The sequence below is a fragment of the Chenopodium album genome, chromosome 16 (genome assembly GCF_948465745.1).
Source record: "Chenopodium album chromosome 16, dcCheAlbu1.1, whole genome shotgun sequence".
NCBI classification, from domain to species: Eukaryota; Viridiplantae; Streptophyta; class Magnoliopsida; order Caryophyllales; family Amaranthaceae; genus Chenopodium; species Chenopodium album.
Genome location: NC_137849.1, coordinates 25760057 through 25831872, shown reverse-complemented (window position 1 = coordinate 25831872; position 71816 = coordinate 25760057). Strand labels below are relative to the sequence as shown.

The window sequence follows — 71816 nt, the reverse complement described above, 5'->3', positions numbered from 1 at the left end:
AGTTAGGGTTTGATCTCTTTTTCAAAAAATAAACAAAATCATCAACTTACAATTTGATTGATGGTCGTTCTTTTGTAGAAATTTTCTTCGATTTCTTTTTTTTTTTTCTTTTACAAGTAGAGATCTAAGAGCATTTTGATTTATTTTTCAAGAAATATTTAGAAGATTTTGGTAGTTTAGGAGAGAGAAAGTGGTAAAATTATGAAGAGAGAGAAAGTGGTAAAATTATGAGGAGGAGAAATATTAAAATAGGAGAGAGAAATTGTAGGAAACTAAAGAGAGGGAGGTTGTAGGTATTATAATAATTTAGTGGGGGGTGTGTAGGCAATGGTGCCTAAAGGAGGGTGTAGGTAACAACAACTACCAAAGAAGTCAAAGCCAAGATTGCAGTAGCAGCTACAGGTAAGTGCGCCCGATTGGGCCTCGGTCAGCAGAGCAGCAAGCTAAACTTCTCTTGTAAAAAACTGGGCTTAAATCTTCTTTTTTTTCATACTTGATCCGGGATACTAGTAGGATCCATGATAGTAATTAAACATTAAAACATTGGACCTCTTTACTTAATCGAGTCCTTAATCACCGAACCAATTTCCTTTAATCGATCTTGTGCACATAAATATACGGTTATAAAATACGATCCGACTCTAATATCTTTGTAGTGGCTCAATAAGCTCGGGAACTGTCATAAATCTGCAAATTCCTACAAAATAATACCAACTCTACAAAAACACTAGAAAATGTATATTAGTAATAAAAATAGCTCCGCATAGCTCAAATAAGCACAAATATGACCATGGGACGGGGAATAAAAATATATATGAAATAGATTTATCAAACTCCCCCAAGCTAAACCTTTGCTTGTCCCTAAGCAAAGCAATGAATAAATAAATCAATACTTCACCCCAAATATAATTTAAATCAATAAATACAATTCAAGGTTACTCTAACAAATAAGTATCAAAGGCAATCAATCAAATCCATCCAAATACCAATCTTCCCTAACAATTGTCAAATAGAGCAAACCACAAGAGCATATAAATTCAAGACTAGTGCTCGCCCACTCTTCTCTCATTTATGTGGCGAGTAAAAGATGTACTCAATCGCTCTCCATCCAACCCCTTTATATGTGAACAATGCCCTCCCAACTCACACACTTGTGTGTTTAAAAAGACATGCACTCAACCTAATAGTCGACTCGAAATATATCAAATCATTCTTTGCATAGATAAACAACACATTCATACAACTCTATGGACAAAGGTCGGAAGGTCTTTAAAGCTTGTAATGTAAGGCTAGGGTAAAAGGATAGGAAATATTTGGGAAAATGTGAGAGTAAAGCCACGCTTAAGGGAGCCAAATTCTAATTAAAATCCAAGGTCAAAAATAAATAATGACCAAATCATCTCCACCATAACTCAACTCTACAAAAATTCACCAAACAACCAATCCAATATTTCATAAATTTTCCAACACTTACAATTCCACTCATATAAATATGATATTAAACACTTGAGTGAACCCAAACAAACTTTGAATTCTTTTTCTCTTTTTTTATCGAACTTGATTTTTTTTTTCTTTGAAACTCTTTTTTTTTCTTGAGCAACCTTCAATTAGAACACTTGAACATTGAAACAATACTTTTTCTTTTACTCTTTTTTTCTTTTTATCTCACATTGGAATTTTTTCAACTTTGAACAGTTTTTCAATTTTTTTCCAATCACAAAAATAAGAACAAATAAATAACTTCTCAAATCCACCCAAATTGTGCTAATTATGTGCACACAACAACTCCTTCACATCACTCACTATTAGCTCCCCCAAGCCAATCTTGGAACTAGTAAACAATGGGGCTTAAATAGGCTTGTAATATGGCTAAATAAACAAAAAAAAAAAGGCACAAGCAACAACATGGGTAGCAAGAAGGAACAAATGTATCTAATATCATCTGAACGTCACCTAAAGGAACAAATGCCTTCGTCCTCCTCATTGGGCATAATAATGAGTCATACAAACATTACTCAAAGTTAAAAACAATACTCAATTTCATTGACATACCAGGAACTAACACACAATTCCTCACCAAATCAAGTAGTCAAGCACTATATTCACAAGTAGTTGGGCAAAATTGACGCATGCTAAAATTCCAAGGCAATCAAACATCAAATCATGATCAACTAATCCGCAATATTTATCATCAATAACCAAGAATCAAAACAATTTCGAAAAATTTTCATCAAGGACCATAGGGAAGCATGATTCATAATTCATTGGAACGTATTTTTGGATTTTTTTTTTTTATTTTTAAAGCAATAAAAATCTAAACTAAGAAAGAAAATATAAAAAAAAAAACTATATAAAAAATAAATAAATAAATAAAATAAATAAATAAATAAAATAAATAAATAAAAAGAGAGAGGGTGAAAGATATATCATGTGAACACGAGAACGTCCCCCCAAGCTAAATTAGATAATGTCCTCATTGTCTTAAAGGGAAGCTAGTAGTCAAGGTGACTACTCCTCATTATCACCACATTAATGTCACCAAAGCCTCGAGGATTGTAATGCATCTCTTTGGAACAAATTTGGGTAAGAATGAAACAAAGTGTTAGAGGGAAAAAGATAAAAATTGAGTCAGGTGCACTATTCTGATCATAACTTAAGATCTATAAATCATAATACAGTGATTTTAATTGCATTGGAAATTAGACTTGAAGAGATTTCCAACGATAGGTCACACGCCAAAATCCGATAAGAAACACAAAAGTTATGGCCTGTCGAAATTGACAAATTTTGCTGACCCGTACGCGCGCCCGATCGGGTCGAGCTCTGCCCGATCGAACCCGATTCTAATTCATCTTATTCTTCTCCTTTTAAATCAGCCTTCTAGATCAAAATCTACACAAAAATAAACTCCCACAAGCATTAGTTACACTCGCATTACCTCTCTAAAACAAAACAAAAAGAAGACACACAAAAATAAGAAAAAACTAAGCTAAAAAAAATAAAGTACGGGTTGCCTCCCGCAAAGCGCTAGTTTATCAAGGTCCCACTCGACCATACTCTTTCTTTCAACCGGAGGAATTCAACGCCTTGAGTAACTTATCAAACGCTCCTGCAAACATTTCATTAAGCACTAGATAGGGCTTAATTGCAAGCGCATTAATCCCTACAAAGAAAAGGTTAGGAGCACATAAAGAGAAATCAAGGTAGAAGGTAAAATCAAAAGAAAGAGATGAAAATAGTCCAAAACCTTCTACTTCCTCCGCTAAAAATTTAGAAATAATAGAACGAACATGGAGGTAGTCATTTTCTTTATCATGCAATAATGATTTGAATATTTTACCCTCATGAATCACCTCATCATCAACATAGGAATTTTCAACCACCGTCTCTACAACTAATGATTTTTCAATCACCGATTTGTCAACCAATGATTTTTCAACCACCAACTCTATAACGGATGGTTTTTCATCCTCAATAGCACTCTTATTATAGTGTCCATAGACTTTTTCATCAAGAGCCTTCCAATAACTTTCATTAGCAACTAATCGTTTCCGAATATGATCATATGTATATGGAAAGACCCTAAAATCATCCGGAGCACGCACGAAAAACTCACTATAAGGGCATTCAGGATTTTCATGACAAAGACGTTGACAATAGCAGTAGTCAGGTGCTGCATAAAAATCATATAATTCTTGTAGTGGCGTAACCATGAATATTTTCAACTCATAAGCAATAAAAAAAAATCTAGACTCTAATAATAATTAGAAATAAAAATAAAACCGTTTCCCCGGCAACGACGCCAAATTCTGACAGGCTAAAGTCGTATCACCTAATCAAAAGTAATTCCTAAAATCACTAACTAAAATAGATAGGGAAGTAGGGTCGAATCCACAGGGAAACGAGTTTTTCTATTCCTAATTAATTAATATAGTCTAGATTATCAAGTAACCAAATTTGTTGTTGTGAAAGGAATTAATCTAAGGAGAATAAAATTAGGGAAGAATAAAAGTAGGGAGAAATCAAGTAATAAAAGCCTAGGGCATAGGTTCACCAATAAATAATACTCCATGGTAAAAACACAATAATCAATTATCAATGCATAAATTAACCAGATTATAAAGGGCTTTTGCTACATATTATAATCACAGTATTAATGTACTGGTACTAAACCACATCTCTCAAATCTTGACTTAACCATTTATAAATTAACATGCCTATTGAAATTAAGCCTAAACATCAATTCTCATCTCTCGAATCTCGAATCAATATTGCATAACTCATACAATTAAACCTGCTCAAATCTAATTGCATAGCATTAAATCAATCAATAGGAAATTAATCAAGTATTGACAATTAACAATAATAAATTACCCCTTCATATTATTCATGGATTCCCAATAACCCTAGAAATAAACTACTCGTACATAATTAAATCTAAACTAAATAAAAAAAATTAAAAAAATCATGATTAATTAGAAAAATAAGAAGAATAATAGTATTAAAACCAAATAATAAATCTTGATATGAAAAGTATAAAAGAAAACTAAAAAACTATTTAAAACTAAAAACTAAGAGAACTCCCTTCGTAATACGACTACATCCTTTTATAAGGATTAAAGAAGCTAAATATGACTAATCCCACTAAGACTCAAACTATTGTTAAAAAAAGATAAATTTAGAAAAGAAAATCATAACATAACTAAAACTAAGGAATCCCCCCTTCCAAGGCCTACGTATTACAACCTTTAAAACAAGTTGGGCTTTTTTTCTAACAAAGTCCAACTAATAATTAAAACTCCAAAGAAGTCAAAGCCGAGATTGCAGTAGCAGCTACAGGTAAGTGCGCCTGATTGGGCCTCGGTCAGCAGAGCAGCAAGCTGAACTTCTCTTGTAAAAAACTAGGCTTAAATCTTCTTTTCTTTTTTTCATACTTGATCCGAGACACTAGTATGATCCATGATAGTAATTAAACATTAAAACTTTGGACCTCTTCACTTAATCGAGTCCTTAATCACCGAACTAATTTCCTTTAATCGATCTTGTGCAAATAAATATACGGTTATAAAATACGATCCGAATCTAATATCTTTGTAGTGGCTCAATAAGCTCGGGAACTGTCATAAATCTGCAAATTCTACAAAATAATACCAACTTTACAAAAACACTAGAAAATGTATATTAGTAATAAAAATAGCTCCATAGGGCTCAAATAAGCACAAATATGACCATGGGACGGGGAATAAAAATATATCTGGTTAATGATAATTAAAAGTTTTGATCTGATCTGATCTGAATGTAACTAGTCTGGTCTGATTTGATTTGAATTTATTAAGGAATAAGTAATAAGTACTTGAAACAAGTTGAAGAGAACAAGTCCTAAATAGCTCTTTTGGCTTTGAACATTTTAGTAACTTATATTTTTATGTTGGTTCATTATCTAAACATGTATTTCTAATATTATCAACATGGACGTGTAAATAAGGAATACATCTTCTTTCTCCAATGACTATACCCTCGTCTTCTATAATTTTGCAATTTCAAATAACTTTTTACAATTAGATTCCTCATGCACCATTCACATGCTTACTTATAAAAGGGATACTTTCACAGTGATTAGGTTGTGAGTGGTGGGTAAAACATATTATAAAGAACCATTATCACTCTCCATGCTTTTCTCCTTCTTCCTTATCTAATGATATAGCAAATTTACAAATTTAATTCATACTTGTCACCCCACATGTGTTACATGTGTTATTTGGTGGGATATAATTCAACACCCCCCCTCACATGTAAGGTCCCTTTAACTCTTATTTGGTGGGATATACTTCAACACTCCCCCTCACATGTAAGGTCCCTTTAACTCAAGGATCACATGATCCAATTCAATTTGTCCCAGAATACTTAATGCCATTAAAGTTCTCAAACCATGGGTCTGGCAATATTCTCAAGCCATTAGAGGTCTCAAACCGTGGGTCTGGCTCTAATACCATGTTAAAAATATGGGTCTAGGCCGCACCTGTAAACTGAGAGAGAGAGTCCACTTCACAAGTCTAAAGGGAGGTTCCATCCCAAAACCATATAGCTATAGGAAGTTTAGCCCCTTAGTCTTATAAAGTGTCTGAATCTTTTAACTTTTATCAATGTGGGACTCTTACATGTGTTATTTGGTGGGATATAGTTCAACACTCTTTCTCTTGCCCCATTTCTATCTTGGTCCCTCTCTCTCTCTCTCTTGACACATCTCCCTCTTCCAACTTTCTCTATCTCTCTCTCTCCCTTTTCCCTATTCATTCCCTTCTATTTTCCTCACTTTCTCTCTTTCTTTCTCTCCCTCGCTCCCCTCTCTCTTACCCACTCCTTCTCACCAAATCTAATTGCCGAAAGCTACTCTCCGTTTCTTGCTTATTCTGTTTCTTCACCCTCCCCTTTAGCTTTCTCTATGTTGCCCTTGTCTTTTATGATTATGAACAACTTTTAAAGTTTCTAAAAAAATATTGTCATCACCTTACTCAATCACACTCTAAAAAGTATTCTCCTCCATTCTTTTATTTCCCAAAACTCTTCCTTGAAAAATATTGTATTGTTTATCTCTTCCTTGATAAGTTTCTTAAAATAGGCTTATAATTTAAGGGTTGTTCATCTCTTTTCTCATTCCTTGAACTCCTTCATTGTTTTTCACATTCATTTATTTTTCATTTCTAATTTCTCTCATTTATCTCTTTTGTGGTCAATGTGTCTCTTCTACAATTAAATGCTGTGAATGGTCTTGAAATGATTCTCATCTTTTCCTTCCACTATTGTCCTAAATCCCCTCTTTCTCCCTCCCCCTGGCCTTGTTTGCCTGCTCATTCTTTGAAAATTATTGGTCATAATTTCTCCCCTCTCATAAACTCCTTCCTTTATCTGCCAAAATTTCCTTTAGTCTTCTTTCTTTTTTCCGTAATCCTTCATGTTCTCTTTTTTTTTTAATGAATTTAAAAATTATATGTTATACTTGCTCATTTCTCTCTCTCTCTCTCTTACCCTCCTAATCTAGCAAAAAATCTCTAGTAAAAGCGCTTGTAATGCATGTTGATTACGTGTTAATCAATAAATTTATGATAATTATAAGTGATATTTGCCGGACAATTATCCAAAGGTTTTTATCTTATTATAGCATAGATAGCTTGTTCTTGTGATGTCTTAGGAAAGAGGTCGGGCTTTAAAACATTAATATATGCTACTCCTTCGGCCCCTTTTTTTTGTCTCATTTAACTTTTCACGGTCTCCAAAACGTGTTTTAAAACTTACATATCTAATTCCATGCACTCAAAATAATAAAATTTTGATATTAATAAAAAACAAATCCAACAAGACTATACTCCTACTATTTGTTAGCTCAATGACAATTAATGGGCCAAAGTATTAATTGTTTGACCCAAATTTCTGAAATGGGACACACCCACGTACAAAAAAACTTAAGGAAAGAAGAGAATTATTAGTGAAGAACAATTGTCTTGTTTATATAGATAAGCAAGTGTATAAGCATTACAGCTTTAAATTTATACATTCAATATTTCCAAGATATAAAATATCCATGACTTTTTTTGAAAGAAAATATACAAATGACATTATTCTGTTGTAATAATGTTAAAACGGGTCTGGGCCGCACCCGTCACGGGAAAGTGCAAGTCCATCACTTTACAAGACCAAGGAGATTCCACCTCAAAACCATATGGCAATGAGGGGAGTAGCCCCTTAGCCTTATATTGTGGTGGTAACTCTTGAATTCTTTCAATGTGGGATTTCATAATCACTACACTCCCCCTTTAGTGTGGGACAAGAAGAATGCTCACATGTGGGTTGTTCATGGGCTCAACAAATAAAGATCAATACCCTGTTGCATTTCTGAACTACTTAAATAAACACCCAGTTTTGTCACACTGCTCTAGATTGTATGCCAAGTAAGCACAGCTCATTGCTTCAACTTCCGACTCTTACGACAAATCTTACTTCAGCTCTTTTCTCAATACTCACTTCCGTAATTTGTTTGCTAAAGTTCATGGAAATTTCGGAAGAATTTTCACCAAGCTCACCTGCCAAATGATTTGGTGGAAAAAGTTTATCAAAGTGACAACATAAAGTTGTGCTTTTTAAATCTTTCTTAATTCCATACTCAGTAACTGCATTGCCATTATTGAAAGCGTAATTAGTGAAACAAAAGTATTCAAGAAAGGAGATACCACACCTTAAAAAGAGGATTGAGGCCAGACTATGCTAAATGGCTTTTGGGAATTGTATCCTTAGCTTTTTTTTTGGATCAGCATTAATTCCCTCCTTAAGAAGCATACATATAACCAGCAATTCAGAGCCACCTTGTGGTGGAGAGCAACAACATATGACAGCATCATACACTTAAAAGAAGTTTCTCTCTTGCTGCGACAATTTGAAGGGAAAAAATGACGGCATATGCACACCAAAGTAAATAGTTCTGACATAATAGGCATTTACTATTTCTAACAAAAAAACAATCATCCTAAAGCATTTCTCACTACGTTACTTTCCAATTCCACATATCTAATTACGATAATGCCAAGTTAATATGAAAACCTTTTTATTGTAGCAGAAGTATCAACTAATATTAATTGTTTGTTACCAAGAAGGTGGTACTTACGTGTATTGCATATGATTTGAAGGTCAAGGACCAACCCTTGTGGTGCATCTCTACAAAATCATATTCGTACTCTACCTGATTTCTCAAAATATCCCCCCACCACTGCCCCCACTGATGTGAACAAGGTGGAGAGCCAAATGATGTAAATCCCTACATTGCCAAACACAAGTATCATACAATAATTTTTCATAGTTATCGACAATTATAGAGTTGTAAATTCTCAAGACCTCTCTATTATGAGAATTAGTGAATAAGCTTCTACACTACAATACTAATGAAAAGTTTCACATCTACATATTTTATACTTGCCACTATATTGCTAGTAACATTAAGCACAACAAATAATTCAACTAAACGATTAAAAATAAATGGAAGAACAAAATTGAATTTTTATCCAAACAAAACAGCCAGTTCAGCTAATGTTTTTTTATTTTTAATTTTTATTTAAATTTTTTTTTTGGTATGTTTTTTTTCGTAGTCCCTAATCTATCTCTTTCTATAGCCTCATAAAGCAACCTACACTTTTTTTTCCTCTTCAACTGTTTTTTTTTTTTTTGAATGTCTTGTTATGTAATTTAATGGTTGGTCCTGTTACCTTGATCATTGGCTATGGTATGTCTAGTTCTTCCTGCCTCGGCATTTAGACTGTAGTTTGAAAAAAAAAAATTCAAAGCTGCCACCAATCAAAGCCACACCCAAATTATCATGATTGCCTCTAAGATCATAGAAGATGCTCTTGTCAAGTCAACTCTTATTGACTACTTCTACCATCACACCTCGGTATTCCACCCACTCTTGCTCATTCTGTTTTGTGGTTAAGAGACCTTTGTTCTTCCCATCTAGTTGAATAAAAAAACAATATATATCAATGTATTAAGAAGCTTTAGGGTTACGGATTTTCTAGCTTGCATAAGGTATCACAAAAGATATTTAACAATTAGAACAAACAGCGATTACCATACCAAAATGACCCAAGATTCACAAGTACAAAAGATAACTATTATATAGAATACAAAAAACCTCGGCCCAAAACCACAACCAACCACATGCCGGTAGATTTACATAGCTAGTGAATGCATCTATTCAACCTATAAGCTATAGTCTATTATATCTTCACTAAATTACTCAAATTAAGAAAGTAACCATAACTCATAAGTCATAAATTTTGCCACAATTATAATGAAATATTTATACCAAACAAAACTATGTCAAATTTTATTTAAAAATGTCTAGCACTCACTACATCAGTTCTGTTAGACAAAATTCTACAACCAACCTGAGCAACCTTTGATCCACTATCCCAAAACATGATTTCATTACATAAGACTTTTGAACTTCCATCCCAATTGGAAAAGGCAAGTGAATTTGGACAAGAGAGAACAATTAGGACTCTTGCGTCAGGGTCTCAAATTCATTATCACTGATGACAGATGAGGTGTTGCAACATATCTTGCAAAAGCCCATTCTTGCTTGCTCATAATGGTGTTATCTAAGTTTATTCTATCTTACAACTAACCATGTAAGCTGGTCTCAAAGGGATTAGCACACTAAACTATTAGATTATTATTATATTATGTATATAATTAGGACATTTATTGTAAACCAAGTTTAAGCTTTTGGTTGAGTTGGTCCACTAACATGGTATCAAGAGCCAGCGTGACACAAAGGTCACGGGTTCGAATCTCATCCACCCCTCCTTCAAAGTGGAATTAATTCGCAGCAGGTATGGGTGGGCCTGTGTTGTATCCACATTTCAAGCCCAAAGGGCCTTTCATGTGAGGGGGAGTGATAGAGTATAAAACATATTCCTGGGCCTCAACCATCAGCTTAAACTTGGTTTACAATAAATGTCCTAATTATATACATAATATAATAATAATCTAATATAAACTATAATCAAATGCATCATAAGATTGCCATAAAAACATAGCGCCATAGCAAGCTTTTTTGTTTGGCCCTCCAAACCTACGACAAAACATAATAGTAATAGGTCCAATACAATAAGTCATGAGATAGAAGCCAACATGGAACCTACATGGGATATAATCAATGGAAGAGACCTTTCCAGCATAGGCCCAAGAAGATAATGCAAGGGCCAACTTACATTGCTTAAAACTGCTTACTTCTCCGGCCACCAACCCAGAAGCTTCCTTTACACGCTCTGTTTGCTGAAATGTCTCAAGGCAGCAGCCCTGAAATGCTTCACAAAATGGATTGAGCAGTTTGCATTCCAAAAATTTGATTGAAAAAAAAAAAAAAAAAAAACTTTTGATTGCTTGTCATCTTTAAGTGCAGCCTATAGAGGTTGAGCTCTTCATAAATATCCATATGAGAAAAGAAACCACAAATAGAGAATTAAGTTAATATGTGAGGAGGCTATAACATAAGGAAATCAATTAATGAAAACTGAAATATTTCAGTGTAATAACCAGTAAAAATTAAACAAAACCCAGTGAATAAAGCATTATAAAAACATAGATAAATAAGCACATAAACCAAAATCTAATCCCATAAATCATATCAAGAACCATAATTTAGCACCCACAACGGTCAAATAATCACCAAATTATGAAACAATCACCCATAAATATTATTTGTATAGTTTAGCTTTTGCCTATATACAATCAGAGTTAGGAAATACAGCTATCTCCTGATTTTATTCCTCTTTCCTAACCTTATTATTCAGGGATCAAATTCAGAATTTCAAACTAAATTTGACAGGTGCACAGCACATATCAACTTAGTAACAAAAAATAACAATCGGAGAATGACTGAAATTAACCTTCTATAAGAAACAAATTGGATAAAGACATTACTGGTGGGATGTTCAGCAGAAGCTGCCTCAATGCTGCCAAAAAAAACAGGAAAACCAAATGAGCAAACAAAGATAACGGAATTTTATTCATCCATTTAGACCAACAAAAGTCACAATGTTGGATACTGAAAATACAGCAACATTAATTGAAAATGATAGTATAAACCATGCTATTTGACAAACTAATATTATCAAATCAAGGAGCCAAAAAATGAATAGTAGACAAAGTTCCTTAAGTTTTGGAAAAAACAATGACTGATACCCATTTGATGCTACTAATGATTTCACCAACCGCTATGTTCCTCATTCTAGGTTTGAGAATTTAATCACCAGAAAAATTCCATATCCATGAAATATCCTACCATATATTCTATACTTCAATAATTCAGTCTAAAATCTTTGAATCTAGTGGGACAACTAAATTAAGATTCAAGTTGCAAAGTAGGCTGAAAGTACATAATTAAACTGCAAAATACGCAGCGGTTACGTTCCTGCAATGATCTAAGCTTACTAATGTCAGATATGTTAAATGTTCAATATTATCTAACAACGGTTAGGGGTGTAAATGAGCTGAGTCGAGCCGAGTATTACCTTGTTATTGTTCAAGCTCATTTAATTTAGGCGAGCCCAAGCACGATCCCGAGCTTTCAAGCGAGCTCAAAAATTTGTTCAAGCTCAGCTCATTTAGTAAATTATATGTTCGCGAAAGGTTCGTGAACGGCTCGTTTATTAAACGAGTATTTTTCGTGAACGAGCATTTTTAATAAACGAGCTTAATAATAAACGAGCTTCGTACTTTTGACATTCGAAAATCTCAAAATTAGCATTATTAATAATGAAATCCCAATTATAACCATAAAAATTAAATCAACAATTGTAACGTCAATCAATTTATACTATCAATTAAGCTATATTTCACTTAAAAACACTTTGCTTCTTTGAGATATCACATCTTATTCATTTTTGCTTGTGATATTCTGCTTTCTTGACTTCTCGTCCTCTTATGATTTGGAGAAAAATACATGCACAGTAAGAGAAACAAAAAGGAAGTTAGTATAAAACATAATTTATTTGGTTAGAAACTAATATATAATACTCAAGCTATTAATTACCTCTTATGTAAAAATTAATCACTTTCATGGTAAATCGATAATCTTGAACTCTTCGATAATCTGCAAAAGAAATAGCATTAATTCATTTCAAGTTTTCAACCTTTTAAATTTATTCACTTAAAAGAATTCTATACGTATAGTAATTTAATTAGTATATAAATGCTTCCATACCTTTTGTTTCCTCTTGATTCCATAAAAACTTCTTAGCCAATCCTCGGTGCACATTAGCATTTGGACAGTAGATGTTCCTAAGGTTGCCCTATAAGAATCTATGACTCTACCACCAGCACTAAAGGTGGATTCTGAAGCAACCGAAGTTACAGGAATAGCAAGGATGTCACATGCCATCTTTCATAAAATACAAAACTTCAAGTTGTTAGCCTTCCACCATTGAAGTGTATCAAAATCATCAGATTCTTCATCACAAATGACAACACCTTCTTCTAAATAGACATCAAGCTCTGATTTTATGCTCTTAAATGTGTTAATGCCACTCCTAATAAAGCTATCAGATCTCTTCCTACCCTTTTAGAAAATCTTATTTTTTCCGATATTACAAGAGCCCACATTTACAGCAGCAATATAATTCTCATCACTCTCATGAGCAGTTTTTTTAGCATTATTCAAAGAATGAGCTTCAACATACTCCAAGTAGATCTTATACAAAGTGTCCCGCACATATTTTGTATGTGTTGCCATTTCATCCTCCGAGTAAAGTGTAGAAAAAGACCACTCAATTAATTTTAATTTATTTCTAGGATCTAATGCAGCTGCAACAGATATAAGCAAATTACAATTTCCCCAGTATTTATCAAATTTAACCTTCATCCTTTGAGCCATTGACCTCATAAAATCATAGTCACTTTCAACTTGACTCTCCAAAGCTTCCTTAATGTTGGTAAGTTCTGGCAAAAATAAGTTTGAAGTTGGATACTCACTTCCTGCATATAAATGTAATGTAAATCAATATATTATACTCCAGCTTTGATATAATTATGTAAAAAAAAAAAAACAAATTTGTATTACCTGAAATTTTTTCAGTAGCTTGGTTAAATAGTGATAAGAAAGTGCAAACAACTTCAACTCTCTTCCACTCTTCATCAGATGGCAAGAGATTGTAACTTGGCTCTCTATTCTTGTACCTTGGAAACACACCCCTAAACTCGAATGCAACAGATAACATATGGTATTGCATTCCACCTAGTACAACAATCAAGAACTAACCTTCTACCAGGTAATTTTAGTTGTTTACATATTTCACTAAAGATGTTAAGTCGAGCTATGGATGCTATGACATGCTTCACACTTTCCCTCACCTTATATAATACATCCTTGATCTCTTCTAACCCATCATGCACCAAAATGTTAAGTATATGAGCACAACAACGGACATGAAATAACTTTCCACCATAAGGTAAAATAGCTTGGCAAGATATGCTATCTTTCAATGTCCTTACAACTACATCATTTTAAGTTGCATTATCCACTGTTATGCAAGCCAATTTACTCTCAATTTCCCACTCAACTAAACATTTATATAAAGCATCATGAACAGCAACTCCAGAGTGAGGTGGTGGAATATCCACAAAATTAATGACTCTCTTATGTAATTGAAGTCAATGACAAAATGACAAGTTATTGCCATATACTCTATCTTTTGTGAATCTGACCTCCATATGTCAGTAGTAATGCAAACCCGATTTGCTTGTTTTAACAATCCCTTAGTTCTCTTCTTTTCGATGTCATAACTAGTCATACAATTATTTTTCGCAGTCACACGTGGAACTTTTTCATATTCTGGGGCAGAGGCTTTCATTAACATATTAAAGACCTCATATTCTGCAAACATGAATGGTAGCTCATGAATAATAATCATGTGAGCCATAAGCTCTCTAATCTTAGCATGGTCATATTTCCAATTTTCAAGACCCTAATTATTTTCAGATTGAGGAGTAGAAATTTGGAAACGTAATTGTTGTTGCCCATTTGATTTACGCATAGAACAAGACGACAAATGCCTCCTATATTGAGTTGTAGGACCACCCTCTGTGTACTTAAAAAGAGTACTACAATGTTTGCACTTTACCTTTATAATTCCAGTTGAATATGTCACAAATTCAAGATGTCTCCATACCCATGAAGTCTTCTTCCTTTGTCTCTTTGCAAAAGGATTTAATTCATCCTCTCTTACTTGTTCATCTTCAACCACACGCTCTGTTTCGGTAAACAAAGGATCATTCTCCATCGATCCTTCTAGGAAATAAGATAAACTATTAATTATTAGAACAAATTAAAGAATTTAAGACACATGGTTGACAAATTAAAGAATTATATACAACATACCTTCACAAAATCGTTTTCAGTAATCGGCAAGACGGCAATGGCGTATAAAATTCTTTGTCTTTCAATTATGCTGTCCAATATGCTTTGAAGTTTGGAGTTTAGAGCATTAAAAGCATTTGAAGGAAAAATGCAAAATACATAGTCAATGTATTTGGACTGTAAATCTTTGGTCCCTTAATTTGGAATGACCACTTAAATTAGGGATTTTTATTCTTTTTATAAAAGATTATTTATTTTAGGCTTTGTTTGTTTTGAAAGTTTCTTACATTGTACGAGTAATCAAAGTCAAAGATATAATTTGAATTTTTTTTCTTGAATTATATATGGTAAATTGGTAATCATATATTAAGATATTATATAATTCAATAATAAACGAGCTTGTTCATGAACATAAATAAACGAGTAGTTCGTGAACGTAAATAAAAGAGTAGTTCGTGAACATAAATAAACGAGTTGTTCATGAACTTATTTGAACGAGCATATATATGTTCATGTTCAAGCTCATTTATTACACGAGCTTCAAATTTTGTTCAAGCTCGGCTCATTTATTAAATAAACGAACATGAACGAGCTTCAACCGAGCTTGAACCCGAGTAGTTTATTGGTCGGCTCAGTTCATTTATGGTGTTTTGCTTTGCTGACAAAGAGCACTCCAGATTTATTTCTCACCCACAATTGTATTAATCAGAATAAAGATGAAAATTAATCACCATAAACACCCTCATTAAGGAGGGAGTTACACAAGAGGTTACAAATCAAGAAGAATCCAAAGAGAGTATCCGCGGAGAAATCCATTGGATTTTAGTGGTTGACCCTGCGCTTGATCAGGTGGCAATGGCCAGATCGAGCAAGCATCCAAAGACATCGTCACGAAACTAAAAGCCCTCGTGCCTAATCGGGCTGAGTTTGCCCGAACGAGGTTCTTTTTTTATGTCTCTTTTCGTGCCCGATTGGGCATAGTTAGCTCAATCGGGCGAATGATCGACGGTCAATTTCTTACCTTTCTTTACTCCAACAACTTTTTGTGGTTATCTTCAAATTGTCCCTTATTTGTGTAATCGGTTTTACATGCATGCAAGTCAAACTTGTTGGTGGTTCTTTTCTTTGTCCCTTAATATATTTCCCATCAATCAAAATAAACTCCAATCCTATTTGCCATACACGCTCAACGTGTCAATCAGTGTAGGGAAACCCAGACCCTTAAAGCAACCATGATTTATAGTTACTTTGCTAGGAATCAATCCATTTTCAAGTATACTTTCAGTTCAAGAGCGACACCCCTACTACATTTTACATTCAGTTTTATTTTTATCATCCGTTCACATCTATAAGACCCGTTCATTTCACCTTATTTTTGCTGTATTGTAATTACTTTTATTGAACTGAAATTATTTTTGCTGAACTGAAATTACTTTTACCGATTTTCTTTTATAATTCTTCTTTAAATTTATTGATTTTTGCTGAACTTAAATTATTTTTAGTGAACTGAAATTAATTTTATTGAAGTGAATTATTTTTACTCAATATTATTTTTTTAAGGTGAAGTGAACAGGGCCTAAGTCACAGTCACAGTTCTTGAAAAACTTCTGGAATTTCTGGCTCATATGTTGAGCAAAGAGGACAGCAGTTGCGAAATACTTGAACTTTCCGGGGATTGGATTTATGCATCCTTAGTAAAGAACCTAAGTTGGAGCTGCATATCAATGATATCATCATGGATTATGATCTGAAACATTGTTTATCTAGATTCTGGAAAACAACCTATGGTTTTATATGTAAAAACCAGTGTAATTTTGTTTCTGATTTTCACTTATCACTATGCTTTTTTTTTTTTTTTTTTTTTTTCACAAATTTTTATCAACTATGAAAATCAAAATGAATATGGGTGCTATTACAACTCTTTAACATTCTTAGTGATGAGAACTCATACATGCTAATACCAGTAGCCTCTTGCTCTGCCACACTGGTGCCTCACTGGGGTCAAGTTTCTGCAGTACTGATTTTATTACAGGGACATTCCTCAAGTGTCTTAACTACATTTAGGTTAACTGCAAATACAAAATCGCAGTCCCACAGGCATTTCAGTAGTGTTTGTCAGCTTATATTTATTAATCAGGAGGTTATCAAATTGTCTTCATGATTTTCGGAAAGCTTTTACACCATGACCAAGATTCTGAGGGGGATTTTGGCAAAGGTGGAAGTAACAATGCCTTTCGGCAGAGACCAAATGGCCAGCCCTCACAATGACAGACTTCCTGGATGATTGCACGCCTCTTAACTTCAGAACTATCCAAAGTTTCTGAAACCCACCACCTATTTTCTGCTAAATCCGGGTCTTTCAAGGTTGAGCAGCATGAGAAATCAGTTTTCACCGAGAAATAAATTTCACTATCATCAACAGCAGTAGCAATGCACGGGGAGAAGTGGCTGTTGACAGATGCAAAATCATCCATTTCTTCGTTAACTTTACAGTTTTCCTGCTGTGCAGAATGATCATCATGCGCCTGTTGTTTTGCTTTGCTGACAAAGAGCACTCCAGATTTTGGATGAAGAACGAATGAGTAGTTATCGTTCAGCATGCTTCCTTTTCTTTTAAACCTGGCCTCCATTGCACGGCTACGGATCATTGAGACTACTACCTGCACATAAATTACCCAAAAAAAGGATACAATTAAAAACAAGAAAACCAGTAACGACATATAAGCCAGTGCATAGAAATTAGAATGAAAATACAGGAAATAGTTCAGCTACTATGTACTTCCTGCACATCGTTGAAATCTGTGATAGGATTCTCTTCTTCTTCTTCAGGAACGGAGCAAGATAGACTGCTTTGGTTGCAATTACAGCAACTGGAAAACGGATCCTTCAAGATTGCAGAGAACAATCTGCACCTCTTAGCAGAATTCGATAGGTGTTCCAGACAGAGTATCGCCATTTCTTTCTAGCTCGTTTTCTGGGGATGAAGCTGTCAAGTTGAAGGAAATACTACCTGCTCAGCTCAGGTTCATGACTCTGTTTAATATAAACCATCTTCTGAATGTTGAAATGTAACTGCTAGTCTTATTCAGAATCTTGAAATGTCCAATCCTTTGGTGTAAAGACAAAGTATTAACGAAAATGACTGATTTATATCTAAATAGTTCACCTTAACATTTTTCTTACCATTAATGTATCTTTTAACAGCTGAAAATTGCATAAAGCCTAATACGTATATTTCTTGGAACAGTTACTTCTAAGTTGATCTGTATATATGTGCAGTTTTCATCTCTAAACTTCAAGGTAAAGTTAAATGTTACAATAAGACAAGGTACCTAACAGTCTATTTGTATTTTGTTAGGTTTTTCCTGAGTGGTACAGGCACACCATTTATGTAAATTATTTAGAATTAAAGATAATCAGTAAGACATTACCATTACAACAACCCAGATAAATTTTGTTTTGACAATGACTTACCACTACAACAACCAAATAATGGGAAAATTGACAGAAGTTATATCAAAGGGTAGATTGAATCTTTTTGGACCATTATGTTGAACAATATATGTTATATATCTCAGATCTTCAACTCTCTGATACAGGTTCGTACACTTGACACTTCGTTTTCAACCAAGACACCAAGTATATAATCACGGCTGACACTTGGACATGCAATAGTGTCTGACACCAATAGCCGGATTCGTGTAACATAGGTTGAGCATGTATGTGAACTTTTTCTGAACAAGGACAGCTTTTCCCTAAACTTCCACAAATCTGAGACTGATCAGACTTCTGGACCTTGATTGCAGAATTACCAGCAAACTCCATGCATTGTCCATAAAGTAACAGCAGCTTGATTCAAACTGGCTCCATGAAAATGTCAGGCACCTCTAATAACCTAATTACTCATATATTTAAAGACAAAAAAATGCGCACAAATAAGAATCCACTATGTTCGAGTTGCTTTAGCTGAAGCAATGGAAAGGAATTCTGGAATATTTCAGAAATAAGTCCTGAATCATGAAATTTTTCATATTTTGCACTGTATTATCCACTCTGTTCAAGATACTTTAGCTGAAGCTGCATATGATGTTTCAGGAAGAGGAATCATGAAATATTTCATACGAACAACCTTCTTTGGGTGCAGAAGATATATTCCAATATGATTCTGTAAAGCTATCTATGCTTTTACTACATGCTTAACCTCATTATATCTATAATAGTTAGTCGTGATCTGTTTCTGTCAGTGAGCGAAAAGAAATCCAAAGAGAAGATGAATTTTTGCAGCCGGATACGTTTTGACAGCTAACAAGACAATAAAATCAAATGCGATTTATTGAGTTCACTCCCACACTTTCAATTGTAATTTTTCGACCAAACCTAGGAAATCATCTAACTAGGCACTGGTAAACAATTAAGTTGTTATTTCAAATAACAATATAGTTTATGTCAATTCCAAACTCCCAAAATCTTTCTCACAGATAAAAGTCCTGATTCCAAGCAAAAAGAATTCACAATACAGAATTATGCAAGCAAGCAGACAGAGTAGTTGTCAGTATATCAAGCAAAAATTCTAGAGTTCTTTTTTTTTCTCCGTATTTTGCAAGTTCTCCAACTCAATCAAAGTCACGTCTTCAGATGAAACATATTTGGCAATTGCAGCACAGAAAATACTCACACTAAGGATAAAAGTTGCAAACAAGTTGATGAAATAATTGCCATATCAAGTAAGATGCTACACATTCCTCGTCCATTTTCAAGTAATTTACTGCAGGTCAACTAGAGTCGCAGCCTCTCTAATATACACAAGATACTGTGGTTTCAGAAACTATAAATCATGTGAAAACACAAACGCAGAGTGAAACTTATTTGGCAATATTAGCAAAGAAAATACCACTAATGGTATAAGTTATAAACAAGCTGATGAAGTAATTCCCAAATTATCAAGTAAAATGTTATACATTCCTCACTCATCTTCAGGTCAGATATTGCAACTAAGCTAGAGTCGCAGCCTCTCTATATAAACAAGAAACAGTGGTCAGAAACTATAAATTGCGTGGAAACACAGATGCACAATGAAACTTATTTGGCAATAGTAGCACGGAAAATACACTATATAACTTGGGAACATGTTAAATAATAGTTTCCAGATTAACAACCAAAATGCTACAAATTCTTCTTTCTTTTTCAAGTTATTGCTTCACAACAAGAGTCACGGCCACTCTAATATATACAAGAAACAGATTGTTGCAGATTAGCAGCCTTTAAAATCTATAGATCATGTGAAAAATTATGGAAATTCACATCACTATCATAATGTAAAGCATTACTAATTGTCAAATTTGACTACAAATTGGTAGTACAAAAGCAATTATCTAACTAAAATACTTACTAAAACAAGCAGCCAAGAAACACATATCAGTAGTTAGCATGTTGTGAAAAACTGAAAACTTCACTTGGAAGACTTCTGAAGCTTTTGTGCTGTAAAAGAGATAAGCGACCGAATTTTGGCAACAGCATCAATTTGATCAGGAGGACATTTTGACAGAGAAATATGCAAAGATTCAAGTCCTGCATCAACCTTACCCTCAGACAATGCTGCACACCCCAACTGGTAAGCTTCCTCAGCAATGTCTGCATCATACACAGAAACTGAACCTCGAACCGAGCCATTAGCCCTCATCAACGAAGAACCGAGGCGTGCAGTAACCTGAGTATATTCTAATGCAGCTATGGCTGCATTTATCTCTGCCATAAGAGCATCCGGTGTCGAAGGCAGAAACTTCACAGTATCAAATACACTCCACCCAACACTTCCTTCATTAGAACCCATGTCTACAATACAACAAATACCCTAATTATGCTTCCATTACACAAATGATTAAACTATCCACATTCGGGTTTGGGTTTGGGTTTGGGTTCGGGTTATCTTTGCAATCCTGCAAATCAAAATAAGAATAAACAGATTATAACATGCTTAATTGACTAAAAACAGTTCAGTTAAACATTCAGTTGAATTTTATCACCAAATCTTCAATTGCTTGTATTAATTGTATATTTTTCCATTTTCCATAGTATAATTCACCCAAAATCTTTAATAAATTGGTTATAGATGAAACGGAATGGAGAAACTCAACACAATTACAACAACCAATTACTTTTTTTTGAGAACAACCAATTAATTATTTCTGTACTAAAACATAGATTTTTTTTTTTTCAACAAATCCACAACAAAATACAACCATAACCATTTTTCCCCAAAAAATTTTTTTTTTAAAAAAAAAGAAGAAAATACCCATTTATGAGACAATATATATTTATCCAAATTTTCCCACTAAAAATGGTAAATTTGGAAACTTTATAACTTACAAAAGCAGGAAGCAGAATGGTCGAAGAAGCAGTGAGTTGAGTCGGGGGTGTTTGGGTGGGCGGGGAGGTTGCGGTAAGTGCGTGGCCGGTGGGTCGGCAGGAATGCGAGAATGTTCGAAAAGGTGCGGTGGTCACTAGGAAGTGGTCTTCTTCAACTCTCCACTTTGCCGCCAAGTTATGCTCTTAGTAGTAATTTATTACTTCTAATAGTAATTTATTAGTAAGGGTATCTTAATTTCAATTCAGTTCAGCTTCAATCAGTTCAGTTCAGTTTTGTCCAGTTTCTAATTTCCTTCTCTCATAAACAATTCTATTCAATTCATTTCAATTCAGTTCAGCCCGGTTCCAATCCGTTCAATTTAGTTCAGCTCACTTCAATAAATCAGAACAGGCCCTAAATCCTAATAACAATTTACTTCATATTTTTTTTTCGTCTATAAAGTCATAAAGACTCATAAAATGCAATGATGTTAACAAATTTTGATAACCGGGTAGCATAATTTGATATTTAATCACGAATTTTGAGTGTCACAGAATCACATTAGAGTATATAGAGAGTCACAACTCACAAAAGCCATAGATAAATTTTTTTTTTTTTATAATTACTTCATATAATTAATATTTACTCCGTACTTTGTTATTATATAAGAGTAATGCGTAGTATAGTACAACGGAAGAGATGATTAAATTGGGTTACACAAATTCTTGTATATGGTCAGTTACATTGTGTAACCACTTCTTATTTAAGCAGTTTAATAAGTAGTGAGGGTTACGAATTTACGTGAATACGTCGATGATCAAATGAATTTATCATGACGAATAAAAAGTTATTGCAGTGTAAATATAGAGTTACTCTTTTAACAGGTGGAGTTATTATATTGGTAGTCAAAATAAAAGAAGGTATGTTATTCGAATTAACAAATAAGGTTACTTAAGTTTTTTTTTTTTTTTAATTGTAGTTTTTGGTATTACTTATAGAATAAATTGGGGTTATGGACGACTTATACCCACATAAATAATTAAAATTACTCCGAATACAAACAAATAATAACCAATAAAGAGTAAGAAAATACCAATATACTATTAAAAAAATAACAATAAAAATAAAAGTCTTTGAATTACTAATTGATGGGATTAGTTGAGGATCAAGGAATGAAAAAATAGTAAGTTCTTCCATCTCCCCCTCGAACGAGAGTTCGCTGCTCATCCCCCTGCTGGGGACTCTCTGTATCTTACCATAAAAAAATTAATGGGAGTAGTTTTTTTTTTAAAAAAAAAGAAAAAATGTTTAAAGCTTATGATTGTGGAAGTGAGACAACACTCATGGAAAAAAAAAATACACAATTGGGTGTCATGTCACTTCCAACAACCGACTTTTTATCAATTTTACAAATTCATAGAAATTGGGGATAAGAATGAACCAATCCTTGTCTACCACCTCATTCTCACCTAATCATCCCCCAATATTTATTGTAAAGAAAGATAAGGGATAAACCTTGTACAACGTTATGCTTTACATTAATGCTTGACTATTATTAGCAAGTTGTGCTTGATGTGTTTGTACATTAGTGGTTGTATCATTGCTCAATCCGTCTCAAAACAATGAATTAATTTGTGACCTTATTATCTTGTTTGGTAGGTAATCAATCATTGCTGTAATGAAAATAAACTTCAATTTGATTTTATCTTTTTGCAACAAAAATCTCATTTGATTAACAATACTAGTATACTACACTTGTTATTATGTACAACTGACAATGAAATTAAAAAAGAAAGTCACATATACTAAGTTGTATAGGATTTTTGATAAGTCAAATCAAAATTGACTTGACGTAAAACAACTCGAGCTTATCTAGAGTGATCCAATTTAGAATTAATTTGCATGTGCATAATAATTTAACATTACTTTACTCAACTAAATCTGACCAATAACCAGAATTAATATGTCTATCGTTACGTAATGTTGGTGACAACAGTTCTAATTATACTTCTTTTGTTCCTAAATACTTGCAACATTTAAGATTGCACGTAAATGTAAGAAGAATTGTACATAAAGTATGGAACTACATAAACTAATGTGCAAAACATAAAGGTAAGTTTATCCCTAATCTTGAGATGAGTCTTTAGACAAGTCTTGAGCAAGACTAGCAGTAATCTCTACCAAGACTACATATAGTCTTGAGATATCTTGATATTACTCACCAGTTTAAAAATAATTTATAAATGAAATAAATATATAAATAAATTAATGTTATTAATATTAATTGGATAAGTAAATTTGAAATGCCTGAATGAGTCTTGAAATAACGTATGAAATTGAAGAAAATCTTGTAAGTCTGAATAATTAAAAGTTAGTGGAAACTGATGTGGCAGAGTGTGGAGTATAAGTCTCAGTCGTGGGATAAACTTACCCTAAACATGATGATAACCTATTAGTTTCGATCCCATAGAATGCTCAGTTTAAACCAACTATTATTTATTTATTTTATTTTATTTATTTTGCCTCTTTAGTAAATTCTATCCCCTAAATGAAAATATTAATTTGGACCCCTGACCGTGAAAATATTATTTTGGAATAGTTATGGGCTTGGCAACTCTAAGACAGTTAACTCCCTCTAGAATTGGTGCTAGAGAGAGATTGTTTTTAAAAAGAAAAACGAAGATCGATAGTAGTTTTCTTACTAGAATTACATAGAGGCAAATTGGTTAATATTTAGGCCCCATTCTTTAGAGCTGCTCTGCTCTGCTCAAATCAAATATGCTCCGTCCTGCCCAGGCTCAAAAGAACAGGGTCTTACATTAGGGAGCGAGTTGATCGATTCCTGGCTTATAATTTATAGTGTGTGACACTTCCCTATATATAAACCGGAGCTTGTTTAAAAGGAGTCCCGTTATGCAAAGAACAATTGCATAACGAGGAGTAAGAGTGTAATTGCACGTAATTTAGTACTTGATTTTAGATTAGTACCATTGAGTGATCAATAGTATCATTGGGTGATCAAATAGTACCATTGAATATTTCAGTGGTACTATGTATGCATTCAATGGTACTATATATGCATTCAATGGTACTAACTACGTGCATATATAGTATCACTAAATAACTAGGCCTCGTTTGGTTGACATAGGAAATAAATTCCCGTAGGAAGTTGTATTTCATGGAAATCATTTCCCAAATAAAATACCTAGGAATTTCTTTAAGTTGTTTGGTTATGCAATGGAAAGTTGAAATTCCCATAAAACTTGAATGACCAAGAGAGGACTAGGTAATTCACTTGCTACATTTTGTGGGAAGTGGAAATTCCCATGTATTCCAACTTCCCCCATTTTTACTTTTTTATGTCAATCAAACAACACTCCAAATTATAAAATCCCATGAATTTTCACTTCCCCCATTTTACTTTGTCAACTAAACAACCCCCTAATAGTATTATATAAACTTTCAGGGGTTCTTTCTTCCTTTCTCTCTTTTCCATGTGACTTTTAATATTTTAGTATTTGTTATGCATTTGCAAATATATAACAATATTACATTAGTACTTCCTCACATAAGTCCGACCATGCACACCTCAATCCTATTCATGGCAACAATTAATCTTTGGAAGGGGTTATTGTGTTGATTTATACACTGTAAAAATTAGTTGCTTGTGTTGATAGCTATACATTTGTTATTGGTTTGTTATCTCTCTGTAAGTCTTACAGAAAATGACAGCAAATTAGTGAATAAACTTCACTACTTGCATCTCGAAGGACAAGGCAGTTTACCTGATACCCCTTATTTGCTAGTGAAATGAATGCAGGTTGTTTTCTTGAATTCACGTATTCTTGTGTTTCAATGAGTTAATTTACTTAGCCCTAAATAACCTGGCTTTAATGACCCTAACAAGATAAATTTACCCCATCCAAATATAACTAATCGGCAATATATCTGATTTTACAAATACAACACAAACTTGAGCCAGATGAACCAATTTCCATCTGAAAATCGTCTAAAACAATACGTACTGCAAAATAAAGACGATCAACAAAGCCTCCCTCACTTCCATCCAAAGATGCACAAGATTTCATTCCTCTCCCTATATAGCCCTGTTGTCAAAATATATTCTGTTTGACTTAATAATCAAATTTCTGCTACGTCATAAATTACAGACAAGTTTTGCCAAACGTATCGTACCTTAAATAGCTTCTCAAAAATAGCAGCTAACTCTGACAAGTGACAATCCATTAACTGCCTACATATGAGGTCTCCATGAAAAACAAATTGCACTTTATGTAGTTAAAAAACACAAAATATGCTTCTGTTTAAACATCAGGACTGCAATGAAAAAAATTTAAACCTCCTTGACACACTACGAAGCCAACTAAGCTTGCGACTTTTAGAGAAGATGGATCAACTGGACAGGATATTTCAACTGCCCCTCAACCTGTAATGTCAACAGAGATCAACCTAATCTTGCTTCCCTTCTAAGCACCTGCATTGAGATAAGTAAACAGATTAATTAGGACCTTGTAGTCAAACTTCAGCACTTTGCACCTTAATCGGAAGGTTAATTTATCAAGATTTGCATGCAGAAAGAAAAACTATTCATCTATCTTGTTAGATAACTAAAACCAAACATGTTGAAAATAAGTCCTTGAAGAAAGTAAAGCAAAGGTTGAAGTAGGATAAAGGGAGAGAAAACTCACATTTCAATTATATCATATTGTTTTAGTGGCTAACAAGTTAACCGAAGTATTAAGACGAGATAGGAGTCAAATATTAAAGTGTCTAAGTTATACTTCGTATCAATTAACCCATCAGAAATAAAGAAAAAAAAAGGAATAAATAAACAACACTAACTGCAGATCCAGAGTTTGATAAATACCACACATATGGAATGCAAGTGACTCATGCAGATGTCGACATTGCAATAAGAATGGAGTGTAAAAAAATTAACTATTGCAAAATTCTAATAACGCATGATGCCAAGTATAGATAAGCCAGGGGCTACTAGTGATGGTAAGGATGGCTGTCAGGGTAAAGACCACACCACTATCGAATACATCCATCATAACTAATACATCCATCTATCTAATACATGCATCTGGATTCAGTTTCCCATTGCTAAATCAAATTATACATAATGATACTATTCTGAGAGAGGGAAGCAAATCATTAGCTCATGCCACCATAACTAAAGCCTGTAAAACAATTGATGAGGCAATTCGCCAACATTAAATGTAATATGAAAAATGTATTGGTAGAGTAACTCAATTCAGGTACGCTGTTTAAATAATGGGCATCTACAATATGCAACTTCACATTGATGTCACAGAGTAAAAGTAACAGTATTTTGTATTCCCTCCTAACAGTATTTTATACTCTTTGTGTGAAGGGAGGGGATAATGTTGAGGTCGCAGAAGCTTTGGCAGCATAACAGACTTTACAAATTGCTCTTGAGGCTGGTCTCACTAAAGTGGTGCTTGAAACAAACATGAAGGTGTTCAGACATCTAAGGAACAATATAAGAGAGTCTTCCAGCTTTGGGCTTATCATCAACGACATATTTGAGCTTGCTAAAGAGTGTACTGCTGTTAAGTCCTCTCATGTGAGAAGAAATGGCAACATGGTGGCACATTGTTTAGCTCATCTTAGTATAAGTTTTGATAGTTTGCGTGTTTGGATTGAAGATATTCCTAATGCTGCTATGAACTTTGTAATATCTGATGCTTTGGTTGATTAATAAATCTTGCTCTTTGCTCTGTGTCATAAAAAAAGATAAATAAACCTCAAGATAATTGCTATGAACAGCATCACTTCTGAGAGAAAGCCCACTAAAGAAAGAGGTGGCGAGAGATTTTAACATTTACACCTCAAGACTCAGACACATATACGAGTGTCAGATACAAGTACATATCCAAGGGTAAGACACATTATTAGAATTTATGGACATAATCCCTATATTGGACATGGATACTAACTAAGGCATGGTGCTAACAAACATAGTATTGAATGTGTATACGCCTTCATATTTGAAACATATCCAACATATACTTTTCAAGTTGAATTGTTAGCTAGTTCTAGTTGGTATTCTGAGCTCAAGCACATTTATAAACATAGACCGTGTGAGTTTATCCTCTATCTTGCTCTATTTATATTTTTTTCTCAATGATATTGAATATGTTGTTCAATCAGGTTTTACTAGCCCTTCAGTACAAGTTTCATATAAGTAAATCACATAAAGAGTTTCAATTCACATATGATACACCTATGCAATAACAGCAATTGCTACAGGACCAAAGTTTCAGAGGAACTAAAATATGGAGAGAGAACATCAGACAGAGGGCAGCAAGAACTCAGATTTCATCAACCCAGAACATTTATGAAGCCTCTCCACAAAATTAAGCATGTGGTTTTAAATTAGAAGTATAACTGTCTGCATTTTTAAGCAAGTTTTTATTATGTCTAGTTAAGGAACCTTGCCAGCTAAGCAAGAGAAGTGTAAAGATATACCAGATGGGAAGACCAATGCATCAGCAACAAGAGTTAAAAGTCTTAATACGCAAAGCAGCCTATGGATTATAGCGTTGGTAGCTTAATAAACTTATTATGCATCTTTAAGTTTAGCCTTGATATTAATATTTATTGCTCGGTCCTACAGAAATCTTTCAATATGATCAAGCGAAATTCATGAAAAATGTGATATTCAAACTAAATGAATGAAAGAATGCGGTAAAATCTAGCATAGCAGGTACCTCTTCAGCAAACTTTATCAATATGGTCGTCCTTGGCCGCAACTGCCCCTCCACTGGAACAAAATGAGCAGTTACAACAGCTGGAAAACCTGCACTATCCAAGACACCCTGCATTGGGTACCACTTGTCAGTAGAACATTCAAATTGTTAAAAAATAGTCATCAAGTAGAGTGGTAGACAAAGTTAGACTAGATACCCTCACTATTCCAGCAACAAATGCACCACAGTTGAAAGTTCCCATATCTTTTGGTATTGATATAAACCTGAGATGTCACAGCGCAAATGATAGATCTAGGCTTGGCAGGAAAGCTAGAGAAAATGTTATCCAGCACAAGAAAATTAATCTTACCTGTTCACAAGGAGCTCTTTCTCACTGATCATATATTCATCTTCATGTTCAGTGCCCTTTTCGAGTGAATCAGCAACCTGCCATCGATAAAGTGGAATGCAGAAAGTCAGCAAAGGATATAACCAAGAAAGTACGACATCCCTAACCAAGAGGTTATACAGCAATAAGTATCACTCAGCTAACCAAAATCCCTATATATTATCATGTATAAAAACCTTTACAGTTTTTTGGGTGATAAAAAGGGGATGAAATGAAGGGGAGGGAGGGGAAAAGGAGAGAAGGGAAAAGGAGGTGAGGGAATAATAACGAGTTTTCCTTCAAATCTCTTCATTGTTGGAGAGATTAATTTCTTACAATTTAATCCCACCATTTCTATCCCCCTCCAATTCCCTTCATCCTTCATTTGTTATCCAAATGGAAGGTACTCCATCCCGCCATTTCCCTTCCCTTCCTTTCCCTCCCATTTCCTTCAATCCAAACACACTCTTACAGCACAACGATAGGGGAGGGGGGAGGGGGGAGGGAGGAGGGAGCGGAGAGTTCATTATAAATGACAAAAATAGATTGGTGTTATAGACCTAGTGTCCACCTCCCATGAGCCACCCTTGAAGGTGTATGCAAGGAAGAAAAGAGCAAAAGAAGGGGACAAGAATCAAGCAGCAGGTGACACTTCAGCACACCGTGACAAAAACAATTAAGAAACCACTAAGGGAGTGGCAACCTTGGTCTGAGATGCTGTTGGTTAGGAGAAGCAGTAGAAGACAAAAGCGATTAAAAATTAGGGAACCTTCTGTAAATGGAGCTTGAGTATATAAAGAGGTTGTAATAGAACAGTAAGTTTTAATGCAGAATTTGTTTAGAGAATTCTTGAGAGGGATTAGTAGCCTAAAGCTACCGTGAGAGTGATAGCCTCAAGCTATTGAAACCTCTTTTGTAACCGTTGCCAGAGTTAATTAAATCAAGCATTCAAGCTTCCATCTTCATTGTCATGTTTATAATTACAAATTTACAATTGTTAATTGAATTTCCTAAACTCAACAGTGCTTCTTTCTTATACTTTTAGCATTGAGTCAGATGTGCAAATCCTTCATGGCATCCATGCTTTATGTACAAAACAGCAAAAACCTGCAGTAAAGCCATGGAATTGTCCTAATTGAAAGTGCCCAAGAAACCAATTTATTTGGTTTCCAAGGCTCCTGTGAGAGATTGGGGGCATAATTGTTTGCCTAGGATCGAGACTTATATTTGGAATCCTATTAAACCGGACACTGCTACAGAACAAAAATAGAGAACCTTGATACAAGGTGGAAATCAGAGTAGACCAGTAACGTCTTTCTTAAGTCTCATTTGAGACTGAACATGGGAGCACTTGGGTTCCATATGTACATTATAAAAGGAAGCCAGCATGGTGTTATGATTGCAAAAAGATTGGCACATGAGACCTCAGTATGCAAGCAACAGTATAATATAGACAAGCAGAAAAGGTTAAGGAAGTTTGGGTTAATGTTTCTAGTACAAAGCTATATCTCAAATAGTGCCATTGGCTGACAGAATTACAGTGCGACTATGTTTGTGGGGATCTTGGGCATCATCTCATGCAGGGAGATGCCAGTTAGTGAATTCTGCTCTTTAGAAAGCCCACACCTACTGGGCTTTTTTTTTTATTCTTCCTAAGTAAGTGTTCTTGATATAAATGCTAAATACAGAATATCTTGGCATGGCAAGGATACCAGAGCCAGTGTAAGCTGTGGGTGGAGATTTGCTTCTCAATTACTCTAGCTGCTTGCCTCAGCTATTTAAAGGTGTTTAAACTCTATAACGAGAAAAAAAAAAAAAAAAAAAAAAAAAAAAAAAAAAAAAAAAAACGTAGTAGGAATTTCATTTATTAACATTTAACAGTTACTATTTGACCATAAACTAAGTCAATTGGAGACTGTTGATAAAAAAGAAAAGTGTCAAATCTTTGAAAAAACAGAGGCAGTATAAGGGTCCAGAATCCTTCAAAACCAAATATATATTCCTCACCAACTAATACTTGCTCCGTTTCAAAATGATTGTAACACTTTGAATAAAAAGTGAGAGCTTTTTGGTCAAAGTGTTGCAATTTTTTCGAAATGGAGGAAGTAGCAAATGAATCCTATCACCTCAAAAGAGCAACAATGTCATATAACTGAAAAAGAAAAGCCTAATGAGTCCTAATGTTCTCGAACCATCCAAAATAAAAGTTGTTACTGTTGCTATCGTAGTTCCCCTCACCTCCCCCCTCCTCTTTTCCCACAAGAATATCAAAAGGTACAATAAAGTGAATGAACTTGGGACATACACACCTTTCCAAACAGCACCTTCCACACAGTGCTGTGTACAAAAGATAGAATACCAAGCAAGCGTGTCTCCCTTCTGTTACCCTGCAAAATTTACAAATATCAAGGTATGTAAGAGGTTATTCATAAGTATCAAATTGTTAAATTGCATTTTATAATGTGTAACTCAAATCTATTTGCATTTTCAAAAAAATTCCAAGTCTAAATACAAAAATTCAAAAGGTATGTTAGAAATTCATGGAACTCCCCACAGTTTATTATTGTCATCCAAAATGCACCAACAACAGTGGTTCACATATTCAATTGCAATTAATTCAGACAAGACAGCTCGCCGAACCATTTTGCCATAAAAATCACATTATATCCAAAAACAGGAAGGTTACTTGTAATCAAATACGAAGTATAGGTTAAAGTCATTGAATTGACAGTGCAATTGCTGCTTACCTTATCCCTATGGCAAAGAAGTTCAAGAACTCGTGCTCCCACAGAATAGCCTGCATCTTCTAGCCTACACAAAGATTAGTACCGGCTTTTGTCAGCCAAATAAGGCAAACCCTTAATTTCTACACTACTCACACTCAGGTTATCGGTGCCACATACTGGCACATGTTCAACTGTCATAATAGCATTCTGTCAATTTCCACAAATTTGGTCTGAATTAAAGTTTTACGTGAAATGTGCTTATACCCATGTCTCGAATACTCGACTTAAGTAGTTTAAACAAAATGAAAAGTCCGAGCAACATAGTTTATATCTTGAGCAAGGTGATCACAAAATGAAGCTATCAAACACGAACAAAAACAATAACAACTAATACAAAGTAGATGCGAAATTAATAACAACACCACCACCTTCGTTCGAGTTCGGCAATATTATCAACCTGAGTCTGATTATACTGTACAAGCTCCGAAAATAAGAAGGCGAAAGCACTTAAGCTAACCTGCAATCGAATAACAAATCGAATTATCAAATAATAAATCAAACCTCCATTAATACAAAAACACCCTCAAAATTAAAAATTGAAATGCTGAAAATGGGATCAATCAATCAATCAACAATTAAGAAATACCAATACAGAAGTCGGAGAAATTAAAGTGAAGTACCTCTTGTTTTCCTTTGCTGAAGGGTTTGTCGAGAACATTTGAGTATTGCTTGATCTTCCCTACTCCGATCATTGTTTCTGCTCTCTTTCTTCACAACACAATTTCTCTCTCTTCCACCTTTGTTTGAGGAAATGTCAAATAATCTGAAAAGATCGTTAATGAAATTTTGGCGAGGTGTTTTGATGATGGTATTGAGTGAAAAGTAAATTTGTTAGATCAAAGGTTCTATCATTCTACTTTGCTTTGTTAAAGTTTGTTTTTTTTTCCTTTTTTTTTTCAATCTTGGGTGGTTATTTGTAGGGGTGTAAATGAGCTGAGCCGGCCGAGTATTACTTTGTTCATGTTCAAAATCATTTAATTTAGTCGAGTCCGAGCACGATCCCGAGCATTCAAGCGAGTTCAAAAATTTGTTCAAGCTCGGCTCATTTAGTAAATTATATGTTCGTGAACGGCTCGTTTATTAAACGAGTATTTTTCGTGAACGAGCATTTTTAATAAACGAGCTTAATAATAAACGAGTTTCATACTTTTGACATTCGAAAATCTCAAAATTAGCATTATTAATAATGAAACCCCAATTATAACCATAAAAATTAAATCAACAATTGTAACGTCAATCAATTTATATTATCAATTAAGCTATATTTCACTTAAAAACACTTCGCTTCTTTGAGATATCACATCTTATTCATTTTTGCTTGTGATTTTCTGCTTCCTTGACTTCTCGTCCTCTTATGGTTTGGAGAAAAATACATGCACCATAAGAGAAACAAAAAGGGAAGTTAGTATAAAACATAATTTATTTAGTTAGAAACTAATATATAATACTCAAGCTATTAATTACCTCTTATGTAAAAATTAATCACTTTCATGGTAAATCGATAATCTTGAACTCTTCGATAATCTGCAAAAGAAATAGCATTAATTCATTTCAAGTTTTCAACCTTTTAAATTTATTCACTTAAAAGAATTCTATACATATAGCAATTTAGTATATAAATGCTTCCATACCTTTTGTTTCCTCTTGATTCCATAAAAGCTTCTTAGCCAATCCTCGGTGCACATTAGCATTTGGACAGTAGATGTTCCTAAGGATACCCTATAAGAACCTATGACTCTACCACCAGCACTAAAGGTGGATTCTGAAGCAACCGAAGTTACAGGAATAGCAAGGATGTCACATGCCATCTTTGATAAAATACGAAACTTCAAGTTGTTAGCCTTCCACCATTGAAGTGTGTTGACCCTTATGAGGTTTTGATGATGATGTTAAGAATCGAAAAAACTTCCATCTAATAAGGATTTTCTAGTGTTGTGACGTTTGCAGTGCTTTGGGAGCTGAAGTAGGAACTGGAACAAAGGAACTTTAGAAGATCCATGAGGACAAGTAAAGATAGAAGAAGAGTTCCAGAAATGGAACTTCCTGAAGTTTCTTAATAGGAACTTCACAACGGGTTGTAACGACCTGGTTCCGGTGTAATGCTAGGGCAAACCTTAGTAACCAAGGATCGGTGCAGAGCTCGAGATATCAACCTAAAAAGATGGACTTCATAACTCATAGTTGTATAGAAGATAAGTTTGTTCTTTATAGGTTGATGTAAGCATGTAATTGGTTGTTATGCGTGAAAACTTATTAGAAATCAGATAAAGCTTGGCAAGCTCATCAATTCGTATAAGATAATTACAGTTTTTATGGAAAAGTATTTATTTGATTTTATCTTCTAAAATCTGGTTTAACTCGGTTTTATCTTTTTCATAAATTCTATGTTTTAACAAAACGAATTTAGTCAAAATTGGTTTTCAAATAAAACGAAATTAAATTTGTTTTGATTTCAGTTTTAAAGTGATAAGATTAGATTTCTTTTCAAGCTTATCATATTTGCGAAAACCCTAATTTGTGAACTGAGGTTTCTCTATAAATATAGAAGTATTTCAGTATAGCAAAATGAGTGTTTTTAGTGTGAAAACCACTTAGTGCTTAAGAGTAAGTTTGCCAAAGGTTTAAGCTTTATCATTTTGATTTCGGGTTTCATGTGTAGCTTTCCATTTATGTGTTAGAGTGAGTCTTTGTGTTTTAATTGGTTTTGAGGTGAGATTGTGAATTCTCTACAAATTCACGTTTGAGTGTATGAGTTTGAATTCTCTAAAAAGTTAAGTGGAGTGAGTCACCCTGAGTGTGTCTTGGGTTGCATAGTGAGAAAAAGGAACCTGAGTGTGTCTTAGGTCGAGAAAGGAACCTGAGTGTGTCTTGGGTCGAAAAAGGTGCCTGAGTGTGTCTTAGGTCTAATAGGATAGGTTCTTATCAAGTGGCAAGTGTCTGTGGTGGAACTTGCAAAGCAAAGGTTTGTGTAATAGGTTGTACTAGGATAGTTGCCTATTATAGTGGAATTTGTTTATAAGTCCCAATAGGGCCAAGGTTTTACTTCCAGCTAGGCACTGGATGGTTTCCTCGTAAAACTTGTTGTGTTCTTTAAGTTCCTTTTATGTTTCGTTTTTAATTTCTGCATAAGTTTCACGATTGGAACCTACTACTATTCACCCCCCCTCTTGTAGTAGTTCATCTAAACTAACAATTAGTATCAGAGCAGGTTCTCACAAAATTACAAGCAACCTTGTAGAGTAAGTTCCTGAAGAGATGAATGCACATGAGAAACTTGAAGAAGGGTACTTGACCCAAAGACCACCAATGTTCAATGGCAAGTTCTATTCATACTGGAAGAATAGAATGGAGATATTTATCAAAGCTGAAAATTATCAAGTATAGAGTCATTGAAAGTGGTAACTTCGAGGTAACAAAAACCAATTCAAACAAAGAGGTAATCCCTAAACCACAGGCTGAATTTGATAAAGAAGATTATGAAAAATATGAGCTGAATGCTCAAGCAGTGAAAATCTTGCATTGTGGACTAGGACCTCATGAGCATAATAGAATCATGGGTTGCAAGTCCGCAAAGCGGATTTGGGATTTATTACAAGTAACACATGAAGGAACAAATGAAGTTAAACGTTCCAAAATTGATCTACTAATGTCAAAATATGAAAGATTTGAAATGCTACACAAGGAATCCATTCAGGATATGTTCACTAGATTTACTAACATTGTTAATGAATAAGAATCTTTAGGCAGGTCCATACCCATTGATGAACAGGTAAGAAAAGTTCTCAAAGTCTTCCTCAAGATGAGAGGTGGAGATCTAAGGTTACTGCTCTACAGGAATCAAAGGACTTCACCAAGTTCAACCTTGAACAGCTCAATGGATCCCTGCTCACTCATGAACTTCATCTTGGAGAAAACACTGAGAGTTCCAAGAATAAAAGCCTGGCTCTAAAGGCTTATGAATCAAGTGACTCTGAAGATGATGATGTTGAGACAAACATGCTTGTACGGAGGTTCAGGAAGATGCTGGGAAAGAGAGGAGAAAAGAGCAAACGAGGACAACTGAGTTCCAAAGAATTCAAGTGCTACGGTTGTGGCTCCAGGGAACATCTTCTCAGAGATTGCCCTAATCCTAAGGATGATGAGAAATCCAAGTACAAAGGCAAGGAGCAGAACAAGTACTATAAATCATCATTCTCCAAGGAAGATGTCAGGAAAGCCATGGTGGCTGCATGGGGAAAATCTGACTCCGAAGAAGAAGGAGAAACAGAATCCGTGGAAGAAACAACCAACTTGTGTTTAATGGCTAAAACTGACAATGAAGCTCGTCTGCAGGAACTTGAATATGAGGTATGGTATGACTATCGACAACTTAAACAGTTAAACAAAGAAAATCTTATGGACATTATTCTGGAACTTCAAGATGACTGTATTGAACTAAATAGGTCGAAGTTCCAAACTGATCAAGCCTTAAAAATCTACAAAGAACATAATGAATGGGTTGATAATATGAAGACAGATATTCAGACTAGATTCTTTGATCTATATGATAAAAATTTCCTTCTAAATGAACAAGTTGAAAAACTGAAACATGATAACATTATGTTAAACGTAGAGCTAGCTCAACTAAAACTTGGAATTAATTCTCCTGATTTTGAAGTTCCTCTCGCAAGCCAACTTCCAAATTTTGAGAAACTAAAATCAGATTTGGAAGAAGTAAAAATGAAAAATCAAAATTTGAAGGAGGAACTTGCTAGAACTAGGAAAGGTAAAGAAGTTATGAATAATGGAATTCCATCTTGGATAGCTAACACTCCAAATAAACATAAAGAAGGACTAGGATATAAAAAGAAGCCTAGGAGAAATAAGAAATATGTGGATCTGCCCAGTCAAAAATTATGTTACTATTGTGGTAGTACAGGACATCTTCGAGCTGCATGTCCTAAGAGAATTAAAGATACTCTTAAGAATACTAAGCATGCTGAACAGGTCTGGATAAAAAAATCTGACTCTTTCTCCAAAACAGTGGAACCCAAGGAAACCTGGGTTCCAGAAACTAACGCTTAGTTTTCATGCAGGTTCCAGTGAGGGGGAACAACACTTGGTACCTCGACAGTGGTTGTTCTAAGCACATGACTGGAGACAAATCTAAATTTCTCTCACTGGATGCCTATTACGGAGGAACGACGACCTTTGGAGATAACAAGAAAGGTGAAATTATTGCTATTGGTAAAATAGGTAGGTCAAGTTCCCATGCTATAGAAAATGTTTTCTTAGTCGAGGGTCTTAAACACAACTTGTTAAGTATATCTCAATTTTGTGATAAAGGTAACTCAGTTAGCTTTACTTCTAATCTTTGTAGAACCATCAACAATGACACTAGTAAAATTATTCTTGAAGGAACCAGAAAAGGGAACACATATGTTGTGGATCTCAATGAAGTTCCAAGTAGTAGTTTGACCTGTCTTAGTGTCATTGAGGATGATCCCTTGTTATGGCACAAACGGTTTGGGCATGCTAGTTTTTCTTTGCTTGATAAACTTAGATTAAAGGAACTTGTGGAAGGACTTCCATCCATCAAGTTCCTAAAAGATAAAGTCTGTAGTGCATGTGTTAAAGGTAAGCAGACACGAATATCTTTCAAGTCTAAGAATATGGTAAGCACCACAAAACCATTGGAACTTATCCATATGGATCTGTGTGGTCCTATGAGGATACAAAGCAGAAGTGGTAAAAGGTATGTAATGGTTATCATAGATGATTTTTCCAGATTTACCTGGGTTTTCTTTCTTGTAAGCAAGGAGGATACGTTTGATGAGTTTGTTGCTTTTGTTAAGAAAGAACAGAGAAGAACAGGTTGCCAATTAGTTCACTTGAGATCAGATCATGGAACTGAGTTCGAAAACTCAAAGTTTGATGAATTTTGCAATGAACATGGAATGGACCATAACTTCTTAGCTCCCAAGACTCCACAACAAAATGGAGTAGTTGAACGTAAAAATAGAAGCTTGGAAGATATGGCAAGAACAATGCTGATTTCCAGTGGACTGCCTAGGAACTTCTGGGCTGAAGCAGTAAATACAGCATGTTATATACTAAATAGAGTTTCTTTCGAGCAATAACCAACAAGACACCTTACGAACTGATGAAAGGAAGAAAACCAAATATCTCATACCTTAGGTCATTTGGTTGCAGGTGCTTTGTACACAACAATGGAAAGAGAAACTTGGGAAAATTTGATGAAAGAAGTGATGAGGCTGTATTCTTATGATATGCCTCAAATAGTAAAGCTTACAGAGTTTATAATAAAAGAACAATGTGTGTTGAAGAATCTGTACATATAATTTTCGATGAAACTGATTATGTGATTGATGTGCAGGATGATGATGATGATTTCGAAATAAGGTTAGTAAGAAGACAGGACCCTGATGAGGAATCAACTATATCTATGAAGCAGCAAGACAAGAATCATGTAGCTGAAAATCAAACGATAGCTGAAACAGAAGTTCCTCATGAGGAACATCCAGAGGCTGAGAATCCAGAGCCACTGAATCAAGAGGCAGAAGACAACGGTGCTAAACTTGAGAAATTGTATCCAATTAAAGACTTTACCCCTAAACGTTGGAAACATCAAAAGTCACACCCAGTGGACATGATTATGAGTGACATAACCAAAGGAACTCAGACTCGTTCCCAGCTGAGAAACTTCTGTGCATTTTTCTCATTCCTATCTACTATGGAACCAAAGAACTGTGATGAAGCCTTACAAGATGCAGACTGGATAATAGCAATGCAAGCTGAATTGAGTGAATTTGAAAGAAACAAAGTCTGGCACCTAGTTCCTAGACCGGCACACCAGAAAGTCATTGGACTAAAATGGGTGTACAGGAATAAGCTTGATGAGCATGGAATCATTGTGTGAAACAAGGCTAGACTGGTTGTTAAGGGGTACAATCAACAAGAAGGCATAGACTTTGATGAGACATTTGCACCAGTTGCCAGGTTAGAAGCTATACACATTCTTATTGCTTTTGTAGCTTTCATGGATATTAAGTTGTTCCAGATGGACGTCAAATATGCTTTTTAAAATGGTTTATTAAAAGAGGACGTCTATGTGGAACAACCCCCTGGATTTGAAGATACAGATTTCTCAAATCATGTATATAAACTTGATAAAGCTCTCTATGGGCTGAAACAAGCACCAAGGGCATGGTATGAGAGGTTGTCCAAGTTCCTATTAGATAATGATTTTAAAAGAGGAAAAATAGACAAAACATTGTTTTTGAAATCTAAAGGAACTGACATTTAAGTTGTACAAATATAGGTAGATGATATTATTTTTGGTGCAACTAACGAATCCTTGGTGAAGTATTTTGCTGACCTTATGAGTGGCGAGTTTGAGATGAGCATGATGGGTGAGCTAAATTTCTTTCTTGGGCTGCAAATTAAGCAAACCGAGAAAGGAATAATGATTCACCAGCAAAAATATGTGAAGGAACTCGTAAAGAAATATAAGATGGAAAGTACCAAGTCTATAAGAACACCTATGGGAACTAACATCAGTCTGGATAAAGACTCAGCCGGAACTTGCATAGATCAGAAGATGTATCGAGGTATGATAGGTTCCTTATTATATTTAACTGCTAGTAGGCCTGGCATATCGTTCAGTGTAGGTTTGTGTGCAAGGTTCCAAGCTAATCCAAAGGAATCTCATCTTAAAGCAGTTAAAAGGATACTTAAGTATCTAAAAGGAACTGAAGATTTATGCTTATACTATCCAAGAAATGAATCATTTGATCTAGTTGGATACACAGATGCTGACTATGGAGGTGATTTAGTTAACAGAAAGAGCACATCAGGTATGACTCAATTTCTTGGACCATGCCTAGTTTCTTGGGGTTCCAAGAAACAGAACACAGTTTCTTTGTCCACATTAGAAGCTGAATATGTAGCTGCTACAACTTGTTGCTCTCAAATGTTATGGATAAAACAACAAATATGTGACTTTGGTTTAAAATTTGAATGTGTTCCAATTTATTGTGATAATACCAGTGCCATCTGTATATCAAAAGATCCAGTACAACACTCTAAAGTCAAGCATATCCACATTAGACATCATTTTCTAAAAGATAATGTGGAAAAAGGCTATATTAAGTTAGAATTTTGTCCAACTGATAATCAAATTGCTGATATTTTGACTAAGCCTTTGAGCAGAGAACGCTTTGAGAACATGAGACTGGAACTTGGGATGATCAAGCTGAATTGATTGCAACTGAAGTTCCTAGATATGGCATTGTCAACTACAGGACCAATTAGAAGAAATAAAACATCTATCACAATCTTGGTGTGATGAACATAACGGGAATGTCACCGTTGGTAAATTCTTGGAGGTTAGTGCAATTAACACTATTTAAAAACTGTACATATTATTCAAGGCAATGTAGACATGTATATGACTTGTTCCATGAATTTTGGTTTCCGAAAAATTATTTTCAAGAAGAATTATCTTCTGGAATTATCTTTATTAAATACTGTGTGAAAAGATAAGTCTTGAATTGAAATTCCATCCTGATTAACTTTCAAAAATAAGATAAAATTCATTGTTCCTAAAACTAACCCTTCAACTTCAATACACCGCCTTAAATATTTAGCCCCATTTAAATACTCACCCAACCAACTCCACTAACTCACAGTCACATCAAATTAAACCTCTAGAACTCTCCCAGCCATAAAATTTCTACAGCTAAACCACAATCAACCATGGCCGATGAAAACCGTAAGACTCAAGATGAGCAATCACCCACCAGATCTCCTAGCCCACAACCAATTAACCTAGAAATTCCTGAAGATCTACTCAAGTCCACCTCAGAACCGAAAAATACTAAGCCAAAATCTATTGAAGAAACTGCAACTTCCTTAACTGGAAGTTTACCCATCATCATCGATCGACTTACTCAATGGAAGAAAAGAAAGGCCGAAAAATCGGAGAAATCACTGGAGGAGAAAATTCTTGAAATTGAAGCAATGTCGAAAGAAGACGAACCTGAAGAGGCGAAGGATGATTCTGAGGGGGAAGAAGATGACAAGGCTTTGGGAAAGCAAGCTGAAAGGTATGTTGTAGGCTATAGAATTGATGATGCATGGTGTAGTATGGTGAATTTCGAATTCTTAGATCTACTTAAGTTTCAGGGTTGGGATTTTATGTTTACTGTTAAAGCAAAGAACTATCTGTATCCACTGGCTATGGATGAATTTATTAAGGAATGTGAATTTGAAGATGGTATGTGTTGTAGCAAAGTTAATGGTGTTGATATTGTGTTTGATGCTGCTAGACTAGGAACTCTACTTCAAGTTCCATGTGAGGGGTTTGATACTTATATGAAAGGGGTTGTAACTGTGAAAGTGGCAGGGCATACTAAAACTGAAATAATCAATTACCTGGGTGGTAAGAAGGGTGTGAGTGTCATGAATCATAATGATCTTTCTCCATTGCACAAACTGTTATTTAATTTGTTGAAAAAGTCCTTGGTTCCAAGGACACAAAAGAAAAATGAATTGTGCTACCTAGATATGGCCCTAATCTTTTGCATGTCAAAAAGAATCAAAATCAATTTCCCAGCCCTTATGCTCCAACACTTAGAGCACGACAAAGAGAAGGAAATAAAAGTAGGATATGCTGCAATTCTTGCTTCTGTGTTTGAAGATTTGGGTGTGAAATTGAAGGGCTTTTATGGGCACATGAGGGAGAAAGGAGAAAATGTGATTAATGAAACCACTCTGAGGGGATTAAGTCTTGCTATAGTGAGGGGGAAGTGTGTGAAGTATGAAGCTCAGAAGAAAAAGGGGAAGGAAGATGATTCTCAGCTAAGAGGTCCTGTTAGGAAGAGCAGAAGGCTCTCTGTTGGAACTCAGACCAGGACAAGTGCTAATGATCCCTTGGAGCTAAGCGAAGGTGAAGGAGGAGCTGATGAGTTGATCACTGATTTGTCTAACAGACTTATGCAGGTAGAAGGACAGCTCATTGACATGGCAGGGAAGATGAAGGCAATGGAGAGAAGCACTGCCTCTCAAGCAAAGGATTTTCAGAAATCCATTTCAAGCCTGGAAGCCAAATTGAAGAAAGCTCAAGCAGACAACAAGGCAGAGCTTGAGCAAATCCTCAAAGTGCTTGAAGCCTGATTAACCTTGCAGCCTAACCCCAGCCATCTCCTAGCCTATTCTATTTCATGTTGGTTTTTGGAACAATGTTATGTTTTCTTTGGATGTTTTTGAACTATGTTGGCTTTTGAATATTTTGAAACTTGGTCTGTAATATTTTAAGCACTCTGGATGGTTGGTTTTTGTTAAATGTTATGGAACTTTGGCTATATATGCATGCATTGTTGCGACTAAACAGGAAAACTTGTGTGAAAGTACTAGCTTAAGAGAGCTAGCCAGCGCTGCTTCCAGCTTCCCACATTCGATCAATTGCCTGTGGGGCTGTGAGTAGATGAATAAAATCTTTGAAAAGTCAGATTTTTGATAATGCCAAAAGGGGGAAAAGCAGGAGCAAACTTGGATGCTGAAGTTGTTCCAGTTCCAGTTAAGTAAGTAACAAAGGTTGTTCTCTTCTCTAAATTTTTATTTGCTTTCTGTTTGGTTTTCATTCTACTTTTATTATTTTGTCATTTCATTCTTAAAAAAATAAAAAAAATGAAAAAAATGAAAAACTAACCTTCTGTTTCTTTACTTGTTATCCTCAGGATTTTGCTCAGTTTGTCATCATCAAAAAGGGGGAAATTGTTAACCCTTATGAGGTTTTGATGATGATGTTAAGAATTGAGAAAACTTCCATCTAATAAGGATTTTCTAGTGTTGTGACATTTGCAGGTTCAGTAAGCTTTGGGAGCTGAAGTAGGAACTGAAACAAAGGAACTTTAGAAGATCCATGAGGACAAGTAAAGACAGAAGAAGAGTTACAGAAATGGAACTTCCCGAAGTTTCTTAACAAAAACTTCACAACGGGTTGTAACGACCTGGTTCCGGTGTAATGCTGGGGCAAACCTTAATAACCAAGGATCGGTGAAGAGCTCAAGATATCAACCTAAAAAGATGGACTTCATAACTCATAGTTGTATAGAAGATAAGTTTGTTCTTTATAGGTTGATGTAAGCATGTAATTGGTTGTTATGCGTGAAAACTTATTAGAAATCAGATAAAGCTTGACAAGCTCATCAATTCGTATCAGATAATTACAGTTTTTATGGAAAAGTATTTATTTGATTTTATCTTCTAAAATCTGGTTTAACTCGGTTTTATCTTTTTCATAAATTCTATCTTTTAACAAAACGAATTTAGTCAAAATTGGTTTTCAAATAAAACGAAATTAAATTTGTTTTGATTTCAGTTTTAAAGTAATAAGATTAGATTTCTGTTCAAGCTTATCATATTTGCGAAAACCCTACTTTGTGAACTGAGGTTTCTTTATAAATATAGAAGTATTTCAGCATAGCAAAATGAGTGTTTTTAGCGTGAAAACCACTTAGTGCTTAAGAGTAAGTTTGCCAAAGGAATTAAGCTTTATCATTTTGATTTCGGGTTTCATGTGTAGCTTTCCATTTATGTGTTAGAGTGAGTCTTTGTGTTTTAATTGGTTTTGAGGTGAGATTGTGAATTCTCTACAAATTCACGTTTGAGTGTATGAGTTTGAATTCTCTGAAAATTCAAGAGGAGTGAGTCACCCTGAGTGTGTCTTGGGTTGCATAGTGAGAAAAAGGAACCTGAGTGTGTCTTAGGTTGAGAAAAGAACCTGAGTGTGTCTTGGGTCGAAAAAGGTGCCTGAGTGTGTCTTAGGTCTGATAGGATAGGTTCTTATCAAGTGGCAAGTGTCTGTGGTGGAACTTGCAAAGCAAAGGTCTGTGTAATAGGTTGTACTAGGAGAGTTGCCTATTATAGTGGAATTTGTTTGTAAGTCCCAATAGGGCCGAGGTTTTACTTCCAGCTAGGCACTGGATGGTTTCCTCGTAAAACTTGCTGTGTTCTTTAAGTTCCTTTTATGTTTTGTTTTTAATTTCTGCATAAGTTTCACGATTGGAACCTACTACTATTCACCCCCCTCTTGTAGTAGTTCATCTAAACTAACAAAGTGTATCAAAATCATCAGACCCTTCATCACAAATGACAACACCTTCTTCTAAATAGACATCAAGCTCAGATTTTATGCTCTCAAATGTGTTGTAGCCACTCCTAATAAAGCTATCAAATCTCTTCCTACCCTTTTAGAAAATCTTATTTTTTCCAGTATTACAAGAGCCCACATTTACAGCAGCAATATAATTCTCATCACTCTCATGAGCAGTTTTTTGAGCATTATTCAAAGAATGAGCTTCAACATACTCCAAGTAGATCTCATACAAAGTGTCCCGCACATATTTTGTATGTGTTGCCATTTCATCCTCCGAGTAAAGTGTAGAAAAAGACCACTCAATTAATTTTAATTTATTTCTAGGATCTAATGCAGCTGCAACAGATATAAGAAAATTACAATTTCCCCAGTATTTATCAAATTTAACCTTCATCCTTTGAGCCATTGACCTCATAAAATCATAGTCACTTTCAACTTGACTCTCCAAAGCTTCCTTAATGTTGGTAAGTTTTGGCAAAAATAAGTTTGAAGTTGGATACTCACTTCCTGCATTTAAATGTAATGTAAATCAATATATTATACTCCAGCTTTGATATAATTATGTAAAAAAAAAAAAAAAACAAATTTGTATTACCTGAAATTTTTTCAGTAGCTTGGTTAAATAGTGATAAGAAAGTGCAAACAACTTCAACTCTCTTCCACTCTTCATCAGATGGCAAGAGATTGTAACTTGGCTCTCTATTCTTGTACCTTGGAAACACACCCCTAAACTCGAATGCAACAGATAACATATGGTATTGCATTCCACCTAGTACAACAATCAAGAACTAACCTTCTACCAGGTAACTTTAGTTGTTTACATATTTCACTAAAGATGTTAAGTCGAGCTATGGATGCTATGACATGCTTCACACTTTCCCTCACCTTATATAATACATCCTTGATCTCTTCTAACCCATCATGCACCAAAATGTTAAGTATATGAGCACAACAACGGACATGAAATAACTTTCCACCATAAGGTAAAATAGCTTGGCAAGATATGCTATCTTTCAATGTCCTTACAACTACATCATTTTAAGTTGCATTATCCACTGTTATGCAAGCCAATTTACTCTCAATTTCCCACTCAACTAAACATTTATATAAAGCATCATGAACAGCAACTCCAGAGTGAGGTGGTGGAATATCCACAAAATTAATGACTCTCTTATGTAATTGAAAGTCAATGACAAAATGACAATTTATTGCCATATACTCTATCTTTTGTGAATTTGACCTCCATATGTCAGTAGTAATGCAAACCCGATTTGCTTGTTTTAACAATCCCTTAGTTCTCTTCTTTTCAATGTCATAACTAGTCATACAATTATTTTTCGCAGTCACACGTGGAACTTTTTCATATTCTGGGGCAGAGGCTTTCATTAACATATTAAAGACCTCATATTCTGCAAACATGAATGGTAGCTCATGAACAATAATCATGTGAGCCATAAGCTCTCTAATCTTGGCATGGTCATATTTCCAGTTTTCAAGACCCTGGTTATTTTCAAATTGAGGAGTAGAAATTTGGAAACCTAATTGTTGTTGCCCATTTGATTTACGCATAGAACAAGACGACAAATGCCTCCTATATTGAGTTGTAGGACCACCCTCTGTGTACTTAAAAAGAGTACTACAATGTTTGCACTTTAACCTTATAATTCCAGTTGAATATGTCACAAATTTAAGATGTCTCCATACCCATGAAGTCTTCTTCCTTTGTCTCTTTGCAAAAGGATTTAATTCATCCTCTCTTACTTGTTCATCTTCAACCACACGCTCTGTTTCGGTAAACAAAGGATCATTCTCCATCAATCCTTCAAGGAAATAAGACAAAGCTATTAATTATTAGAACAAATTAAAGAATTTAAGACACGTGGTTGACAAATTAAAGAATTATATACAACATACCTTCACAAAATCGTTTTTAGTAATCGGCAAGACGGCAATGGCGTATAAAATTCTTTGTCTTTCAATTATGCTGTCCAATATGCTTTGAAGTTTGGAGTTTAGAGTATTAAAAGCATTTTAAGGAAAAATGCAAAATACATAGTCAATGTATTTGGACTATAAATCTTTGGTCCCTTAATTTGGAATGACCACTTAAATTAGGGATTTTTATTCTTTTTATAAAAGATTATTTATTTTAGGCTTTGTTTGTTTGGAAAGTTTCTTACATTGTACGAGTAATCAAAGTCAAAGATATAATTTGAATTTTTTTTCTTGAATTATATATGGTAAATTGGTAATCATATATTAAGATACTATATAATTCAATAATAAACGAGCTTGTTCATGAACATAAATAAACGAGTAGTTCGTGAATGTAAATAAACAAGTAGTTCGTGAACATAAATAAACGAGTTGTTCGTGAACTTATCTGAACGAGCATATATATGTTCATGTTCAAGCTCATTTATTACACGAGCTTCAAATTTTGTTCAAGCTCGGATCATTTATTAAATAAACGAACATGAACGAGCTTCAACCGAGCTTGAACCTGATTAGTTTATTGGTCGGCTCGGTTCATTTACACCCCTAGTTATTTGTTTCCCTTCCTCGAGGGTTTTTGGCACCCTTGCTAGCTTTGTTTCTTTCATTGTGTGAGGTTGGTTTTGTAATTAGGTAGTGAGCGTTGTGTTACCCTATAGGTGTACTTTTTCCAATTGATAAGTGGATGGATTTGTGTCGTGCTTTTGCCGAGAACCATCTTCTTCTAAGTTTAATGACAAGTGCGTTGTTCGTATCCTTGATTTCTTGGCTTGTCCTGATGATGTGTTAGTCCATTTTAAAGTTTTCAACAAGGAAGGTAAATCCTTGTTCCAGGAACGCAAGTTTAAACTTGCTTTTTCCAAGTACGATTTAGCGAGTAAAGCGTTATATTTTAGTTTGTCAACGTACCTGGAAGCTTTTGCTATGTTTTGGTCTTTAGCCTTAGCTTTAAATCTCAATTTGGATGCGTGAGCCTTGAAATTACAAGAATTTGATACTAAAATTAAATTATGTATGTTTGTGTTGAGGTATATGATTCCTATTATACCAAAGGCTTGTTTGGGAGAGTCTTGGCTTTTAAGGGGTTAGATTATCTTCTATTCGCCAAATAAGACATATTTAAGGCAATTAATAGAATATGGAAGTATTAAAAGCATTATAGGAGGTTGAGACCCTGAAAGCTTTTGCTATATTTCGATCTTTAGCCTTGGACTTAAATCTCAATTTGGTTGCATGTGCTCGAAATTACAAGAACTCGATACTAAAGTAAATTATGTATGTGTTGTGTACTATTGAGGTATGATTCCTGATATACCAAAGGCTTATTTAGGAGAGTCTTAGATTTTTAGGGGTTAGGTATCTTCTATCCGCCAAATCTGACCTTTTTAAGGCAGTTAATAGAATATGGAAGTATTAAAAGGATTACAGGAGGCTGAGAGGTTTTTGCCTCTTTTGTAGATCACACTTTAGGGGAAGTTGCTTCTTCAAACAAGAAAGGGGTTTGTGATATGGAGGTCATTCCCAAAGTGTTGCCCAATGGGATGATATGTGATGTTGAAAAACCTGTTAGTAGGGTTAATTTGACAAAAAAAGCTTATAACAATTTGAAAATTGATTCTACTTCGAGGTCAATACAACCGGCCAGATAATGGTTTGCACCCGCATTGGTTTCGATCCCGTGGTTGTTTTGGTTCATCTTTTCAGATTACATCATCTAATTTGCAGCGTCTTATGCATGGTGATGTGTTTAGCTTTTAACATTAGAGGTCTATATCAGTGATGAAGTTTCAGGTACGATTTGTCATAAGTAAAAGTCAAATTTTGACATAATATAGGTCCCCCTAGGTGAGAAATCCAAGGAAGCAGATACCTTTATTCCTCCGAATTCTCCTTTCTGTGGCTCGAAGCACCAAGTGATTCCCTCAAAGGTCTTGAGTGCTTCTTGTAGCTATAAATCATGTTTTAGTCTGCCAAAAAAGATAACTGTTCCAGGGTTTGTGGGTAGTCTTCGGGTACCTGAGTTCCAAGTTCCTTACTTTTGCCATTAAGATTCAAGGTATTGTCTCGCTTGAATCAACAATGGACTATTTCTTATTCTCTTATTCTGATGATTGGTAAGATGTTTTGTGATAGGGTGTTTGTAGGTTGCAAGATGGATCGTGTTGGCTCAAAGCGATGTCCAACTTTGTCTCTTAATGTGGAGTTCAACAAGTTAGCTCCTATGAAGCTTGCTCGCATTGGTCCTTTCGGGTTTTGTTACTTAATGTAGTTGTTGTTGTCCAGTGTGTTTTGTTGTATTGTTGTTTTTTTGTTATATGGATCTTCTTGTCAAAAAAAAAATGTAAATTTGTTAGATGGAAAAATTGAAAATTTGGAATAGATTAAGGCTCTGTTCTTTCCCTTATATTTGTGGTACTGTAATTATTTTATTGAATGAAAACTATTTTTATTGAATTGAAATTATTTTTGCCGAACGGAAATTATTTTTACAAATTCTCCAAGTATATTTGTTCAGTGCCTGATTTTTTCACTAATTAAAAATGATTTTTTATTAAACTGAAAATATTTTTTACTAAATTGAATTTTTCTTTTTACTTAATATTTTGCAAAGTGAAAGTCATTCTCTTCACCTTAAAAAATATAAATAAAAATGATTTTATTTTAGTTGAAATAAGTTCAATTCAATAAAAATAAGTTTTAAACAACCAAAAAAAAAAAAAAAAAAAAAAATTAAAGAACAAAGATAATTGAGAATCATTTAAAAAAGAAAAGGTTTACTCAGTAAAGTTAGTTTTATATTAGCAAAAATAGTTTAAGTTCAACAAAAATATTTTTAATTGTCAAAAATAATATAACCTTTCCGCATTTCTGAATAATACAACCTTTTAAGGGTATCCGCTTTAAACGAGTTATGACCGTTTAGTGACCTAATTAATAAGTTAAATGAGACACGTGTCATAATCTTATTGGTTTAACAATTTAAATTATTTTTTTTAATTTGATGTTTTTAATTAAATTTAATATTATTATTATTATTTATATATTTATTTTATTTAAAAAAAACCACCCACCTCCACCACCACCACTAGCCAACCCCATTCCCCTTCCCCGGTGACCTGCCAACTTGACCTCTAGCGCCGGCCGCACCCAGATTTCCTCCCCCAGCGTCGGCGCTGGCCCCTCTGCACAGTATGTCGGCGATGTTGCTCCTTCTCTATTCTCTCTTCCCCACAAACCACCATCCCGAAAACCTTCCTCCCACACAAAACCACCTAAAACCCATCCCTCGTCGTCAAAAAAATCCTTATCAGACCTCCCTAGGATTTCGCTTAGGGTTTTTCGAGGGTAGGGGATAAGTTTCAAGTGGTTTTCTAAGGGAGGGAGGGTTTCGGTGGTTTTGTGGGGATCGCTGAAGAGAGTAGAGAGAACGGGGGATGTGCAGGGATGAGGATCGACTCCGACGCCGGGGAGGGGAGATCTTAGCGTGGCCGATGCCGGGGGATGGGTTGGTAATTCACCGGAGAAGGGGAAGGGGTGGCTGGTGGTGGAAGAGGATTTTTTTTTTGTTTTTACTTTTTTAGATTTTTAAAATAATTTGAAATGTGTGTTTTTGATAAAATATCTTAGTTGTTATCACGGTGGTAGTAATGTCTTACTCCCTCGGTTTTTTTAAAATCCCATTGGGGTGTGTGCGGGGTTTTAGGCTAAAGAACAAAAATAATATATAAGTTGGAATGGAAAAAAATAAAAACTTTGGAAAAGTAATAAAAGAAATATAAATGGAGGACCACAAGGTATAATACGAGAGGGAGAAATATTATATTATTATAAAATGATGGTGAGATAAAAAAGAAGAGCGTAAATTTGGTAATGGAACACTATGGTAAAAATAGCCATTTTTGGGAAGTGGAGCACTTAAAAAAAACAAACAAAAGCAGTAGTCATTTCCTTATTCGTTTTTTTTAAAGGGAAAAACAGAGTTATCAAAGGAAGAAAATATCTAGGGTATTACATGCATTTTTTTTCTTCAAAAAATTATATAAAATGACAAAGCAACCACAATTTATTACGGAGTAGATGAAATGTCCATGCTGAAATTATAAATTATAGAATTGAGAGAGAAGAAAGAATAACTTTTTATGTATTCAATCCATTGAAAATGAAATACATAGCAATATACAAGTAGTGCAAAACTAAGCTAAAAATAATGAATAAGATCCCATAATTATTAATCATCAATCTATCATGCCTAACATTAACCTAGTAACCCTATGTAATACCCCGTATATTTAAACCCGTTTACTAATTATTAACTATGGATTTTTCCGGAAATATTTCAAATATTATGTTATTATTATACAAAATCATTTATTTTAGTCATTATATACAAATAATAAATTTATAATTACGTTTTATAATGAGTTTGATTATACCAGTCAAGTTGAAGTTGTAGTACCCAAAATTCGGATTTTTAACCTTAAACTCTTTGTTCCCGAGTCAAATATTTTGTTCCCGAGCCAAATATTTTGATCCCGAGTCATACTACAAAGTGCCAAAAACATTGAATGTCCTCTTTGCTAAAGTCGACTCTAAACTTCCGCAATAATGCTCCACGTAGCTCCCTTATACACCATACATCTCCAAAAACGTTCCAAACTTGAACAGTCTCGAAAATCACTTTCAGTCAAGGCCCATCTGTGGTCTGATTTGGCTGAAATTCTGATAGCATGTTTGGGACATCTAGAGCATCAATTTCAAAGGTGTGATTTTTGTTTGATGCTATAGATCAAAAGTTATGACTGCTGATCAGTAGCTCGTTTTCTTGTTCTTTGAACTCCTTCATGTCGGCAAAAATAGAACAAAACCCCCCCATTTGCTCTTGCATCAATTGAGACAGCCGAAACAATACCCAATTGAGGCTATAAATAAGCCATTGATATGCTTCCCCAAGCCAACTTTGTTCATTTTATTTGCAAGCTTCTTCTTCTTCTTTCCTTTGTTTCCCCATTTTCCCACTCCTCTTCCTTTGTCCGTGAACACCACCACGACCACCACTACTCCCTACTGTCCAACCACCAGCTGTCGCCCTACCTCCTATCGCCGGCAACCACCAAGGGTAGCACCACCTCCCTCCTTATCTTCCCCGATTACCGCAACTCCTAAGGCTATCAAATAAATTTTTTCCTAAACTACTACTACTACTACTACTACTACTACTACTACTACGTTATTTTTGTTAATATTATCATCTTATGTTACTACTGCTATGTAACACCCTAGAAATTCATTTCCTTTAAAATACCTGTTTTGCTCTTTTTAAAACTCAAAATAGGAAAATATAAGACATTACCGCCACCGTGAAAACGGTTAAGGCAACTATCAAAGACACACAGCGGAAGACTATCTTTAAAAACATTCAAAACAATTCAACTTTCAAATTCAACCAAACAAAAGTAAAGTCAAACCAAAGTAATTAAAACGAAGTCAACCTACAACTTGGAACCATTGTAGGCCCTTATCAAAACCAAATCAACTTAAAACCTTTGCGTTAGTCTTACAAACATAATATAATAAAATAATCAAAGCAATAACCACATCATAAACTTATGGAAACTAAGCATGATTTGCTCTTCACTCATGCCCATCTTGAATATGCTTCATCACCTGAAAAGCTTCTCTCTACTTGTCCCCACTACTCTCCATTAGAAATGGGTCTCATGTGGACAAAGTAAAGACAAGGCCTAAACAAACATACAAATACACAATCAGCAATGCTGAGTACATAAGCGTAAATAAAACACACTAACATGCTTTCACCTATCACCACACAACTTACCTTGTTGCACCTATTTACAAGCATGTAACATACAACATGACACTCAATTAAATAACTAATTTATTCATTTAGTATTGATTACGCATCGAAAGGGTTTCCCCCCTAACCTGCCCCAATAAAGGGGTACTAACACGGGAGCTAACCGTGCCAGTATAATAGAACCACTCGTAAGTGGCAGAATTCCTGCGCATAATAATACAAAGGAATATACAGTGTGCTGCACTCCCAGTAGAAGTTATGGTTAAATATAAAACCCCATAACTCCCCCCATATGTTCATACTCAAGACTTAATACGTTCCAAGAGTTTTGGTGCGTAATCTCTTTCACTTTACGTTATTTACATATTATTAGACTTGCTGATGACTCTCAAACCATAACACAATCAAACATTATAATTATTAAAACAATTAAACATACCAATTTAATTCTTGAATAATCAGTGACCACATAATATTTAATGTTGAACCCTTTTTAATCTACCTCGGTGTCTAAGACACCTTAAATGCATAATGCGCCAAAATTCCTATCCATCGGTGTTAAAAATACCTTAAGTGCACTAAGGCACCAATATATAATTTATTCCTCGTGTACATAGACACTTAAATAACTCTTTTCTCATGCTTATAGCATCAATAAAAATTATATGAACCATAATAAAGTTCCTTTTCAATATTCCAAACCAAATTAAACATTTAGTTTAATTAAACATGCTCACTATCGTGCCGATAACAAAAGTGTGGTTCATATACAACATGCCAAATTAATTATTTCCATTCACTAACCCATCACAGATAATTCATGCTTCATAATTCAATCAACAACATCAACCAAATAATAAATTCCAATCAAAATCTATCATGATACCATTTGGAATCAATTATTCAAAGCCTAGCATGTTCCTATATCACTAAATAAATACCAAGTACGCGAACGTACCTTGAATAGGATCTTAAAATCACCACGACTATATGAAATCACTCACTTGGAAGTCTCCTACAATCCAAAATTATAAAGAGGCATTAAAATCTATTCCACACAAATTTCCAGCAATATATACCCTCCTTAAATCACTCATAATTTATTTAAAACAAGTTGAATATTAATTTAAAACCCCTTACTTTAATCCCAATTAATGGGGAGTCAAAAATTCTTTCAAAAAACTTAATTATAGCTTACTAACAAAATTTCCAGCTTCATTAAATCATTAAAACTTGCTGTAAATATGTTTAAAACCCTCAAATTAAAGGTTTAAACCACCCTAAATCGAATTCCTTTAATATGCAATAATTTAGAAACCTAGGGTTTTCAATTTGGGGCTTTTTAATTAAAATCAAAATCTGAAAATTTATTTACATACTACCGATAATCAAACATCATGAAAATCGCCCCAAAACCCATAATCAATAATTAGATGTAGGAAGTAAACAAAAGAATTAAAAAAAAAATTCTCGAATTGCGTGCGCAGGGCAGCAGCACCGACACCACAGCCGGCTGCTGCCGCGCTGCTGGTGGTGCCGCTCCTGCCGCCGGCACCTGCTGGTGGTGTGGTGGTGACCGGCGGTGGTGATAAAAAAATAAGGGGAAGGGGAAAAAGAAAGAAAGAAAAAGAAAATAAGGGAGAAGGGAGAGAAAATTACCTTGGGTATTCTCTTCTCCGGGCAAAGTTCAATTTACCCATGTGTTGAATATTTATACCCCCTTTTTCTCTAGATTCCCCCTAAACTTAAATTCCTTTTCTATCCTTATTAATCCCTTTCCCATTCAAACTTGTTTTTGACTTTGACTTTTATAAAAATTTCCTTTTATAAAACTTTATTTTTATAAAATATTTCCAAACTTATTAAAATAAATAATTAAAATGCCACAAATAATTCATTTTGAATTATTTAAATACTTTACAAAATACTTATTTAAATTAAAATACGTATAAAAATACGAGGTATTACATGCTACATACTACCGTATACTACTACTACTTATTTTATTTACTATTGTTATTATCATAATAATGTTATTACAACTATATCGATCTCTAGTTGTCCTACCACTGTTCTACTTACTACAATACTACTCCTATTCCACGTACTACTCCAAATACTACACTACAATATACTACCTACCATTTTTATTATCATTTAATGTTGTTATTATAATTATCATTCTTGTCTCTTATTATGTTACTGCTACTACTCCTACTTATAATTACTGTACTATTTTAGCAGTTATAAAATGAGGCAATTCAACAGTTATCAATAATTACTGTACTATTTTAATGGTTTGAATACTTCAATTGAGTCAAAAAAAAAAAAATTAAAGTGACAAACTTCATTATGATTACTTATTCAACTAATTTATTATCATCTCAATTATTCAATTTAATAAATTATTATTAATTTACAATCAATGCAATTAAATGATTTCATATAACAGTCAAGACAATTAGAAATTAAACCCAACATAATTTAGGATACCATGATTAATAGGATTAGATCGGTTACCTTTTTTTAGGGGGGTTGCAAGTATATGTATCTTCTTGGTCCATTGTGATGTACCGTAATTTGAACCCCATGCTGCTACCCATCCTCGACTACGATAGCCATGGCCTCCCGTCCTTATAACATAGACCATGATTGTACGAACACCGCCCATTTGATATGCGTTGGAGTTCTCCTTGGTTAAACCATGAAGATTCCATTTATTTTTGATTGAAAATTTTGGGACTTTGGGTGGGTTATGTGTGAGAAACAATGGATGGTAGATGAAGTTAGGCCATTGATTTGTTAGGAAAAAGACAAACTTTTTAAAATTTTCAACTAAATTGGGTATTTGAGTAATGGTTCTTTTAATAAGGTGAAACGGATCGAATCTTGTTATGAACATTATATACATTTTTGTTATATTTCTCAATACTCAACACCTGTTACACATGTAATCGATTATGTGGCAAATTAAAATATGACGTGGATTAATAACAAAAAGCTAATGACACATGGCGATATGGCAATCCTTGCCTTTGAGTTTTAATAATAAATATTGATTGATATTGATATTGATGTAGTATATAGGGCCGATTAACGGCCTTTACAAACAAACCCTTAGCACAGGCCTCGTATTTTTTAGGGCTCAATGTTTTTCGGAGCTCAATTATATTAAAAAAAAAAAATCAATTCCTTATCTCTTTTTCTCACCCAATCACCGTAAACAGAGTATCAAAGTACGGAGTAATGTTAGATTTTTTTTTTTCAATTACTTCATGGGCCCCATTACTTCTTTAACTCCAAAAAGTCTCTTAAGTCTTCTGCTCACTCCGTATTTCATTTATTACTGTATGTAGCTTCTCATTTATCTTCTTTTATTTTTTTTAGAATAACACTTTATTTCTTGTTGAACCCCCCCCCCCCTTTTTTTTAAATATTTTTTCATATAGAATTTCAGTTTTTATCTTTTAGATAAACTAGAATTTCAATAAAAAAAAATGAAGTTGGGTTTAAACTATCACTATTACAAATAATTTTTCAACTTGATTCTTAAGCACACAAACAAAATATAATAGGAAGTTAGAAGTTCCCATTAGTTAATGGATTTCAACAATTTGGGTTTTAAATGATTTACCAATTGATTTGGTCCTTTACACTGTAAATTAAAAAAACTCTAATAAAAAAATAAAACTATGAAGGTAAAACGCTCATAATTATAATTGCATTATTTTTGTAAGGGCCTGAAGCTTACAGATAGAGCAACACCCCTGAAATGTGTGAGACGTCTCTTGTAATACAACACGTTACTTTGATATATAAAAAGATTTTAGGATGAACATGGAACGAAATGCTATCGCAGCACTGAACAACTTATATACAGAATCGTAAATTCCAAAACATGAACAATAATTTGATAACTATGTACATCAACAAATAATTTATGCCAAAAGATGTACAATATATTGATAATTTGTGTGTGTGTATACATACATACATACATATACATATATATATATATATATATATATATATATATATATATATATATATATATATATATATATATATATATATATATATATATATATATATATATATATATATGGGAAAAAAATGTACAGTAATTTGATAAGAATTTAGCAAAACAATTTAGTTGTAAGATATTTGAATATACTCTTCTTAATTTCATTCATAATTATCCAAAGTAATAAAGTTAAAAGTTAAAAACAAATTAATTTGAAGTTGATGTGTTATTAATGACAACATAAAAGACGATATAAAGTGATAAATATGGATTATATATTGTAGCAAAAAAAAACCTGATGCACAATACAAAGTGGGTCATATCAAGTCATCAAAAGCTACACAATTACTAGTATGCCCCATACTCTACAATCATGAAAAGAAATAAAATACCTACAATTACTTTTGTACATATCTTAACAATACAAAAATTTATCCGTTGAGATACATAATTAATATTCTATAAATTGTATATAATATACCTCTACATCTTCAAATACAAGCTGCTGTAAATTTATTGCACTTCCTCGAGAAGTTTTAGCTTGGTGCTTTCATATTAATGTAGCTGTTGTAGTATAGTTTCGACTCTGGTCTGTCAGTTTGGCATGGGGAAGTTGTTGAGCAGTCATTATGTTGTTCTACTATATGATTTGAACCTGCCATCAATGCAGTTGTCAGTAAAAACTGTGAGCGGTAAAATAACAATATTAATGTATAATGTACAGTAAAAGGAAAAATAAGTTTGTTAACTTTGTGGTAGTATTGTATCTTGAAAAAAGTGGTCTTATTATTATTATTATTATTATTATTATTATTATTATTATTATTATTATTATTCTTTTGCCGTCTTGCAGCAATATTTCTCGTGACGCGGTGTTTTTTCTTCCTGCAGAATAGTCGGTGCGCTCGAATCTTTGGGTTTTTATGCCTTTGACTAGCTATTTTGCCGCGCCACATCAGGTATACCGTTACACGACAACGGATACCGTGACACGGGACATAACGTCGTGTCACGGGGTCTTGTTTTGCCTTTAAATTCGAATTTTCGCATGCTTCCTTCCTCATTTCTGTTTGTTGTTGCTGCCGCTCGTTTTCTTCACCACTACCGCCATCATTCTCAAGCTTTTCTCACTTGATTCTTCACCAAATTCACTCAAATTTCTTGCAAACCTTCTCATTTTTGAATTTCTACAAGGATCTATGTAAGTTTTCTTCCTTTTTGTCTTGAATTTGGCTCCAAATGAGCAATTTTGTATGAAAACCCTTGAAAAATCAAATTGGGGGGTTTTTGATTTTAGGCTTTTATGTTGAAATTCTTGTCATGAATTAGCTTGTATATGAATGTATGTTAGTTAGTGAGCAGTTTGAGACCAATTTTCCATGATTTGGTGAAGAAATGAACAAATCACCATTTTTGGTACTACTTTGTGCGTGAATGGTGTTCTTGTAGTTCCTTGTTGTTTCTTGCACTTGAAATGATGATATAATTGTTGTAGATCTTCTAAAACATGCTATGATGTACCGATCTATTGTTTTTGTGCAATTTCGAAACATGCTCTGTTTTTGTGTATGTACTACATTGTCATGGAGAACATAGTATCATGCGACTAGGAGAACTGTAGTATTAGTTTGTCATGGAGAAACTAAATACTAGAAATGATTCTATTATTTTGCCAATTTTTAGCCTTGAGGTAAAAATTTAGCGTATAACAGAAAATGCAACTTGAAGTAGCTGTTAAGCTATTTTAAATAAATGACTAAATCACTTAGGAAATGATGCTAAGTATTTAGATTTTTATCTTTTTGTTTGAACATAATAGCATGCCTAGACAACGAGATCGAGATATTTCTACTCGGGGCCAGCGTCAGGCTTTCAGAGAGGACACTCCCTCGATTCTTGAGGACATAGATGATGCCTTGGAGACCGAGCCTCGCCCCTCTACAAGCAGGGGTAGGTGGACTCCACCCTCGTGGACACCAAACGAGTTAGTTTTCTGTCGTGAGAACCATATTTCTCACCGTCCGCTTCCCAGATTAGTGGATGGTGTACTTTGCCATCATGGTTCAGGAGCTGGAGACTTGATTCCCTGGCTATACGGGATCATCACAGGGGATCCTATCACTAACGCATTGTGGGAGTCTGCTGGTTTAGGAGATTTTTATTCAGCAATTATGGGATTTCGCAGCCCCCGAGGTTGCAGTTCGATAGTCGTCCGAGCATTGTTGGAGTATTTTTGGGATACTACCAACACTTTTCACTTCTCTTGGGGGGGAGATGACGGTGACTTCTCTTGATTTCAGCAGGATCAGCGACTTGCGTTTCACCGATCGACCCGTCCAGTAGATTCTTGACCTCACTTGGGGGGCGTGTGAGGTAGTGGACTTGTTAGGTCATGTCGTTCACCATATCAGGACTCGACCCGTGCCTCGGGGTGGTCCTCGGAGTGGGATATCAGAGTCGCCTTTCGTTCTCGCTCATGGTTTTGATATAGCTGAGACGACGCCTGAGCAGCGAGTACGGATCTTCATCTTGATCCTTATTTGGGACTCTTTCTCATGATAGGAGTTCTCACGCGCTCGTTTGTTACCTGCCGTCTCTGACCAGGATCCTTGAGATAGGATCCTTTAGTTGGGCTAGTGTAGGGTATGCTAATCTGCTCTCGTCGCTGCATCATGGCTGCAGGCAGCTGAACGATCAATCCCTTGTCATTATCTATGGTCTTTGGAGAGTCGTAGAGGTGACGATCCTTTTTCTTTGTGTTTTGCTTTTACCGGTTTGGCTCATGTACTTAAAGATTATTCTTGTTGCAGTTGTGGTTCTATGAGTACTTTCCGGGATTAGCCCCTCGACGGCGTCGCAGAGCAGTCCACGACTTTCCTATCGGTGCCGCTGGCGTGACCGGGGCGAGTCACGAGTGGAGTCAGTACCGAGTCTGCGAGGGTTGCTGCGTCGGGGTACCACCATTGTTGGCGTAAGGATCGACTTCACAGTTTATTTCTTTCCCTTTGATGTTATTTCTCGGTATTCACTGCATTCTTTTATGGTTTTCAGGTCCCGGCCGAGATCCAGTATCGGCCTTAGGCTGGCTTAACTAACCTTCTCGAGGCTTTGGAGCGCTCGGCGTGTCGTACCGTCTTCTTTGGTACATCACGTCTTGTCTGGTACCTTGGAGAGCGTGTAGTCCGTCAGCACAACGTTGATCGTTTTGTGGTGTCATTCCCTCCACCTAAGTTAATGTTGCACTCACGCTTATTTGAGGAGCTACTGAATAGAGAAGAGCGCTATCAGTTTTCTTGGCGAGAGGTCGTGCGCATGGACGACGATTATTCTCAGGACTTGCTTCCTTACTTAGCTCCTCCACCCCGTCTTCCTTACGCTTATTTGAGGTTTGATTTTTTGAGAATTTTTTATGCTAGTCCCTGTTTAAACCGTCGAATAACCTGATTATTCGATCATGTTTTAGGCGACTTCTTATCATAAGGGGAAGGTCGAGATCCCGCCTTAGTCCGTCCGGTACCCGGGGCTGATTGGTATGGTTGAGGAACATATTGCTGATGCACTAGAGGGTTTTAGACAGGCGCAGGAGTCCCTGCCTGATGAGTTCGAGCCGGTAAGCTTTTTGACACAACTTTCATTCTTCTTAATATTGCTTGTTACTGATTTTTTGTTTTCAGGTCACGCACTCGGATATGATGGGCATAATGAAGCTGGTTGATGCTCTAAAACATTGTGTCATCAAGCTACGACACGATGCGAGTTGTCAGAGTGGTTCAGACGATGTTCACGAGGTATATTCACCTGTTTTCCCATGTTTACCTTTTGTTTTTATCTTATACCACTGATATTTTTTCATTTTGTGTCTTTCAGGAGCGAAGCAGGCGACGGAGGTCTCGCTCGCGCTCGAGGCATAGAGGCTCGGACGAGGGGGAGTCTAGTCGCCGCAGACGATCATCGTCGACATTCTCAGACCCAATGGCAGCAGCCTCAGTCTTCTCAGCTATTTTAGGAGTTTCAGACTCAGTGGCAGCAGCCTCAGCCTTCTCAGCCGTTCCAGCACTCTCAGACCCAGCAACCTCAGTCTTCTTAGCCATTCCGGCACTTTCAGGCCTAGTGGCAGCGTCCTCCATCTTCCCAGCCATTCCAGCCTTCACAGCCTGAGTTTAGGCTGATCATTACTCCTGTGGATCAGGGCTTATTTTCGGTTCCATTGTCTTGGACGATGCCTTCACCGACGATGCCTACATCTTGGGGTCAGCCTACGCAGTTTACCAGCTGGACAGGACCTGCCTTGAGTATGTCTTCTGCTGGAGTTGTGGGGACTAGTAGGGACACTACTCCTCGTACTCGGATGATGGAGGGCCTTTTTGGTCCGCCATTCCTTTATTCGTAGTCTCGTGACAACACTAATCCTAGTTCTTCTAGATCTGGAGATTTTTGACCGAGGGTTTTATTATGTACATTGACACTACTTATGTACCATGACTCACTCTTGTACAGTTTATTCACACTTTATGCATTTGACATTTATTTACTCATTTAGTGTGTATGTTAGTGTGTGCTTGTGACTATTTGTGTGTGATTATGTATTTATCAATGAAGCGAAAAAAAACGTTGTTTTTTCGTAAGTGGAGGGTACTGACCTTCTCCCAAAAGAAAAATACGAAAATAAAGGAATGGAAAAAAAATGTTACAACTTCCCCAAAAATTAAAACTAAAAATAAAAATAAAATAAAAAATGGGACAAGTTTTACAATTTCCCCAAAAATTAAAAATAAAAATAAAATAAAAGATGGGACAAGTTTTACAATTTCCCCAAAAATAAAAAATAAAGTAAAAATAAAAGTAAAAACAAAATAAAAGGATAATTTTATTAGGAATAAAACTCTCGAAAAAAGGAGTTTGAAGGATAAACGGGCAAGAAAAACGACAGAAAAATCCGAAAAAAATAGGTCGAGGATAAAAAAGTTAACGCGTAGCCACCGTGACACGTGGCCAGTGCCGTGTCGTGTCAGGGTATATGTTGCCGCGTCACGACAATCTGTCCTGTGACATGTTGTATTTTACCGTGTCGCGGCGCGCAAATAGTGCAGTGGTGTGTTTGCGCGTGGGACAGGATAAATTTTTTGCGTTTCTAGGCTCTTTTGGCTATAAATTACGACTAGTTAATTCATGATATGAATAATTACGAAACGTAAAATAGCTAGAATTTCATATTTCAATAACAATGTCTTAGAATTTTGATAATACATTGCGTGACTAGTCATATACTTTGACCAATGCAGATAAAAGAGAGCTAGAATTGTTTCATGTCAGAGGTTTATTGGCATTAAGGCATGTGGCAATTGAACATGATAGTCTGAGAGCAGCCTTAGACTATTGGAGTTCGAAAACCCATTGTTTCAAGTTCGATTACGATGAAATATGTCCTCTGCCGGAGGAATTTGGTGCTATCTCTGGCTTTCCTGCTAGAGTTCTCATTGCAATGCCTACTCTGCGTGAATATTATTACCAGGATTTCGAGCGTAATTGTAGGGAATATTTCAAGCATCCCACACTTGAGCCCCACTGTGATCATACACTTAAGCATGGTGGCGTCTAAAGGGAAGGAATCTAGAGCAAAAGAGTCGCCAACAAGTTTTAGGAACTTGTAAACAGTTCACAGGGTGAAGGTTACACCCCTTCACGATCCATGAGATCGCTAACTCCATAATGGTCTGGAACCATGACTGGATATTCGGGGATGAAGGTACAAATCCTACCTAAAAGAGATTGAACCTGCCCTAAAAATAGGCCTCTACTTCATTCTTCTCATATTCATGTGCGCTTTCTGACTAACATACAACCAATATATTAATCCTAAACCTGTTTAACCTATGTTGGTTGAATATTAATGCACAAGCAAAACTATTATTGGCGATCACTTGAATTATAATCACATTAACCTAAATAAGATTATTAATTATCTTATTAAGCGTGATTACAAGTACAAATTCCCTTTAATCCTGCAAGAGAGGGCGTGATCAAGCAATAAAAACAATATATCAAGCAACATCACAATCATCATCATAATAATAACCTCAATCTCATGAAAGCATAATATTAGCAAGATCCTAGGCATGATACTAACAAGATTAATAACAAATCCTAGCATGTCACTAAACAATAAAGATCAAATCTTTATCCCTAACATGATACTAACATGATATTAGGAAAGAATAGAAAGCATCGTAGAAACATGCATGATATTAGAAATATTAATTATTACCCTAAACATGATACTAGGAATCATAAAGAAATCCTAACATGATACTAGTTTTAAAAACAATCAAAGCATGATTTCTATATCAAATAATAACAATTAAATCACTTACTTGGATGCCTCGTATCTCTTTTTCTAATAACAAAATACACGCGTTAGTAACTTCAAGGAAAATAATAAACAATTAATTGAATAATTGAAATAGGATTTGGGACCAAACCCTCAGAAATTATCAACCTTTCACGTCGACAGCGAAGGCAACTTCAAACTTGGCTAGGTGTGTCTAGAACTTGAATGTGGAATTTTGTAGGCGGGGAAGGTTTAGAAAAGGAATAGAGAAAACTTCTAGCTTTTAGAGAGAGAATTAGATGGTTGTGTATGATTGTGATCGGGAGTTTAGATAGTGTCGTTGGTCTACTAACCCTAATCAAATTAGAAATTTATAAAACCTAAACTACCCTAATACGAGTATAGGGGTAAGTAAAGGGTCGAACCCAAAAGGACTAAGTGCATCAATCTATGCTAATTAGACTAGTAGGAAAACTTGTGAGATAAAGAGAGGTTAAAATAAACACAACTTAGAGCAAACAACTAAAACTAGGGAAAGTGGAATCCAATTACATCGATACATTCAATAACATCATACAATTAGATGAAAATGACCTTGATTAGGAACAATTAACACATTTAACTCACTCTCGCACAATTAAGCATGTTAATTATCCTACTAAACTAATTCACTCTCGTGCAACTAGCCTAGCAAAGGTATGGAAGAATTTAGGGCTCTCAACCAACTCACTCTCGCGCAATTGATTGAAAATACAATTAAGAACATAGAATCAATTAGCTAGAAAGATTCTAATCCATAAAAGCATCATCCATACACAATAATCAAGAAACAATTTCATACTAATCACAATCAATCATTCAATTTATTAACATAACCTTCATCCATTTCCCTAGAACAAAATCTAAGCTAACATGATGAACAAAAACATGAAAAACAAGGTAAAATAATAATAAAAGCAAGAATCAACAACTAAACTAATTAATCTACTCAAAACAACAAATAAATAAGTAAAAACAATAATAAATGAAAGCAATAAAGGTGAGAGAAAGTTAGGAAGACTCATTCAATTTATGAGAGGAAAAATCCACAAATTTGCTTCTTCAAAATCCCAAAAACTCCATGAAAAATCCAAGCTTTCTCTCTCTAAACTAATCTAACCCTAAGAGAGAGAAAATAAAAGAGCTAAACTACTCTAATCTAATCTAGGGTGGAATTAAAATGTTAAGTGAAAGTTGAAAGTTATGAGGAAATAACCCCAAAGGGGTATTTATAATACAAGCTAAGAAAAAATAAAATGAAATAAAAGAAAGAAATTAAAAAGAAATAAAACTAAACTAAAAACAATTAAAATAACTAAAACTAAAAACCAAAGAAAAACAAAACTAAAAATAAAATAAAATAAAAGGAAAAAGGAAAGGAAAATAAAAATAAAATTAAATGAAATTAAAACCCATAAATCCCCCAAATTTCCCTCAGACCCAATTTTCTTCCTGTTCGATTTGGCTGCTCACGTTCATGAGTTCATCACCACGCATCATCCAACAACCATCATCGACGGCTCAAAACACCATCATCAACCAGCAATCAATCAAGGCCGTCCAATTTTCATTAAAAATCACGTGAAAAGCTCGTGATTGACCCTCATTTGTGCGCCCGCGCAGACATCGCACAGAGGTCGCGTAATTGGTACTGCCTCCAATCTGTTTTGTGAACTCCAATTGCGTGCGCCTTCTGACAGGGCTGCGCGGCCGCGTAAAGATCCAATCAAATTGGGGCTTAATTGTGAATTGCGAATTGGTGGTGGTTGCTGTAATTGGAGTTGAATTTGAGGTGAGGTGGTGCGTTGGGAGGCGTAGCAGGTGCTGCGGTGTTGGTTGCGGTTGCGGGTTGGTGTTGTTAATGGCGTGTTGTCGCTGCTGTTGGTGTTGTTGATGGCGTGTTGTCGCTGCTGTTGGTGTTGTTGTTGGTGGATTGGTGGCTGTGAGGAAAGCAGTGGAGCAGGGGAGCAGGGGAAGGTGAGATGCGTGGGTGTTGTAGGTTGTAACTGCTGTTGTTGTCACAGTTGATGTTGGTGTGTGTGTGGTGTTGCGGGGTGAAGCAAGGGAACAGGGGAGATGGGTGCGTGAGGTGTGGTGGAGGTTAAGGTGTGGGGTGGTGAAGGTTTATGGGCAGCAACAGGTTGTTAGGGGCAGCAGCTAGTGCCTCGATGTTTGGCTCAAATCATGAGCCTCGAATCTCGGACTTTGAACTCGAACACAATCCTACACAAACCAAGAAAACCGAGGAGAGGATCGAGACATAAAATAAAATAAATAAAATAAAAATAAATAAATAAATGAAAATAAATAAAGGACGAAATAAAATAAAACCAAGACAAATAAAATAAAATAAATAAAATAAAAATAAACTAGATATAAGGGACATAAAACTAAACTAAAAAAAAATAATTAAAACTACGCAAGCAAATAAAATAAAATAAAATACGAAAATAGACTAAAACTAATAAAATAAAGAAAATAAACTAAAACGCTCCAAAAAAAACTCAAAATAAATATAAAAGACGAGAATAATAAAATAATAGAAATAAAGGATAAAAAGGGTGAAATTATTGGAAAATAAGCCGGAATACGACTCAATAAACACCCTAAAAGTGATATAAAAGTGACTTATCAAACTCCCCCAAGCTTACCTTTTGCTCGTCCTCGAGCAAATTAACATGAAACACGGGAGAAGGAGAATGATTTATTCAAGCAAAGCTAGAACACTAAAGGAGACAAGAATGTACACTAACTCACTTTCGTAGGAATCACGCTCACTTTTAGCAACTAATGACAAGCCCTTTAAACCCCTAGATCGCCCTAGAGGACGAGTGTGCTCTCGTGAGGGTGTCCTAAGAGTTTAACCCACAACTATAAATAAAAACCAAGGCACGACAATAAAAAGAAAAGAAAAAGAAACATAAAAAGAGAAAGCAAGACACAAATTCATATATGAACAAGAGATGGGAACAAGCACCAATGAATGCAAATCTTTCTAAATAGACAAATGTATGCACGTTCCAAGATGTCAATGGTTGATTGAAACATAACATATGCTAAGCATAGAGAACTAATGAGGACTCAATCCACCCTAGCCCCAACCAATCGGGCCGCGTTCTCTCCACTAGCTTCAAATCAACCCTTAAGCTAGCTTCTCATGATTCCACGAAGGAACCGGAAAAAGATAAAGAAATGAAAAACTTTGAGAAGGTAATCCCGACATCTCAACTATGCATACTTTCTCCATAGGTTTGAAGTCTATCTCCCTCCACCGTTCTTTGACCTAACCCCACTAAAGTCTAAGGGTCTTTTATAGGGTTGTAACGTAAGGCTAAGGGTTAAGGCGGGGTAAAAATTTGAAAAATTTTGGTGATATTTCCTAAGTGAAGCAAAAGAGTGGCCTACTCTCAAAAACAAACTCAAGAAGTCACAAAATATCAAACAAAAATACCAATAATGCCATCTCCCCCAAGCTTACTCAACACTAACACATACACAATATATACAAAAAAAAGAAGGAACGCTCCCCCCCAAGCTTGAACGAAGCATTGTCCCCAATGCTTAAACAAGGGAAGAAAACGAAACCAAACTAAAATATATTGTGTTTTTGTTTCTTATTCAATTTTTTTTTTTTTTTTTTTTTTTTTTTTTTTTTTTTTTGTGTCCTTGCCTTTTTCTAACCATGGACAACTTTTTCTTGAAACTTCATTTGATTTTCTTGAATTGCATATTTCTTCTCAAACTTTTTTGCATTTTCTTTTCAAGCTCAATTTTCAATACCGTACTTAAACCAATTCACAAAGTTTTCTTGCTCAAATTCAACACTCTCAAAACTCAAACCTCACATGCCAATGCTTCACTAACTAAAAGGGTTGGTAAACATAGGCCATTGGGTTTGTAACGCGGTTTAAACAAGAGCGGGAAACATTAGGCTCAAATTGGTTAATAAGTAGGTTGATGCAAAATAGAAAATCAAATTTGTAACAAAATAAAAAGAAGATAAATAAAAATGAGAAAATGTGCCCTTTTCCTCCCCTAGAGTGGCTCGGTCACGATCTTGGGAGCTAGAGGTCAAAACAAGGATTAAGACATGCATAGTCAAGAATCCTAATTTGCCGCTCAACAAGGTGATGAAGGCTAGAACAAATGAAGCTCACAAGGGATTATAACCAAACAAATACCAACCAAGGGTTTCAAATCCACTATAGAGAGCAACTCCATCTTACCACATTCCCGTGAACTAAGGCTTCATGGACCCCCTAAAAGTTCTTAACCCGGCTACCTTAGCATATAGTATCCTAGAGTCAACCAATGACACTCTCAAACCGTGCATACATTTACCACTTAGGAAGAAAAACATTCAAGAATACAAGTCCCAAACAATATGTCCAAAACAAGAACAAACAAAACACATTTTGCCAAAATTACCTTGAAAGTAAACAAAAATCTTTTGGATTTTTCAAAATAAAAGAAAAGACATGGAAATGCATTTACTCAAGTGCATGGCATAAATGAATCAACATCCCACCAAAGCATGATAGAATACCCTCCCCCAAGCTTGAATGAGACAATATACTCAAACATAAACCAAATAAACCATGGGAGGGGAAAAGAAAGAAATCAACCCAACAAACCAACACATGTCCAACGAGGCACCAACCATTAGAGAAAGAGCTAGGAAAGATATTACCGGATATTGGTGGGTGTAAATACCCGCAAATGAACCAATTTAACCTTTTAAAGCCGATTTCCTCTTAAATTGAATCCCGATTTCCATATGCTAGCAAAAATAGGCATTAAACTTCCTTGATTCTTGATCCAAACCAATGCATAAGTGTATATCAAGTCATGTACCTAGCAAAAGGCACACAAACGTTTCCATGAGAGAAAATCTAATCTAAAAAGAAAAGAAAATGAAAGCAATAAAAACCTCGGGTTACTTCCCGAGAAAGGCTTGTTTAACGTCCAAGCGAGACCGCTCTAGTAAATAATATTGCAACGAACGCAAGAGCTTATCAAATGCACTACTACACATTTCATATGATAACAAGTAGGCAAATGACGGAAGGAGGACGTGCAACAAGATTATTGCACGTAAGTGAGGAGGAAGATGCCAAAAGAAAGAAGAAAAATCAAAAGAAAAATCAAGAAAATAAGAAGAAAAAGAAGAAGAAAAATAAGGCAAACTCTCCTCAAAATCTTTTTGGGTGGCATAATCACCCATTTCCTCAATAATAGGAGGATGAGAAGGAAGAGTCTCATCAAAGAAGAGAGAGTCCTTAATAGGCTTTAAGACAAAAGAAGGGAGGAACATAGGATAGTAGGGGATATGGTCGAATTTCCTTGAGAAAGGGACATGAGGAAGGGGAGGAGAAACAATGGTCTCACAAAGCCTCACATCACCAATGAGAGCATGAAAATCAATCACAGAATTCTCAAAAGAACACTCATGACTCACATCTCCCTCAAACAAAAACTCTCCAAGAAAAACAACCTTATTGTCCTCTCTATCACAACGATGAACAACAACTCCCTCAAGAAACTCAAATCCTAGAGTCTCTAAACCATGCATGAAAGGATATAGGTTTCTCTCAAACTCATCCCTTTCCCATGAAGCATTGCCAATGAACTCTCTCAAAAGGCTATAATGCTTTGTCACACCTTCAACAAACATACTAGCCATAACCTCAAAAAAATCCAAAGACTCATGGATAGAAGGGTCACAAGCATGCAAAGTAGACTCATCAAGATGGGGAAGGGGGTTGGAATCCTCAAAATTGAAATTTTCTTCATTCTCAACTCCTCCACCACCACTCAAGGGACTCTCAATCTCTCTTGGTAGCTCAAACTCATCATCGTCATCCTCACGAACTCCCTCATTCAAAATTGAAGATGGCTCACTCACATCCTCACCATGGAAAGCTCTCAAAGGGGGTGAATAAGGGGAAGGATGGCACTCAAGCTCAAAAGGGGAATGAAAAGGATCGAAGTCCTCAAAAATCCTCTCATCACAAGAAAATCTCTTCTCGCCTTCACACCCTTGGCCCACATCATCCTCAAAAACACTCTCACACTCCAAATGAGGTGCCTCACTTCCATTTGCATCAACCATAGCACTCATCACTTGGGCAATCCTCACTTCTCTCAATTTTTGTTCCACTTGAAGCTCTTGGAGTTGTTGGGTGAGATATTGCATTTGAGAAAGAATTTGGGGAGTAATGTTATCGGGTTGAGGTTCATGATCAAAATCAAATTGCACATCATCAAAATGAGCACAAACCTTATCACAATGAGCATAAGAGGGGAGGGGGTCAACATGCATACTTGGATCATCACAAGGCACATTAGAAGCATCAAGAGAATTTATGCAAAAATTAGAAGAATCTTGACATTGAGAATCAAAACAAGAAAACATGACTTTCTCTATCATAAGAATCTCTAGCAAGCCAAGTGAAGAAATTCCAAGCATCATGCATAGACAAATGACGGAATATACCATTGTGCATATTCTCAACCATACCCCTAGTATAATCATTCATTCCCCAATAAGCTATACCACAAGCATCACTAAGAGAACATCCATGAAAACTAAGGAAACCATCTAATCTATCAAAGTAAGCATAAAAGGGTTCATCATCAAATTGAGGAAAAGATAAACATGCCATTTTTGTACAAAGAACAAAGAAAAGCAAACAAAAATCAAATAATATACAAGAACCTAAATAATCTAATCAACACAAACTAATGAACGCCTTAGTCCCCGGCAACGGCGCCAAAATTTGATCGCGGGTTTAGGTAGTGTCGTTGGTCTACTAACCCTAATCAAATTAGAAATTTATAAAACCTAAACTACCCTAATACGAGTATAGGGGTAAGTAAAGGGTCGAACCCAAAAGGACTAAGTGCATCAATCTATGCCAATTAGACTAGTAGGAAAACTTGTGAGATAAAGAGAGGTTAAAATAAACACAACTTAGAACAAACAACTAAAACTAGGGAAAGTGGAATCCAATTACATCGATACATTCAATAACATCATACAATTAGATGAAAATGACCTTGATTAGAAACAATTAACACATTTAACTCACTCTCGCACAATTAAGCATGTTAATTATCCTACTAAACTAATTCACTCTCGTGCAACTAGCCTAGCAAAGGTATGGAAGAATTTAGGGCTCTCAACCAACTCACTCTCGCGCAATTGATTGAAAATACAATTAAGAACATAGAATCAATTAGCTAGAAAGATTCTAATCCATAAAAGCATCATCCATACACAATAATCAAGAAACAATTTCATACTAATCACAATCAATCATTCAATTTATTAACATAACCTTCATCCATTTCCCTAGAACAAAATCTAAGCTAACATGATGAACAAAAACATGAAAAACAAGGTAAAATAATAATAAAAGCAAGAATCAACAACTAAACTAATTAATCTACTCAAAACAACAAATAAATAAGTAAAAACAATAATAAATGAAAGCAATAAAGGTGAGAGAAAGTTAGGAAGACTCATTCAATTTATGAGAGGAAAAATCCACAAATTTGCTTCTTCAAAATCCCAAAAACTCCATGAAAAATCCAAGCTTTCTCTCTCTAAACTAATCTAACCCTAAGAGAGAGAAAATAAAAGAGCTAAACTACTCTAATCTAATCTAGGGTGGAATTAAAATGTTAAGTGAAAGTTGAAAGTTATGAGGAAATAACCCCAAAGGGGTATTTATAATACAAGCTAAGAAAAAATAAAATGAAATAAAAGAAAGAAATTAAAAAGAAATAAAACTAAACTAAAAACAATTAAAATAACTAAAACTAAAAAACAAAGAAAAACAAAACTAAAAATAAAATAAAATAAAAGGAAAAAGGAAAAAGGAAAAAGGAAAAAGGAAAGGAAAATAAAAATAAAATTAAATGAAATTAAAACCCATAAATCCCCCAAATTTCCCTCAGACCCAATTTTCTTCCTGTTCGATTTGGCTGCTCACGTTCATGAGTTCATCACCACGCATCATCCAACAACCATCATCGACGGCTCAAAACACCATCATCAACCAGCAATCAATCAAGGCCGTCCAATTTTCATTAAAAATCACGTGAAAAGCTCGTGATTGACCCTCATTTGTGCGCCCGCGCAGACATCGCACAGAGGTCGCGTAATTGGTACTGCCTCCAATCTGTTTTGTGAACTCCAATTGCGTGCGCCTTCTGACAGGGCTGCGCGGCCGCGTAAAGATCCAATCAAATTGGGGCTTAATTGTGAATTGCGAATTGGTGGTGGCTGCTGTAATTGGAGTTGAATTTGAGGTGAGGTGGTGCGTTGGGAGGCGTAGCAGGTGCTGCGGTGTTGGTTGCGGTTGCGGGTTGGTGTTGTTAATGGCGTGTTGTCGCTGCTGTTGGTGTTGTTGATGGCGTGTTGTCGCTGCTGTTGGTGTTGTTGTTGGTGGATTGGTGGCTGTGAGGAAAGCAGTGGAGCAGGGGAGCAGGGGAAGGTGAGATGCGTGGGTGTTGTAGGTTGTAACTGCTGTTGTTGTTGTCACAGTTGCTGTTGGTGTGTGTGTGGTGTTGCGGGGTGAAGCAAGGGAACAGGGGAGATGGGTGCGTGAGGTGTGGTGGAGGTTAAGGTGTGGGGTGGTGAAGGTTTATGGGCAGCAACAGGTTGTTAGGGGCAGCAGCTAGTGCCTCGATGTTTGGCTCAAATCATGAGCCTCGAATCTCGGACTTTGAACTCGAACACAATCCTACACAAACCAAGAAAACCGAGGAGAGGATCGGGACATAAAATAAAATAAATAAAATAAAAATAAATAAAGGACGAAATAAAATAAAACCAAGACAAATAAAATAAAATAAATAAAATAAAAATAAACTAGATATAAGGGACATAAAACTAAACTAAAAAAAAATAATTAAAACTACGCAAGCAAATAAAATAAAATAAAATACGAAAATAGACTAAAACTAATAAAGTAAAGAAAATAAACTAAAACGCTCCAAAAAAAACTCAAAATAAATATAAAAGACGAGAATAATAAAATAATAGAAATAAAGGATAAAAGGGTGAAATTATTGGAAAATAAGTCGGAATACGACTCAATAAACACCCTAAAAGTGATATAAAAGTCACTTATCAGATTGTTGGTGAATGAAAACGGGGAGATACGATCCCTACTTATATAAAAATAGTCCAAAAACGATAGAAAATACTTCAAGTTCTATACGGAATAAAACTGGCATCTGTTGCCAGGCGACAGGCATTAGCGCCAGGCGACAAACTCTGTCGTTTGGCGCTAATTAAAAGATAAAACGAGCTTTGTACGGAATCCTTTTCTTAATATGATTAAGCAGCAAATTCCGTGTTTATCAAATTAAAATCGGATTTATCATAAAACACTTATTTTATTCCAAATAAAACTCTTTAAAATATAATTATCAATCCTAATTCCATTAGAATTTAAAAGAGCCTTCTAGATATTCTAGAAGATTAAAATCAATCCTAATAACTTTAGGAATAATAATTAATAGGCCCTCCTCTAGGTCATTGGGCCGCATATAAAATTCATTTCGGGCCCAATTTAGTATTTAGGCCATAACTTCCTCATTATCCATCGAAATTTGGGCTTATAATATATCTTTGGAAAGCACTTTTCAAGCCCAATCCAACTACACTATTATTGGACCCTCATCATGGACCAAACTAAATTAGACTGGCTACTTTCATGAATAGAGTAAGAAAAAAAATATTTTCAAAAACAGAAAGAAGTATTTTTATTAAAACAACCGCATCACAAGACTTTTCACATTTCACCTTGTTAGATAATCAAATGATGTGAAAGATATTCATCACTGGGTTTGGTTTTTGGGGAGACACATTTGGGTGTCTACAGTCATCTAAATCTAACAGATCCAGATTTAAATAAAATTGTATATGGTAATGAGGTGGATCTAGAAAAGCTTGCAAATTTATATTTCAATCGTCCTGTCTCTGAGTCATACCATGTATACCGTAGGAGAGCTTATATTTTTTGCATGTTTAGCAAGATTTTATTTGCAAACGATAGAGTAGGACATGCTAGCTTAGTGTCTGTGCTTGAACATGTTGAATCTGGAAGATCCCCTATGCCTACTTGCCTTGGAGAAACTTTGCGTGGTCTTGACGAAGCAAAATCTGACCGGAAAGCCGTCAGGAAGGGCTCTCTAGTACTGTTGCAGGTTAAAACAACTCCTGTTTAATAAACGTGACACATGGCTGGCACCGTGCCACGGCGCTTCTTGTCGCGACACGGT

At 35.1% G+C, this 71816-nt stretch overlaps 6 protein-coding genes and 1 long non-coding RNA gene across 8 annotated transcripts; 1 reads left to right on the top strand and 6 right to left on the bottom strand.

Annotated features, from left to right (window-relative positions):
- Positions 1–13111: 13111 nt before the first annotated feature.
- Positions 13112–14828, bottom strand: LOC145584019 (zinc finger BED domain-containing protein RICESLEEPER 2-like). The gene is made up of 6 exons (XM_081640960.1): positions 14579–14828; positions 14280–14422; positions 14091–14184; positions 13808–14042; positions 13610–13725; positions 13112–13524 (listed from the first exon to the last, which is right to left on the bottom strand). The coding sequence occupies exons 1-6, from the start codon at positions 14826–14828 to the stop codon at positions 13112–13114; spliced, it is 1251 nt and encodes a 416-aa protein (XP_081497086.1).
- A 1804-nt stretch (positions 14829–16632) lies between these two features.
- Positions 16633–18159, bottom strand: LOC145585045 (uncharacterized). Its single transcript, XM_081641795.1, has 2 exons — positions 17685–18159; positions 16633–17565 (listed from the first exon to the last, which is right to left on the bottom strand). Exons 1-2 carry the CDS (start codon positions 17859–17861, stop codon positions 17050–17052), a joined length of 693 nt encoding a protein of 230 aa, XP_081497921.1. The 5' UTR covers positions 17862–18159; the 3' UTR covers positions 16633–17049.
- A 1907-nt stretch (positions 18160–20066) lies between these two features.
- On the bottom strand, positions 20067–22636 carry LOC145585043 (uncharacterized). Its single transcript, XM_081641794.1, has 2 exons — positions 21272–22636; positions 20067–20841 (listed from the first exon to the last, which is right to left on the bottom strand). The coding sequence occupies exon 2, from the start codon at positions 20733–20735 to the stop codon at positions 20355–20357; it is 381 nt and encodes a 126-aa protein (XP_081497920.1). The 5' UTR covers positions 20736–20841; positions 21272–22636; the 3' UTR covers positions 20067–20354.
- A 2584-nt stretch (positions 22637–25220) lies between these two features.
- Positions 25221–32023, bottom strand: LOC145585042 (uncharacterized). Of its 2 annotated transcripts, XR_014100529.1 has the most exons (9): positions 31780–32023; positions 31528–31616; positions 31121–31184; positions 30683–30760; positions 28356–28432; positions 28203–28269; positions 28007–28114; positions 25446–25743; positions 25221–25357 (listed from the first exon to the last, which is right to left on the bottom strand). XR_014100529.1 is itself a non-coding variant. In XM_081641792.1 (8 exons), exons 1-8 carry the CDS (start codon positions 31849–31851, stop codon positions 25714–25716), a joined length of 585 nt encoding a protein of 194 aa, XP_081497918.1. In that variant the 5' UTR covers positions 31852–32023; the 3' UTR covers positions 25359–25713. The 2 variants fall into 2 exon arrangements, 1 of the variants encoding a protein (XP_081497918.1); XM_081641792.1 differs by lacking the exon at positions 25221–25357 and having other exon boundaries at positions 25359–25743.
- A 6649-nt stretch (positions 32024–38672) lies between these two features.
- LOC145584018 (secreted RxLR effector protein 161-like) lies at positions 38673–39282 on the top strand. The gene is made up of 2 exons (XM_081640959.1): positions 38673–39015; positions 39209–39282. The coding sequence occupies exons 1-2, from the start codon at positions 38673–38675 to the stop codon at positions 39280–39282; spliced, it is 417 nt and encodes a 138-aa protein (XP_081497085.1).
- Positions 39283–43413: 4131 nt separating this feature from the next.
- Positions 43414–45134, bottom strand: LOC145584017 (zinc finger BED domain-containing protein RICESLEEPER 3-like). The gene is made up of 4 exons (XM_081640958.1): positions 44396–45134; positions 44113–44347; positions 43915–44030; positions 43414–43826 (listed from the first exon to the last, which is right to left on the bottom strand). The coding sequence occupies exons 1-4, from the start codon at positions 45132–45134 to the stop codon at positions 43414–43416; spliced, it is 1503 nt and encodes a 500-aa protein (XP_081497084.1).
- A 5585-nt stretch (positions 45135–50719) lies between these two features.
- On the bottom strand, positions 50720–53901 carry LOC145585041 (uncharacterized). Its single transcript, XR_014100528.1, has 3 exons — positions 53650–53901; positions 52088–52144; positions 50720–51055 (listed from the first exon to the last, which is right to left on the bottom strand). It is a non-coding gene; the product is annotated as an uncharacterized LOC145585041 (long non-coding RNA).
- Between the last annotated feature and the right edge of the window lie 17915 nt (positions 53902–71816).

Bases quoted from the DNA above. Each gene is read 5' to 3' on its own strand.
- LOC145585045 (XM_081641795.1), bottom strand. From the start codon at position 17,861: ATGGCGATACTCTGTCTGGAACACCTATCGAATTCTGCTAAGAGGTGC. The intron at 17,566-17,684 runs GTACATAGTAGC...ATTTATGTGCAG, and splicing joins ATTTCAACGATGTGCAGGAA to GTAGTAGTCTCAATGATCCG.
- LOC145584018 (XM_081640959.1), top strand. From the start codon at position 38,673: ATGGAAAGTACCAAGTCTATAAGAACACCTATGGGAACTAACATCAGT. The intron at 39,016-39,208 runs GTATGACTCAAT...TGATAATACCAG, and splicing joins TAACAGAAAGAGCACATCAG to TGCCATCTGTATATCAAAAG.
- LOC145584019 (XM_081640960.1), bottom strand. From the start codon at position 14,828: ATGGAGAATGATCCTTTGTTTACCGAAACAGAGCGTGTGGTTGAAGAT. The intron at 14,423-14,578 runs GTAAATCAAATG...TCATGTTTGCAG, and splicing joins TTTGTCGTCTTGTTCTATGC to AATATGAGGTCTTTAATATG. The intron at 13,525-13,609 runs GTAATACAAATT...ATTTATATGCAG, and splicing joins AGCTACTGAAAAAATTTCAG to GAAGTGAGTATCCAACTTCA.
- LOC145584017 (XM_081640958.1), bottom strand. From the start codon at position 45,134: ATGGAGAATGATCCTTTGTTTACCGAAACAGAGCGTGTGGTTGAAGAT. The intron at 44,348-44,395 runs GTAAATTGGCTT...AAAATGATGTAG, and splicing joins AGTTGAGTGGGAAATTGAGA to TTGTAAGGACATTGAAAGAT. The intron at 43,827-43,914 runs GTAATACAAATT...ATTTAAATGCAG, and splicing joins AGCTACTGAAAAAATTTCAG to GAAGTGAGTATCCAACTTCA.
- LOC145585042 (XM_081641792.1), bottom strand. From the start codon at position 31,851: ATGATCGGAGTAGGGAAGATCAAGCAATACTCAAATGTTCTCGACAAA. The intron at 31,617-31,779 runs GTACTTCACTTT...ATTCGATTGCAG, and splicing joins TCAGCAAAGGAAAACAAGAG to GTTAGCTTAAGTGCTTTCGC. The intron at 28,433-30,682 runs GTGTGTATGTCC...TATCGATGGCAG, and splicing joins GGAAGGTGCTGTTTGGAAAG to GTTGCTGATTCACTCGAAAA.
- LOC145585043 (XM_081641794.1), bottom strand. From the start codon at position 20,735: ATGGGTTCTAATGAAGGAAGTGTTGGGTGGAGTGTATTTGATACTGTG.